The following is a 72,089-nucleotide window of genomic DNA, read 5'->3' as shown; positions in this document are numbered from 1 at the left end:
CCGAGGAGCCGGGAAGGCGGGTCCGACAAAGGAGCGAACGGGTGCGGGAAGATCCACCGGTTATTCCGGTGGTGGATAATGATGGTTGGAACCAAGTAGAGTACCGATACTACTTGGATGATATTGGGCGAGGGGTGAACTACACTAATCAATCTTTCGTGTACCTCTTTCAACAAATGCACATTGCCCCGAGACCTGGAGCCGGCTACCCCTATATCATGAATTGGGATGAGAGGATGCAAAGAAGAGATGGAGAAGGAGGAAGTGGAGCAGGAGGAGCTGGAATGGATGATGAAGATTGAAGAATTTGTTTTGTTTTTTTTATGCTTATGATGTTTTGTTCTAAAACAATTGTTAAACACTTTAGATTTTGTTTATGGTGGTTGGATTATTAGTGTCACTGTTAGTTGTTTTTTTTTTTTTTTTTTCAGGGATTGAAGATAGGGAAGCATACTAACTAGTGAGGGTCAAGAAAGGAATGACAGACTTTTAAGCAATTATGGAGTCTTGTCCTTAGGATTGAGTCCGTGAGAGTCGAGGGTCATATGGAGTGTTGCTGCTGAGGGAATTTGAGTGAGGGTCAATTTACACTTCCGATTTCAACACCAAAGTCGAGAGAAGTAGCGACTAAAACAAATCTGGAAAAACACTCACTACTCGCCGAGTGCACAAACTCTACTCGGCGACTACATGCGATATTACACGATCTTGTTTTGCATCAGGGCCTACTCGCCGAGTCCACGAGCCTACTCGCCGAGTAGCCTGCTACTTTTGGAATTTCAGAATTGCTTTGACCAATTTCACTACAACATTCATACACTCTTTGTGCGGGATTACTACTGGAGACTTTCTAATGAACTTGTTCCGTGGAATTTTCAAGCTGTCAACCACACGAGATGCATGACACCCGTGCCATGGATGAGCTGTTCCCATGGCTAAAGTCAATTGAAGAAGGAGCTGAAGAGGAGAGTGTTAACCTATCAACTGCTACCCCAGGGGAGTTTGTTCCAATTCTATCTATATTTGCATTTTTATTTTGCATAATATGCAATGAGGGCATTGCATAAAATAAGTGTGGGGTAGGGGGCTAGTCACATATTAGAAAATTTAGAATCTTAATTTAGGCTAACTTTAAAAAATTGTTGCATACCAAAAATATGATTTAGGGATTTAATTTAGGAAATTTTGGTAAAAGAAAATTAGGATTCCACGTTAGAATTATATTTGATGATTGCATGAAAACTCAAATGTTTAGTTAAGCCTATATACGTTCTAGTGCATTTGTGGCTTCCTTATTTCAGTGAAATCATGAGACAAAAACACGACCTTGCTCAGCCTGAGGGATGCAATATGTTTAGCAGCCTAAACCTGAAATGTATCCAGAGAAATTGTTATCAATAGCCAATAAAGGTTGACATTGAGCGCCCCTGGTTAAGCATGTAGGGATTTGAGTAAAAAAAGTGAGGAATACATGTAAAAAAAAGAGACAATTACTAGAAAAGTTGTAAGCATTTTGGAGAAAATAAAGTGAAGATCTAAAGATCAAAATTCCAAGAAATCCAAAAAGTTGAAGATACCAAAAATCAATCAATACAAAGTGGTGAATTCAAAGAGATCAAAGATCAAATTATCAAGGAAGTGAAGAATTCAAAAAGCTCCATAGTGGTATCGAAAAGTTGTAATTCTAGAATATGTATGCTCGGGTTGCTCAATTAAAAATATCTTGAGGGTAAAGAGGTTTTCTGAGGATGGATTCGGAGGGTTGCATAAAATGAGCATAGTTCGGGGTGAGTGGGCGAATGTTTATGAGGATTGTGAGTATTTGAAGTATGGGGGGTTTTTAGGAAAATTTTAGACACAAATGCATGCGTTGCGGTCTTGGCATAATGGTTGGGTTAGATTGGAGTTATTATATGTGATTCTAATATGCTTAAAATTTAGTTTTGCTTGGGGGCAAGCAAAAGTCAAGTGTGGAGTATTTTGATATGTGCATCATTAGTTAATTATTTAGCATATATTCTTAATCATTTTTAATTAATTATGTCAATAATATGGACAAAAGGTACTTAAAATATTTTGAATTTTGTTTTCAGTCCAGAAGATATGCTTGGAAGTAAAAGGGAGCAAGGGGAAGCAATTGAAGACCAAAGAGTGAAAATAAGAGACAAAAGACCACCTACTCGGCGAGTAGACGACTCTACTCGGCAAGTACACGAGGATGTTCCAGAAGATAGCTACGATTCCTGATTCAAGACGGATAACTATGCACCTACTAGGCGAGTTGGTCCTGCTACTCGCCGAGTACACCCTGTTTTGAGATATCTATAAAAACCGAATCTTTATCCAAAGGGACAACATTCCTGGCGATTTTTGAAGGTCAAGCTGCGACTAAGAGCCTTAAAAGACGCTAAGGAACCCTAAGCTTAAATCTTTTGAAGAATTCAAGCAATTAGGTTAATCCTACCACTTAGATTTAGGAATTGAATATGTTTGATCTAGTAAACCTTGTTTTTATGTTTGTTTCTACTGCAACTATGAACTAAACTCGTTTTTGTTTCTGTTTGAGGAATACCAAGGAACTCCTATGGTTTAATTATTAGTTTTTGTTTGATTGTTTATTGGTGATTTATTAAATTAAGTTTGTTAAAGAACCTTATGCATTAATCACTACTATTTTCTATTAATTGGAAGACAATTAGGCTGCATGAACATCTCTTAGTTGTTAACCTCATATGTCTATGTGAACACTAAACCATATGCTTAGAAGTAATGATTATGAAACTAAGATTAATAAGACAATAGGAATATTAACGTGTGAGCTTGTTTGAGAAACCATCAAACAAGAGGTTAATTGAATTAATAACATAATTGACCATTACAAATCTTATTTAATCCAAACCATTAATCTAGGGAATTAATTAGTTTAAACACTTGATCACCGCTTATAATTGGTAACCAATAGCAATTAATCTATTATAAATACAAATAACCATAGGAGTGAATTGGTTGAACCTAAATAGAAACATCTTTATCAAATTTGGTGAATAGTTGTTGCTTTAGTTATTTAGTTAATTTAGTGTGCCTAAGTTTCTAGTCTTGCAAAACTAGAGAAACCCCTTTTACTTTTATTAGTTGTTTTAGTTAAAATTAGTTATTAGTTTAATTTTCCGTTCCCTGAGTTCGACACCTTACTTACTAATCTATACCACTAAAATACAGGCTCACTGCCTTTGTGTGTTAAATTTATTAATTAAAAGTAGGGATAAAACAAGTGCATTTCACACACATCACCCACAGAAACCCGTCAATTCTTGGGTCTCGCTGGCTACTATTGCAGGTTCAATCAGAATTTTTCCTGAATCGCCAAAACCCTAACTATTCTAACACAGAAAGATGTACCTTATTGTTGGAGGTCTTACTTTGGGAAGACATGGTACACCTTGTAAAGCGCGGAAAACTTAACCTGTGGTACATTAGACTCTTCGAGATCCTCGATATGATCAATTCCGTAACCTTCAAACTCCGACTATCTTCAGAACTTAGTAGCATCCATCCGATATTCCACGTCTTTATTCATAAGAAGTGCCTACCCGACGAAACCCTAGTAATCCCTTCAATGTGACCAAAACCAACGAAAGTCTGAACCTCATGGAGAAATCAATTGAAACCATAGATCGAGAGATTAAACATACGAAACAAAATCGTATCTCAATAACGAAGGTTCGCCGAAATGCCATACGAAGACACGAATTCACTAGGAGCGTAAAGATCCGATAAAAATTGAAGTATCCGTATCTCTTTTGAAATCCTTGAGTCGCATTTAAAGTTTGAATTTCGGGACAAAATTCCCTCTAATGGGGGGATAATGAACCCGAAGTTTGCTCCATCGCCGTAACCTGTTTCCGTCCATAAAGTTCGTCTTTTTCGAATTGTTTCCGTTTGTTATTAAATTAAGTCATTAAATTTGAGTCATTTATTATGACTTAATTGGTATCCAAACATGTTATAAACTCATGAAAACATCCCAAACTATTACTTAGAAATATTTTTAGTTTCGACCATATCGGGTAACGGCAACTTAATCGGGTGTGACCAAAAGCCACATCTAACGTCGGTATCGGGTAGAATTCCACCGTGTCCTGAACTTAGGACCTATTTAAAGCTCAAAAGACTTCATTTGTATCCTTTCCTCTCTCTCTCACTACTCTCTCTCTAACCTCTCTCCTCAAACTCAAGATTTAGGTCCAAAATGATCAAATTTAAGCTCCAAATCACCAAGGTAACTACCCTAGCTCCTAGTATAGCATCTTAGACCTTCAAATTCGTGGTCAAACTATGGAATAGGACCATTATCATGAGTTTACAGCCCTAGAACAGTCCTAGGCCCTGAACTCATGTAAATTGGGTTTTGGAGCCCAAAAACCCTTCCAATCGACCTTTGGAGCTTAGATATGGCTTAATGGCTTAATGGACCGAACTCAGAACACCTTGAACTTGAATTTTGGGGAGTAACCATGAGTTTACTACCCAAGAACATGCTTGGGCTGTAAACTCCATATCATGGAGAGTAAACTCATTTTTTAGTGTTAAATTGCCATTTAAACACACAAATAGCCTTGGAACAAATTCTAGAATCACCCACAATCGATTTAGGGACCATAAACTCAATGAAAAGCCCTCCCTTAGGAGTTCGCGGCCATAAACCCCCCAAGGATGGTTTCCTGGGCCGTAAACTCGTAAAACATGCTCAAATGATGCCGTAAATTCCATCCAAGGCTTGTATAATGTGTTTAAATCACATGTTATTGTCCTAGCACCACCAAAACACATAAGGATTGTGTGTGTGGGGGAGTTTACGGCCGTAAACTCCTAGTTTAGTGCCGTAAATTCCATTAAATGGTCCATTTGTAAGTTTAATCCACTCCTATTCCATAGATTTGATCCTAGCCAATTTTCCCAAGTGAAATAAGACCATTTAGCACCTTAAAACCCATCATCCATGAGTTCACAGCTGTGAACTCATGTGGACATGGTCTTAGGGCCGAAAACTCCATAAGGAGTTTAATCTTGAGGAGTAAACACAATATCCAAGCTATATATGTCCTTAGATGTCACCCGGGTCGCTCCAAACGCTTGATTTGAGGTGTTTTCGCATCGTAGAGTAAATAATCATATCTAATTAGTGAATTAAAGTAGAATCAGATACAAATGTGTATCATTTCACATTTCATAGGAACCACACACATTTTCAAACCTTGAACTGACGTTTAGCATACAAACCGACACATTCCGCGATTGGTGAGTTCATACCCCTACCCTTTTTCTGTGTTTTTCAATGTCTTTAGGGGCGGAATACCAACAAAACTACAAATATTTTCAAAAACCTAATACTAATGTATTTTTATAAATATCTAGCTAACCTTTAAATATCTTTACCCCTTATGTATTATGTTGAGCATAAGGGATGTTTTCTTAACTATAACTACGTGAATCTCAGTAAACTAAACAATCAAACCAATTAAATTATTATGGGAATAATTTGGGATCTTTAGTTCTTGTTTTACGAATACAGACTTACATAAAGTTAATAGATAAACTATGTCTGATTCAGTTTATCTCTGTTTAATTTAGATTATATTGTAAGATCATTTCATTGTATTAAACTGTTTGTATTGTATTATGTTTCTAAACGATTAGTATGTTTGATAACGTTCAAGAACACCGTGAATAGTATAATACTAACTTGTAAGGTTCATCATCATAATTAGTAAATCCTCCCCGGAAGTGTAACCAGAGTCTCCTGGAGGGAGAGTGTAACGACCCAATTTTCACGTCCAAAAATTTCGTTTTTAAAACATTACTTTAGAAAACGTTAATAATTATGAGCATTGTTTGATCATACCACATCACAACGTAAATCATGTCTAAAAGCTAAATCATACAACCAATCGAAATATCAGAGTATAAATCCTAGAGAAATCTTGTAAATGTGGAATCTAGTGTGTGTGTATGATGTGCCGCTACTGCGCCAGCTCCTTCCCCTTTGATGAAGAGGTACCTGAAACTAAAACTGTAAACTGTATGCACGAAACTTAGTGAGTTCCCCTATCGTACCACATACCATACAAACACATAACATACATACTGCCAGGCTATTCTGGGGTGCCTGTCTACTTGGTACGGCCATTCTGGGGTGCCGACTACCTGTGCGGCCATTCTAGGGTGCCGTCCTACCCGTGTCAAGCCATTCTGGGGTGCTGACTACCCATGTCAGGCTATTCTGGGGTGCTGACTACCCATCGGTCCTAACTGATGGGTTTTGAGCATTCTAACACTTCCTAAGTGTACATGCAACCCTAATAAACCTTGGATCTATGTTTGTCTAAGATACATGCAAATAATTATTTTTCCAAGGTTCATATTCTAACTAGCATGGCATAGGGAACATGAATCAAATAAAGCTAGTAGAAATACTTACCTTGTAGTAGTAGTTGATTGATTGGAGTTTTAGAGCCTAGCACCAATAGTGTGAATGCCTCAAATGGAAATCACAAATCACCACAAACTTGGAACTTTGAGAAAATAGTCACTACTACTCTTGAAATCGGCCCTCACCTCTACAAGTGTCAACTAGTTTGATTTCAAGAACCAAAGCCTCCTTTATATAGTGTGGTGGATTAGGGTTACATCCATGTAAACCCTAATACCCATGTCTCTTCACTTCCATGAGATCCATGGGTTAAAGCTCCATGGAGTATCCATGGACATTTCCATGCAAGCCTAGCCCATTCCAAATAAGCCTTAGCCCACACTATATAAATATAGAAGCCCATATTTAATTAGTAATATCTTTGATCTCTAAATTAATCCTAGATTAATTATAGATCAATACTAATTAAATAATATGATCTTATATTAATATATTAGAACTTATAATATATTAATAAATCATAACTTGTACTATTCTCAAAAGATTATCCATAAATTGTTCGGGTGAAGTGCAACCCAAATGGACCATGCCGGGTCGGGTCAAGTACATACCAAATATAGTTATGGACTTACACACTATATCCAACAGTTTCCCACTTGGATTAGTCTAATAACTATAGTTTCATGTATGACTTCAGGAACCAATCATCAATGGTAGCTCTTTAAACTCTGTTGAACTAGAATGCGCCATTTAGATAAGTGATCATATAATCCTCTGTTCTAGATATCAGCCGGACAAATACATGAAACAATGTCTTGCTTATTGTCCAGGAGTTTGTTTCCCGATTTCCGATTTGTTTGACAAAGAACTTAAATGAACACATCAACTTAGTTCTGACCGAGCCCAGTACATAGGTCGAAACACAATCATCGAGGTGCCCAGATATCAGCTTCTAATCCAAGAAGGAACAGATAAACTTCGACTCATATGTTTGTTCTACCACTCATTGAATTATACACAAAGGCACGTTTTATAACATCGAGTTACCAAAGCGTTTTCGTACAATCAATGCATAATCAACTCGTAAGTAACAAATCATATCTCTAGGTTTGAAGACTTATATGATATTACCGTCTCACGATCACTCGAGATAAAATTCCATGAATTGGTTCCAGTGAGCGTGGGTTGAGTCGAATGCTCAGAACTTATGAGCACTCATGATTGTTGTAGCCATGTCCAACACCTTAGACCTCTGCAACCAATCATGGCACTCTTGATTCATACCTACTTCCAACATATGACCGACTGTGGAGGTTTGAATAATATGATATACCAAACATAATTATTCTGGTAGTCAAAACATGCAAAAAGAAATAAAGTAAACGATCAACAAGAGACATCAACACTTTACTCATAAATAAAACACCTTTTATTCATCATCAAATGTCAATTACACTTTACAAATTTCATAATTTATCTAACTACTAAAATTTATATCATCCTGCAGCCCTATGCTCCGAGCATGCTGGAGATGCTTAACCCTACTCAGTCCCTTCGTGAGGGGATCTGCTGGGTTCTCATCCGATGATACCTTCTTAGCCACAAGAACTCCTTCTTCTATTCGATGTCTGATGAAGTGATATTTTCTGTCAATGTGTCTAGATCTCCCATGATCTCTTGGTTCCTTGGCTAAGGCAACCGCACTATTGCTGTCACAGAAAATCTCCATTGGCTCTTTTATAGCTGGTACAACTCCAAGGTCTCCGATGAAGTTCTTTAGCCATATAGCCTCATTTGCTGCCTGACTTGCTGCTATATACTCTGATTCACAAGTGGAATCAGCAACTGTCTCCTGCTTGGAACTCTTCCAAGTGATTGCTCCTCCATTTAAGGTAAAGACCCAGCCCGACTGAGAGCAGAAATTATCCCTATCAGTCTGGAAGCTAGCATCACTATACCCTACAACTCTCAAGTGATCACTCCCACCGAAGGTAAGGACCCAGTCCTTAGTCCTTCGTAGGTACTTGAGGATATTCTTTACAACAATCTAGTGTTCCTTGCCAGGGTTCCCCTGATACCTACTAACCATGCTCAAAGCAAAGGCTACATCAGGTCGAGTACATGCCATAGCATACATGATCGACCCTACAGCTGAAGCATAAGGAAGTCGACTCATTTCTGCTATCTCAGCCTCAGTACTAGGGCTTTGTGTCTTACTCAATCTGGCGTTACTCTAAATGGGTAACTCACCTTTCTTGAAGTTATGCATGTTGAATCTTTTCAACACTTTGTCCAAGTAGGTACTTTGACTAAGTCCAATTAGTTTTTTACTCCGGTCTCTTAAGATCCTTATCCCTAGAATATAGGCAGCTTCTCCTAGGTCCTTCATAAACAAACACTTCCCAAGCCAGGACTTAACTTCCTTTAAACTTGGGATGTCATTTCCTATGAGTAGTATGTCATCCACATACAATACCAAGAAGCTGACTATACTCCCACTAGCCTTGACATAAACACACGATTCATCTTCACTCCTAGAAAAGCCAAATTCCCTGACCTTTTCATCAAAGCAAAGATTCCATCTGCGAGGTGCTTGCTTCAATCCATAAATGGATTTCTCAAGCTTACACACTCTATTAGGGTACTCGTTGCTGACAAAACCCTCTGGCTGACTCATGTAAACATCTTCAGCCAACCTTCCATTAAGGAAAGCGGTTTTGACATCCATTTGCCATATTTCATAGTCATGAAATGCAGCTATGGCTAACAGAACCCGAATAGACTTAATCTTGGCTACTGGAGAAAAGGTCTCATCATAGTCCACTCCAGGAATTTGAGATAAGCCCTTTGTAACCAGTCTAGCCTTATAAGTGTGTACTTTACCATCCATGTCGGTCTTCTTCTTGAAGACCCATTTGCACCCTATAGTCTTTTTTACCTAGTACATTCTCAACCAAGTTCCAAACTTGATTGTCATACATGGATTGTATCTCGCTATCCATAGCCTCTTTCCATTTCGCAAACTCGGGGCCTGCCATGGCTTCCACGTAATTGTTAGGTTCATCCATACCTACTAGTGTCTCATCACTAATAAGTGTCTCACCTTTCGCAGTAATATGAAAACCATAGTAGTGCTCAGGTGCATTCCTAACTCTCGTGGAATGTCTCAGAGGTACAAAATCGTCAATTGGCTCAACAGGAGTTTCCTCCTCAAGTTAAGGGCTAGGGTTTGAAGTTCCTTCACCACTTGACTCTTGAAGTTCTTCAAGATCAATTTGCCTCCCCCTGTCTCCTTGGCTTATAAATTCTCTCTCACGAAAGACTCCTCTTCTTGCTACAAAGACCACATTATCACTAGGTCTGTAAAAGAGGTAACCAAAGGATCTTTGTGGGTAGCCAATGAAAATACACCTCTCGCTTCGGGGTTCTAGCTTATCATGAGACTCGCGCCTCACAAAAGCTTCGCAACCCCAAATCTTAATGTGGTCTAGTTTGGGTACTTTACCAGTCCACATCTCATGAGGAGTTTTGGAAACTTTCTTTGTAGGGACTAGATTAAGGATATGGGCGGCAATCTCTAAGGCATACCCCCAAAATGAGATTGGTAGCGAAGCTAGACTCATCATGGAATGAACCATATCCAACAAGGTTCGATTACGCCTCTCAGCTACACCATTCAACTGTGGTGTCCTGGTTGGTGTTAATTGTGAGACTATCCCACATTCCCTTAGATAGTCAAGGAACTCTGAACTAAGATACTCACCACCACGATCGGATCGAAGCATCTTAATGTTCCTGCCCAATTGATTCTCGACTTCCTGTTTAAATTCCTTAAACCTTTCGAAAGTCTCTGACTTATGCTTGATTAAGTAGACATATCCATATCTACTGTAATCATTGGTAAAAGTCAAATAATAACGATTAGCATCCCTTGTGGCATGTTTGAATGGTCCACACACATCCGTGTGTACAAGGTCCAACAAACCTTCACCCCTCTCACACGAGCCTGTGAAGGGTGACTTTGTCATTTTTCCAAGTAAGCATGATTCGCAACTATCATCTGACTTTAGGTCAAATAACTCCAAGACTCCATCCTTTTAGAGTTGGCCTCTGCGCTTCTTGCTTATATGTCCAAGTCGACAATGCCATAATGATGCTTTATCCAAGTTATTATTATTAATAGAATCAATACACATCACATTATTTCCTAAGTTATCAACCACAGATACTTTTTCACACACGCCATCACAAGGTAATGCTTTGAAATAAAGAACATTATTACAGAAAGCATCAATAGAACCAACTTCATTATTAAATGAAAAGGTAAAACCTTGTTTATACAATGCATGAAAGGAAATAATATTTCTTGCCATTTCTGGCGAATAACAACATTTATTCAAATCTAAACTAAACCCACTACTTAGCGACAAAGTATAAACTCCAATCTTGGTGACAGGGGCGGAGTTTGTAGAAGTAGGAGTAGTAACAACCGCCTTACCCTTAAGACCACTTTTCGCGTTCTTTAAGAGTCCTTGAAGTTTGCTGAGTGTGACCTCTTCCTTGTTCATGTGGTATGTCATGCGGAATTGATCATAACATGAAGGTAAAGAGTGCAAAATGATATCTATTGCAAGCTCCTCAGGGAAGTTCACATTTAGCTTCAGCAAACGGTCCACAAATCTTTGCATTTTCTCCATATGGCCCGTGATGGGTTCACCATCCTACATGCGAGTTGTTATCATGGAGGAGATGATTTCATTCCTCTCTTGACGAGCACTTTGATGGTATCTTTCCATCAAGTCTCAGTGCATCTCATAGGGGTAGAAATCTTCATAGGATTTTTGGAGATCCGCGGTCATAGTGGCCATCATGATGCATGCCACTTTGGTGGCATCCCTTTCATGTGCCCTAAACTCAGCGATCTCTTGAGGAGTAGCAATTGTCTCATCAATCTCCTTAAGCTCCTCATAGAGGACATATTCCTTGTCCTTGTAGCGAGTAATCATTCTGATGTTTCTGATCCATTCATTAAAGTTGGATCCATCAAAAGTGACTTTCCCACATAAGTTCATAAGAGTAAAGGATCCATTGGGATTAGAGCCAGAAGCAGTAGTGTTTGCAGACATCTGAAAATGAAGAAAGAAGGTTTTAGTTTAGATATAGAGATAGTCCTTAATAAAACACCCAAATGTAGTATTAAGGCTAGGATCCAATCACAATATATTATAACTTAGAAAAGGTATGATGTAGTCTAAGTAATAACATATTTGAAAGGTAGGTGAATGACGATTCACCAATTTCCACCGAAAAAAAAACGAAATAGTAAATATTATGTTTTTGATTTGGTACTTAGAAATTCCTAGATTCTTTTGAGATTCAATGAACTTTTCAAAGGCATGTTTCAATCTCGAGTGTGCCCTCCAAGTTTTGTGACTGGGATGCCGAGGATCACAAAGCGAGGTGTGAAGTAACCATGCAAATTACTTGGTACCCTTAATAAATTACCCCTCAATCGATGTGCCGGTTAACCACACACGCTCCATCGATACTATGATAAATATTAAGTCACCCTTTACCTACATTGTTAAGTCCAAGTTAGTGTGCCGGTTAACCACACACGCTCCACAAATGACTTAGACAAAGTGTAAAGTGTAATTTCATGGATTAGCACCTTATTCACATTTTTCCTAAAGTAACTAAGATTGGGAATTTAATAAAACATTTAGTTACTTTATAATATTCATCATACTTTTTAATGAGAATTTATAAGTCCTTGTCTTACCCGTTCGGCTAACGACCCTCCACCGGTCAAGCAAGCGGTGGGTGAGAGTGGACACCCATTAAGTTGCCATTTTATAGGCAACAACCTTATACCCACCTTATAGACCGGCATCGTGAATGAGGCGTACTAGCGGTAAGACGACTTTGTTCTTATACATATATATATATATATATATATATATATATATATATATATATATACATATATATATATATATATATATATATATATAATTATTAAATCATAATACTATAAGTGTAAGGGTTGAATTTTAACTTTTAAAATTCTAAGGGTTGGAACTAAAGTTTTTAATATGACTTTACTTGTTCCAAAACTTGAGGGAAACTTTTGTAAACTTTCAAAACTTTTCATTTCTTGTAACTTATGAGTTAAATAGAGTAATAAAATGAAGACTCTTCATTTTTCTAACTCTTGTGTTCTTTTAATGGTTTTTAATTCAAGTGACTTTTGGTTTTCCATAACTTGAGGACAAGTTATGGACTCCATTAAAACACATTATGATCAAGAATTAAACTACCACATAGGTTACAAATAATTTGTATGATCATCTAAACATCATAAGATCAAGAACATGAACATGAACACTTTCATGAATCAAAACTACACTAAAAACTTTGTAATTTTGATATCTTGTTGTTGTAAATGGATTAGGATGAACATTACACCATCTAAAACAAGTTTTCAAGTACCAAAACAGTTTAGGATAATGTTCCTAGTCCATTTCCAGCAACTAAAGTCGAAAATCTGCACTCTGTGGCTCCTACTCGCCGAGTGCATGAACCTACTCGGTGAGTACGTTGAAGATTCACATGAACTCGGCGAGTCCCCCCATGGACTCGGCGAGTTCATCAGGCAGACAACAAGTTTTTCGACTTTTTCAACTATTTTGCATCAAGTATCAAACAAACAAACCTAGGCTCTGATACCACTGATGGGTTTTGAGCATTCTAACGCTTCCTAAGTGTACATGCAACCCTAATAAACCTTGTATCTATGTTTGTCTAAGATACAGGCAAATAATTATTTTTCCAAGGTTCATATCCTAACTAGCATGGCATGGGGAACATGAATCAAATAAAGCTAGTAGAAATACTTACCTTGTAGTAGTAGTTGATTGCTTGGAGTTTTAGAGCCTAGCACCAATAGTCTGAATGCCTCAAATGGAAATCACAAATCACCACAAACTTGGAACTTTGAGAAAATAGTCAACTAGTTTGATTTCAAGAACCAAAGCCTCCTTTATATAGTGTGGTGGATTATGGTTACATCCATGTAAACCCTAATACCCATGTGTCTTCATTTCCATGAGATCCATGGGTTAAAGCTCCATGGAGTATCCATGGACTTTTCCATGCAAGCCTAGCCCATTCAAAATAATCCTTAGCCCACACTATATAAATATAGAAGCCCATATTTAATTAGTAATATATTTGATCTCTAAATTAATCCTAGATTAATTATAGATCAATACTAATTAAATAATATGATCTTATATTAATATATTAGAACTTATAATATATTAATAAATCATAACTTGTACTATTCTCAAAAGATTATCCATAAATTGTTCGGGTGAAGTGCAACCCAAATGGACCATGTCGGGTCGGGTCAAGTACATACCAAATATAATTATGGACTTAGACACTATATCCAACACTAACAACCGATCCTCGGTGACTATTTCACCCCTACTGCTACTTACACATATATCATACATAACATATTATCAGACATATTTGGGGTAACTGGGCTACCCTTCGGTCCTAACAACCGAACTTCGGGACTGGTCCCCTCCTACTACCTCTATCACATATAACATAACATGCCACCATACAAACATATCATCACGTACTGTCAGACATTTTTGGGGCATCTGCACTACCCTTCGGTCTTGACAACCGATCTCATAAAGACAATCATCTAATCATACGACTCCTATTGGAGGGCCGACATTGTGGCCGTAGACCCACCGGTACTGGAAGGTAACTCACCTCGAAGTAGTTGCTGATCTGATCGGGACCCGACTGTCTACTGCTACGGAAATCCTCCGGCTGTAATTCCAACAATATACTCAATCAAACACTGCTAACTGTCCTTTTGGTAAAATGACCATTTTACCCCTGATCATGCCCTAAGTCAAAGTCAGAGTCAACTCTTAGTTGACCCGACTCGCCGAGTTGGCTTGCCAACTCGCCGAGTCCCTGTCCAATCGATTGTCCTGGATTTCGTTTCTACTCGTCGAGTTAGGCGTTGACTCAACGAGTTCTCCTTCCAAACTGATGTTCAAGTCCTTCATCCTACTCGCCAAGTTGTATGAACAACTCGGCGAGTTCATCTTCATTCGAAGAACACTTATGCTGCGACTTGTCGAGTTGTATGAACAACTTGCCGAGTCTGATCTTGATCTAAGGAGATTGCCTTGAACTCGCCGAGTCCCTTCATGGATGAGTTCGACTTCCAGATCACAGAGTCACACCCCGTGACTCACTACTCTACTCGACTCAACGAAAAGGGGACACACCGGAGACTCGCGAGCAGACTCGTCGAGTCAGATGAACGACTCTCCGAGTCGCTACCATGCAGTCTCTAAATGGTCGATTTTGCTTGAATCCAGCTTATGCTATCAACAGATCTGGGCTCCTAGAGCCTGGTTTACATATAAAGTTTCCAACTTTACGTGTTCTTTTCTGCCCACTCTGAGCAGTGTGAAGCCTGCTCCGAGCCCGCTGGATCCTCTCGGTCGTCTTGAGCACCACCTCGGTGCTCCCCATGACCCTCTGGCCAACTTCACCCCAGCATATCGGGGTCCTGCACCTCTGTCCGTACAACATATCGAATAGGGGACGGTCAATACTCATGTGGTAGCTGTTATTGTATAAGAACTCGACCAAGGGAACATAGGTATCCTAGTTACCACCGAAATCTAACACACATGCCTGCAACATATCCTCCAAAGTCTGGATGGTCCGCTCGCTCTGACCATCTGTCTGCGCATGGAAGGTGGTGCTAAAATGCAAATGAGTGCCCAACTCGTCATGAAATCTCGTCCAAAACCTGGAAGTAAAACGCACATCCCTATCCGAGATAACCGATACTGTCACCCCGTGTCGCGCCACGATTTCCCCGATATAGATGTCAGCCAATTTCTAGGCTGATATACTCTCCCGAATCGGGATAAAGTGAGCATTCTTTGTCAATCGATCCACGATGACCCAAATCGAATCTACTCCACGCGCGGTCCTGGGAAGCTTCGTGATAAAATCCATCGTGATATCTTACCATTTCCACAACGGGATGTCCAACGGCTGCATCTTCCCATGCGGTCTCTGATGTTCGGCCTTGACCTTGCTGCAGGTCAAGCACCGCTTGACGTACCATGCCACATCCCGCTTCATGCAGGGCCACCAATAATCTAGAAGAAGATCCCTATACATCTTCGTTACCCCGGGATGAATAGAGAATCGGGACTTGTGCGCCTCCTCCATCAAGATCTGGCACACGCCTCCGTGATACGGCACCCACACCCTGCGGTGTAGTGTCAATAATCCTCGGCTATCATAATCGAAGGAGAAAACCTGACCCACCACATGCTCGCTCTTCCGATGTTCCTCCTTGATAGCCTCCTACTGAGCCTCCCGAATTCGCTCCAATAGGGGAGTCACTATGGTCATCCTCATGCAAACATCCCTGATTGGTGCCGCCTTGCGGCTAAGCGCATCGGCCACCACATTGGCCTTTCCCGGGTGGTATAGGATCTCGCAAACATAATCCTTTACCATGTCCAACCACCGATGCTGCCTCATGTTCAGATTCGGCTGATCCATAAGGTACCTCAAACTCTTGTGGTCCGTGTAGATCGTACATCGAACCCCGTAGAGGTAATGATGCCAAATCTTGAGGGCAAAAACCACCACCCCAACTCCAAATCATGCGTCGGGTAGTTCGCCTCATGAGGCTTGAGCTGCCTCGAAGCATAGACAATGACATGCCCCCTCTGCAATAGTACTGCGCCCAACCCTGAAATGGACGCATCACAGTAAACCACAAAATCCTCCACGCCCTCTGTCAGGGCTAAGATTGGCGCCTCGCACAATCTCTGTCTCAGCGTCTCAAACACAGCCTGCTGCTCGGGTCCCCACCGAAAGACCATGACTTTCTTCGTCTGCCGCGTCAGGGGTACGACTATGTTGGAGAAATCCTGAATAAATCTCTGATAGTATCCTGCTAATCCCAGGAAACTCCGAATCTCAGATGGAGACTTCGGAACCTCCCATCTCGTCACGGCCTCGACCTTGGTCGGATCGACCAGAATCCCGTTCTGGTTGACAAGATGTCCGAGAAATTGCACCTCGCGCAACCAAAACTCACAATTGGAGAACTTGGCATACAAGCTCTCCCTCCTCAGGGTCTCTAACACCTCTCTAAGATGTTCCTCATGGTCCTCCTGAGTCTTGGAATACACCAAGATGTCATCGATAAAGACTATCACAAACCGATCCAGCATCGGTCTGCATACGCAGTTCATGAGGTCCATGAATGCGGTAGGAGCATTGGTGAGCCCAAACGGCATCACCACGAACTCATAGTGGCCATAGCGCGTCCGAAATGCGGTCTTCTGCGTATCCTCCTCCCTGACCCTCATCTGATGATAACTTGAATGCAAATAAATGTTGGAGAACCAAGATGCTCCCTGAAGCTGGTCAAAGAGGTCATCAATCCTCGGGAGTGGGTAACGGTTCTTGACCGTTACCTTGTTCAGCTCCCGGTAATCTATACACATCCGGTGTGACCCATCCTTCTTCTTCACAAATGGAATCGGGGCTCCCCAGGGTGAACTGCTCAGTCGAATGAATCCCTTGTCTAACAGCTCCTGCAGCTGTGTAGACAATTCCTGCATCTCAGGAGGAGCCAGCCGATACGGTGCCTTGGCTATCGAAGTCGCACCAGGAATGAGGTCAATCCTGAACTCCACCTGCTGCTCCGGAGGTATCCCAGGAAGCTCCTATGGAAAGACATCTGCGAAATCTCGCACCACCGGAACCTCGCTCACTGTCGCCTTACCCGCCTCCTGGGTATCCATCACGTACGCGACATATCCTGCGCATCCCTGCTGAAGGTATCGTCTAGCCCTCATTGCTGAACAAATTGAGGGTCCGCACTGCAGCCTCTCGCCATGAATCACTAACTCTCCCCCACCTGGGGTCCTGACTCGCACCAACTACTGCGCGCAATCTATCACCGCCCCATTAGGGCTCAACCAATCCATGCCTATAATCACCTTGTTGCCACGCAGCGGAATGGGGACCAAGTCTACCAAGTAGCGCTCCTCAAACAAACGTAATACGCAATCCCGGAACACCATCGATGCTCGCACCAATCAATCATCAGCAATCTCTACCTCCAAAGGGAAATCCAACATGCCCGAAGACTCAGTGAACTTCTTGCTAAGCGCAAGAGAAACAAACGATCGGGTAGCACCCAAGTCGAACAACACCTGAACTGGGATACCGTTCACATGGAAAGATCCTAACACACACACACACATACCGAGCACATATCAATATCATAACATCATATAAATAAATGATAGGGAAAGAATCATACTCGTCACCACATCGGGTGCGGCGCGTGCCTCCTCGGTAGTCAGCTGAAATGCCCAGCTCCTTACCACCGGAGCCTCCGCCTTGCCCTGCCGGCCATCCGTGATCCACAGGGTCGCTGGAGCTGGCCCCTTCACTAGCGTTGAAACTGTCAATTGGGGGCAATTGGCCTTCTTGTGGCCCCTCTGGTTGCAGTGGAAACACAGCAACTCAGACGTCTGAATAACTGTTGTCGGGGCAATGCAATCCCTGCTATAGTGCCCAGACTTGCCGCACTTGTAGCAACCTAATGATCCCAACCTGCACACCCCCTCGTGCAGCCTGCCGCATTTCCTACAGCGGCTCGGTCCTGACTGGCCTTTCGGCCTACCATCTGATCCCTTGGGCTTCTTCCCCGAAGCCCTCTTGTCTGTCCCTCCTCTGATTTCCGTTTCCGGATATGCTCCAAATCTATGTCCCTCTCCCTGGAAATCATGGAGTCCAAGGTGGGGCAAGCTGAAAAACTAATGTGCTCCCGAATATCAGCTCGGAGCATGTCATGGTAGCGGGTCCTCCTCATGTCCTCGTCGTCCGCATATTGGCGCACCAACAGCGCCCGCTCTCGGAACTTGGCGGTGACCTCTGCCACAGTCTCCGTCGTCTGTCTCACGTCCAAAAACTCCCTGGCCAGCTGCTGAAGCTCGACAGCCGGTGCAAACTCTACCCTAAATCTGGTCACAAAATCTGACCAAGTCATAGCCTCAATAGCCGAGGCTCCCAACGAGTCACCCACTAACTCCCACCAATCTCAAGCTCGGTCTCGTAAACACCCAACTGCATACCTCACCTTCGACCCCTCAGGGCAGAAGCTAGTCAACTGTGCAGACTCGATGTCTGCAATCCATCGCCTGGCAACAATGGGGTCCTTCACCCCGTGGAAATCCGGTGCAACACTGCCCCTGAAGTCCTTAAAGGACAGCGTGCAAGATCCCAACTGGCCAGATGCCATGTCACTCCTGAACGCCCTGAGGCGATCCTCCATCAACTCGATGATCCCTTCCTTGATCGATCCGAAGATAATGGGGGTCGACTCAAGGATGCCTCTGGTGATCTCTGACGCGATGAACTCGCGTAGTCCCTCATCCACTCGGTCGGAACCTGATCCCGAACCTGACCCCTCTCCAGAACCGCCATCTATCGGCCTCGATCGTAGTACCACCATTCTGCAATACATAAATAACAATCATTGGTGATACTGACACTTCTTGAGGGATCACAACCACTTACAAGTTCCCTGGTCTTATCTTGGCCTTCCTTGGTTCGGGTATGGATCCTCTGCTTTCTGTAGTATGGGCCCATATTACCTTCCACATCTATCCATACCTTCTTGAAGGACTGCCTCGACTCCACCAGATTCATTCCACTACTGCTGATCACTGCTATACTCATCCTAGTCTTGCCCTAAGAACTCATGCTCCACCCTACCAGGTCCTCATCTGTTGAAGGACTCCTAGTAATGCCAGTTAACCATTACCTGAATACCATCACATGGGGTCAGGCTCGGATAATCCTTTGAGTAACAGAACCATCCCTACAACGATTAGACTCAAATGAGAGCTGCGCAATAGGGTCAAATCCAGCACTCTAAGATTATTCAACCCTGATCACATGTGACGTGACGTATTCACCTAATGGCTAACTCCCACCACTCAGAGTCCCACAAATTACCAAGTAAGCAACATTCAAACTAAGGGAACAATCTCAAACAAAACCGCTCTCATAGAGAGAAACCGATCTAGCATACAAAGCTAATACTCATACTATCAGGCATAACCTAACAGGCTATCCTACTGTTGTCTACTCAATTCTAGCATGCAATTTTCATACACTGAAGCACATAAAGCAGGCACATAAGGCATCACTATTAGATCCTTAGTCCTATTCTAGCATGCTGTTCTACCGAAACTGATAAACACAACATAAGCTTGTATGGGTACTTTGGGGAATACTTACTTGAGCTAGGCCGGTTGCGCACATCACACACTTCGTTCTTTCTCAAACCTTTTTCTTAATTCTTAGAAAAAATTATTTTTGGAAAATCTTTTACTCCCTTGATTTGAGTTCAGATACCCCCGAAGGTGAGTCCGAATCCCTGAAACCACATCGGTCCTAACAACCGATCCTCGAGGACTATTTCACCCCTACTGCTACTTACACATATATCATACATAATATATTATCAAACATATCTGGGGTAACTAGGCTACCCTTCGGTCCTAACAACCGAACTTGGGGACTGGTCCCCTCCTACTACCTCTATCGCATATAACATAACAAGCCAGCATACAAACATATCATCACATACTGTCAGACATTTCTGGGGTGTCTGCACTACCCTTCGGTCTTGAAAACCGATCTCTATTTATATAACATATCATGCTAGCATATAACATATCAGGTAGTAGCAACCTATATGATATCACAAAGACAATCATCTAATCATACAAATCCTATTGGCGGGCCGGCATTGTGGCTGGAGGCCCACCGCTACTGGAAGGTAACTCACCTCGAAGTAGCTGCTGATCTGATTGGGAACCAACTGTCCACTGCTGCTACTACTGCTCCGGAAATCCTCCGACTGTAATTCCCACAACATACTCAATCAAACACTACTAACTGTCCTTTGGGTAAAATGACCATTTTACCCCTGATCATGCCCTAATTCAAAGTTACAGTCAACTTTCAGTTGACCCGACTCGCCGAGTTGGCTCGCCAACTCGTCGAGACCCTGTCCAATCGATTGTCCTGGATTTCGTTTCTACTCGTCGAATTAGGCGTTGACTCAACGAGTTCTCCTTCCAAACTGATGTTCAAGTCCTTCATCCTACTTGCCGAGTTGTATGAACAACTTGGCGGGTTCATCTTCATCCGATGAACACTTATGCTGCGACTCACCGAGTTGTATGAACAACTCGCCGAGTCTGATCTTGATCTAAAGAGATTGCCTTGAACTCGTCGAGTTAGGGCGATGACTTGCCGAGTCCTTTCATGGATGAGTTCGGCTTCCGGCTCACTAAGTCACACCCCGTCACCGACTACTGTACTCGACTCAACGAAAAGGGGACACACTCGGAGACTCGCCGAGTTAGATGAATGACTCGCCGAGTCGCTACCATGCTGTCTCTAAATGGTCGATTTTTCTTGAATCTAGCTTATGCTATCCACAGATCTTGGTTCCTAGGGCCTGATTTACACGTAAAGTTTCCAACTTTACGTGTAGATCACCACCAATAAAGGTTCTAAGGCTTAAAGTGCAACAAAAGGGGTAGATCTAGGGCTTGTGTGCAATATGACTCCATAAAGGCAGTAGATCCAAGCTCCAGGGACTGAATATGATCTAGATCTAAAGGCTAGCAACTTGAATCAACCAACAATGCACAACCAAGCTTGGGACATGGTTCAAGGAGGTCTTTAATGGAGTAATAAGCATAGAAACATAGAGAAAACGAGTCATACCTCCAAGAAACTACTGAGAGAACACGAAGATGCTTGGTTTCCTTCCCTTCCTCTTGATCTACTCCACTTCCTTCTCAAATTCTTGAAGAAAACACACTAAAAAGCCTCAAACTCACAAGAACAAGAGCTAGAACGTATGGAGAGCTTCTGAGGGTGAATGGGGCGGAGTTAGAGTGCAAATGGAAATTTAAATAGGATACAAACCCTTGAGAATTCGGGTTTCATCTGATAGTGCGGACTCGCCGAGTCGCCAACTTAACCGCGCCCCAAGTCTCATCTCTACTCGGCAAGTCGGGCCTCCAACTCGCCGAGTCGATGGCCAAAAATACAAAATACTCAGATATATCTTACGTACCAGGAACCAAGTGCTACAGAGAGCGTGGAATTTGTGGATAGATCTATTTGGGACTGACTATCCCACACCTTAACTGCTAGCTACAGTTAGGCGGGCACGCTTGGGGTGACAAATTCTGGATATCATTTCGACGTCTGACAAACGTGAAGGGGGTCTCGTTGTTGCATCAACATGGTTACCCGATTCACAATACGTATTAATATAATTTTATTCACGGATTAAATTTCATATCTACTTTCCATCTATAGTTCTTATATCTAGTACGGGATGGTAGTCCCATGGTTTTGTATCTTATATCTAGTATATGATAATCCTATGGTTTTCAATCTATATCTAGTACAGGATGATAATCCCATGGTTTTCAATCTATATCTAGTATGAGATGATAATCCCATGGTTTTGAATCTATATCTAGTACGGGATGATAGTCCTATGGTTTTAAATCTATATCTATCTATAGTTTTGGTGGAAATTAAACTATCTTATAACTGGTACGGGATACTAATCCCGTGATTTTTCAGTAAATGGTTTCATAAGTAAAACTATACAATGTGGTCTTTAACTAAAATCTGGCTTTTAGGAAAATATTGGATTTTCCTGGGATAACAATTATACATAACCAGAATCGTGTAAGTAAATAGTTAACTAAACACTACTTTTAAGAAAATTTGGGATTTTCTTGGATTCGTAAATTTTTCGGAAAACTAAAGGAAACTTAAACATTTTCAGAAAACAAACATCTTATGAACTCACCAGCTTTATGCTGATTTTCAAACTGCTTGTATTCTCAGGTCCGCGTTAGACAGGTACCCAGCGATCCTTTTGGTGAAGATGGAGTACGTAGAATACACTTCTTGCTTTTGCTCATATATATACATATGTATCACACTTGTACTACTTTACTTTTGAACAAATGTAAATTTTCATATATAATGTAATGGTTGTCTACTTTGCGTACTATGTGCATTGGATTTGATACTCTACGTGGAGTCCACCCCGAAAATGTTTCTGACTTTGATTTTCGAGGTGTCACATAGTGCCCAAGTGTGATACCTCAAATGGTTCACACAACACCAAATACACATGGAATGACTTGAGATAAATTCACACTTCATGAAAATCGACTAGCCCTTTCTTTATTACTCATAGTGGCCGATTTCTTGAGCCATGGGATTCTTTTATATGGTGGCTATTAGGGTTACACCATGTAACTCATAACTTTACCCATTCCTTATGCTCCATGGATTTCAACCTCCATGGAGTAGCCATGGGTCACCCCATGGACTTAGTCCAGCATAAGGAATCTTGGATCACAAGCCTACATATATAAGAATGAATGATTTACACAATCAACCCATATATTTAATTAGTTTGCTTTTGAGCACTTAATTAATTCTTGATTAATACTAATTAAATAACCTTATTAATATATTGGAACTTATAATATGTTAACAAACCTTAAGTGTTATTTCTCTCATTATAGTCTATCCAAATGCATGATGCCATGCAACCCAAATGGACCATGTCGGGTCGGGTCAATTCTCACCAATTATAGTTATGGACTTAGACATTAATCCAACAGTCTCCCACCTGGATAAGGCTAAAAGTATTATTGCGTATGACTTCAAGAACCGACTGGAAATCATAGCTCTCAAAAGCTTATGTTCAACTCTGACCTTGTAGATGAACTCTGACCTTTGTCAATGACTTGTCCATTAGATAAGGGATCATATATTCCTCTGTTCTAGATATCATATGGATTGAGACATGGATTATAATCATTCCCTCTGTCCATTTGTTGTTTCCCGATTTCCAATTTATGATGACGGACTAATTGAACAAATCAAATCAGTCCTGGCCCGGACGAGCACTTACATTTGTTATCACCAAATCATTGAGGGGCCCATAGATATTGCTTTTATCCTGAAGGTAAAAGGAATGGATAAACTTCAACTCATATGGCTTGTTCTACTACTTGTTGAATCATACACAAAGGCACATTTTATAACATCGAGTTACCGAATGCATTTTCGTGCAATCAATGTACATCCAACTCATAGTAACAACTCGTATCTCTAAGTTTGAAGAATATAAGATATTATCGTCTCATGATCACTCGTGATAAAATCCATGAAGTGATTCCAATGAGCTCGGGTTGAATCCAATACTCAGAACTTATGAGCACTCATGAGTGTTGTAGCCCTTTGTCTAACATCTTAGACCTCTACAAGCCAACCCATGACAGTCTTGATTCATATTTACCTCCAATATATGACCGACTGTGGATGGTTTGAATAACTTAGTCATCCAGAACAACGACCTAGTTATTCTGGAAGTTAAAACATGAAAAGTGAAACACAATAATAATCGAATCCAATATGGTATCAAAACCTATGAACATAAATAAAATACATTTTATTTATCACCATATGATTACACATTATTCATTGTATACTGCTTCATATATCAACTTTATTCTTGAATTTAAAACAATAGTTGTCCCATGCTCCAAGCATGTACACTATGTTGTCTAAACACTAGTCATGTCATACACTAAGTATGCATACTATGTTTGTCTATGATCTTTACTTTGTGAAATAGATCAATTGAACATAACTCTAATGATCCTCTTTTCATAGTCTCAAATCCTTAATGCAAATGCAAGAATTTCAAATTCATGCCATTTACTGAAATCTGTTAGATTCTAAACTTATATGCATTGATCCTCTTGTAATGATTATGCACAAACTCAGAAAGACTTGACAACAACCATTACAGAGCATTCCAAAGGAGATCAGCTCCTTGGAAACATCCTTCTTGCATTAAGTTTTGTAATCTTACACAGATTGAATAATTTCTAACTTTGAAACATTTCCAGATTCTATTTTGACTATCACTTCTGAACAAGAGTTGCCTCCTTACAGATTATGTAAATATGGTCCTTCCAGAATTATCACTATACTTCCAACTATCCTTGAGCAACCAATCTTTCGTAAACATTAGATTGTCCTCAACAATTGTTTAATCCTTTGAGTCATATCCAATACTAGACCTTTTCCCTTCTTAATGCCCCAGGCATTTGGAAAATTTTAGAAAGGATGAATATAACACATGTAATCGATCCTATATCCAAAGCGTATAGGACACGATTCATGATGTCTCACATAAAGACTAAACCATTCTTTTGGTATACCATTTCCATTTCCATTAGCCAAGTTCTCATCATTCAGATTATGAAAGGGATGCCATAATCATAATGGAATTTTAGAATGAAAATAATGGACCCATATATAAAAATTTCTTATGTTGAGCCATTCGAACATAACATTCATATATATATATATATATATATATATATATATATATATATATATATATATATATATATATATATTCTTGACTAAATACGATTCAAACCTCAATCTAAGCTTTTAGATTTAAGATGAAGTATAATTTTCTCTCCCATAATTATAGCTAAACAACTTTTTCCCAATTGAAACCTTTTTTTTTTCTAGGGTTGACATTGCTAACTTGCAATACTTATCATAATTATCATACTCCCACTAGCATGATAATTATTAGCATAACACTTATGTTTCCACTAGCTTTGACATGTACTCAGAAATTCGTTGGACTTCTAGAAATCAATACTTTATTGACTTTCTTACCAAAGTTCAGATTTCTAATACTAGATTGCTTTGATAAAACTTTATCAATATCATACACCTTATCTTAGATAGCTCACAGGTGTGTCTAAACAATTTTAAGAACTATGAAAAGGGATGCCGTAATAATAGTCTCAATTGTTTAGACCCTTTCCACTTCTCACAAGTCCATTTTAGTGTGCCTGTAAACCACTAATGACTTTGAGAATGCAAATATCATAATTGTTATCTAGCTAAAATCTACTTAGTGAAAGAGTTTCCTCACCATCATTTTCATGAATTGGAGAGAAACCTTATGACACTTAGATTTAATGGTGTATGTGTTCTTATCCATGTGAATTGTCAAAACCATAGTCACAAGACAAGGATAATTTCAAATCCAAACACATATGGACTGAACTCAGTCTTAATTTCTTGCTATCTAGCAGCTCAAGGGCCTGCCATTGCTTCCAAGTTGTTGAGCAACCAATTGAGAACTCTAAGAACTCATATGCAAAGCCAACTTTAATTGGAATGGGCACTGAATATGTCAACACTATAGATTATGAACCTCAGGTCGTGTGCTAGTGAAAAACTTTAGGTTTTATTCTTGATTTGTTCTTGAGAGTTTCAAGACCTTTAAGACTTTCACTATCCTCTTGACATATTGTAACGCCCTAGTTTTTCTCGGTACGTTTGGTTATTTTAATTTAATTATCCTTGTAACCTTGGGTTAATTTATTTAACCAATGTCTGATTTCTTATGTTATTGGACTCTTTTGATCATCTTGTAAACTCCTTTTATTGAATTCCATGGACTATGGGCCTATTTGCAAAGTCCATCTAGTAAATAGTACTTAATGTGTTAATTGAGTCATTTGGAATACACACACACAAGAAAAAAACTCTAAACCCTCCATCTCTCTCTCTCTAAAATCTTCCTCTATCTGTTTGGGATCAAGAGCATCCAAGGGGATGTTGTTTGGAGCTTAATTCTTGTTCATTTCCAACCTTGATTCATATTGGTATGAACCTCCTTATCATTTCTTACAACTTGATGCATAACCTTGTTCTAGTTTTATGATTTCATCTTCACTTCTTCTCCTTCTTATTTGATTTGTATTTGTATGTTATAAATCATCTCAAGGTCCTATCTTCACCCCATATATAGTGGTTGATGGATCTGTTGGATATAATGTCTAAGTCCAAAACTATATTTGGTATGTACTTGACCCGACCCGGCATGGTCCATTTGGGTTGCACTTCACCCGAACAATTTATGGATAATCTTTTGAGAATAGTACAAGTTATGATTTATTAATATATTATAAGTTCTAATATATTAATATAAGATCATATTATTTAATTAATATTGATCTATAATTAATCTAGGATTAATTTAGAGATCAAAGATATTACTAATTAAATATGGGCTTCTATATTTATATAGTGTGGGCTAAGGCTTATTTGGAATGGGCTAGGCTTGCATGGAAAAGTCCATGGATACTCCATGGAGCTTTAACCCATGGATCTCATGGAAATGAAGAGACATGGGTATTAGGGTTTACATGGATGTAACCCTAATCCACCACACTATATAAAGGAGGCTTTGGTTCATGAAATCAAACTAGTTGACACTTGTAGAGGTGAGGGCCGATTTCAAGAATAATAGTGACTATTTTCTCAAAGTTCCAAGTTTGTGGTGATTTGTGATTTCCATTTGAGGCATCCACACTATTGGTGCTAGGCTCTAAAACTCCAAGCAATCAACTACTACTACACTACTACAAGGTAAGTATTTCTACTAGCTTTATTTGATTCATGTTCCCCATGCCATGCTAGTTAGGATATGAACCTTGGAAAAATAATTATTTGCATGTATCTTAGACAAACATAGATCCAAGGTTTATTAGGGTTGCATGTACACTTAGGAAGTGTTAGAATGCTCAAAACCCATCAGTGGTATCAGAGCCTAGGTTTGTTTGTTTGATACTTGGTGCAAAATAGTTGAAATAGTCAAAAAACTTGTTGTCTGCCTGATGAACTCGCCGAGTCCATGGGGGGACTCGCCGAGTTCATGTGAATCTTCAACCTACTCGCCGAGTAGGTTCATGCACTCGGCGAGTAGGAGCCACAAAGTGCAGATTTTCGACTTTAGTTTCTGGAAATGGACTAGGAACATTATCCTAAATTGTTTTGGTACTTGAAAACTTGTTTTAGATGGTGTAATGTTCATGCTAATCCATTTACAACAACAAGATATCAAAATTACAAAGTTTTTAGTGTAGTTTTGATTCATGAAAGTGTTCATGTTCATGTTCTTGATCTTATGATGTTTAGATGATCATAGAAATTATTTGTAACCTATGTGGTAGTTTAATTGTTGATCATAATGTGTTTTAATGGAGTCCATAACTTGTCCTCAAGTTATAGAAAACCAAAAGTCACTTGAATTAAAAACCATTAAAAGAACACAAGTGTTAGAAAAATGAAGAGTCTTCATTTTATTACTCTATTTAACTCATAAGTTACAAGAAATGAAAAAGTTTTGAAAGTTTACAAAACTTGCCCTCAAGTTTTGGAACAAGTAAAGTCATATTAAAAAACTTTAGTTCCAACCCTTAGAATTTTAAAAGTCAAAATTCAACCTTTACACTTATAGTATTATGATTTAATAATTATATATATATATATATATATATATATATATATATATATATATATATATATATATATGTATGTATAAGAACAAAGTCATCTTACCGCTAGTACGCCTCATTCACGAAGCCGGTCTATAAGGTGGGTATAAGGTTGTTTCCTATAAAATGGCAACTTAATGGGTGTCCACTCTCACCCACCACTTGCTTGACCGGTGGAGGGTCATTAGCCGAACGGGTAAGACAAGGACTTATAAATTCTCATTAAAAAGTATGATGAATAGTATAAAGTAACTAAATGTTTTATTAAATTCCCAATCTTAGTTACTTTAGGAAAAATGTGAATAAGGTGCTAATCCATGAAATTACACTTTACACTTTGTCTAAGTCGTTAGTGGATCATGTGTGGTTAACCGACACACTAACTTGGACTTAATAAGGTAGGTAAAGGGTGACTTAATATTTATCATAGTATCGATGGAGCGTGTGTGGTTAACCGGCACATCGATTGAGGGGTAATTTATTAAGGGTACCAAGTAATTTACATGGTTACTTCACACGTCGTTTTGTGATCCTCGGCATCCCAGTCACAAAAATTGGAGGGCACACTCGGGACTGAAACATGCCTTTGAAAAGTTCATTGAATCTGAAAAGAATCTACGAATTTATAAGTACCAAATCAAAAAAACTTAATATTTACTATTTCGTTTTTTTTTCGGTGGAAATTGGTGAATCGTCATTCACCTACCTTTCAAATATGTTATTACTTAGACTACGACATACCTCTTCTAAGTTATAATATATTGTGATTGGATCCTAGCCTTAATACTACATTTGGGTTTTTTATTAAGGACTATCTCTATATCTAAACTAAAACCTTCTTTCTTCATTTTCAGATGTCTGTAAACACTACTGTTTCTGGCTCTAATCCCAATGGATCCTTTACTCTTATGAACTTATGTGGGAAAGTCACTTTTGATGGATCCGTCTTTAATGAATTGATCAGAAACATCAGAATGATTACTCGATACGAGGACAAGGAATATGTTCTCGATAAGGAGCTTAAGGAGATTGATGAGACAATTGCTACTCCTCAAGAGATCGCTGAGTTTAGGGCACATGAAAGGGATGCCACCAAAGTGGCATGCATCATGATGGCCACTATGACCGCGGATCTCCAAAAATCCTATGAAGATTTCTACCCCTATGAGATGCACCAAGACTTGATGGAAAGATACCATTAAAGTGCTCGTAAAGAGAGGTATGAAATCATCTCCTCCATGATAACAACTCGCATGAAGGATGGTGAACCCATCATGGGCCAGATGTAGAAAATCCAAAGATTTGTGGACCGTTTGCTGAAGCTAAATGTGAACTTCCCTGACGTGCTTGCAATAGATATCATTTTGGACTCCTTACCTTCATGTTATGATCAATTCCGTATGACATACCACATGAATAAGGAAGAGGTCATACTCAGCAAACTTCAAGGACTCTTAAAGACCGCGGAAAGTGGTCTTAAGGGTAAGGTGGTTGTTACTACTCCTACTTCTACAAACTCCACCCCTGTCTTGTCAATCGGGAAAGGACGAGGGAAGAAAAGAAAGAGTTCTTCGAAGGGTACCAAGGTTAGGACCCTTGATGGCTCTTCTTCAAGTAGAATGAAGAAAGGTTTCATCACTCCTTCTTCTGACCCAAAAGAGGCTGAATGCTTCTATTACCATGAAAAGGCACATTGGAAGCGGAACTGCCCAAAGTACCAGCAAGATGTAAAGGAAGGAAAAGTTAAACCCAACCATGCAGGTATTTACACTATCATTTCTAATAACTCACCCTATTCTAAATCTTGGGTCCTTGATACCGGTTGTGGTATGCATATTTGTTGTGACTTGCAGGGACTAAGAAGAAGTGAGAATGTGGAGTAAGGAAGAATAAACTTAATCATGGGGAATAGGAAAGTTACACGTGTCACCAAGATTGTAGTTTATAATTTTTGTCGCTAAGTAGTGGGTTTAGTTTAGATTTGAATAAATGTTGTTAATTGCCAGAAATGGGAAGAAATATTATTTCCTTTCATGCATTGTATAAACAAGGTTTTACCTTTTCATTTAATAATGAAGTTGGTTCTATTGATGCTTTCTTTAATAATGTTCTTTATTTCAAAGCATTACCTTGTGATGGCGTGTATGAAATAGTATCCGTGGTTGATAACTTAGGAAATAATGGGATGTGTATTGATTCTATTAATAATAATAACTTTGATAAAGCATCATTATGGCATTGTCGACTTGGACATATAAGCAAGAAGCGCATAGGCCAACTCCAAAAGGATGGAGTGTTGGAGTCATTTGACCTAAAGTCAGATGATAGTTGCGAATCATGCTTACATGGAAAAATGACAAAGTCACCCTTCACAGGCTCATGTGAGAGGGGTGAAGGTTTGTTGGACCTTGTACACACGAATGTGTGTGGACCATTCAAACATGCCACAAGGGATGCTAATCGTTATTATTTGACTTTTACCGATGATTACAGTAGATATGGATATGTCTACTTAATCAAGCATAATTCAGAGACTTTCGAAAGGTTTAAGGAATTTAAACAGGATGTCGAGAATCAATTGGGCAGGAACATTAAGATGCTTCGATCCGATCGTGGTGGTGAGTATCTTAGTTCAGAGTTCCTTGACTATCTAAGGGAATGTGGCATAGTCTCACAATTAACACCACCCAGGACACCATAGTTGAATGGTGTAGCTGAGAGGCATAATCGAACCTTGTTAGATATGGTTCGTTCCATGATGAGTCGAGCTTTGCTACCAATATCATTTTGGGGGTATGCCTTAGAGACTGCCGCCCATATCCTTAATCTAGTCCCTACAAAGAAAGTTGACAAAACTCCTCACAAGATGTGGACTGGTAAAGTACCCAAACTAGACCACATTAAGATTTGGGGTTGCGAAGCTTTTTTGAGACGCGAGTCTCATGATAAGCTAGAACCTCGAAGCGAGAGGTGTATTTTCATCGGCTACCCACAAAGATCCTTTGGTTACCTCTTTTACAGACCTAGTGATAATCTTGTCTTTGTAGCAAGTAGAGGAATCTTTCATCAGAGAGAATTTATAAGCCAAGGAGATAGTGGGAGGCAAATTGAGCTTGAAGAACTTCAAGAGTCAAGTGGTGAAGGAACTTCAAACCCTAGCCCTCAACTTGAGGAGGAAACTCCTGTTGAGCCAATTGACGATTCTGTACCTCTAAGACGTTCCACGAGAGTTAGGAATGCACGTGAGCACTACTATGGTTTTCATATTACTACGGAAGGTGAGACACTTATTAGTGATGAGACACTAGTAGGTATGGATGAACCTAACAGTTACATGGAAGCCATGGTAGGCCCTGAGTTTGCGAAATGGAAAGAGGCTATGGATAGCGAGATACAATCCATGTATGACAATCAAGTTTGGAAGTTGGTTGAGAATGTACCAGGTAAAAAAGCCTGTAGGGTGCAAATGGGTCTTCAAGTAGAAGACCGACATGGATGTTAAAGTACACACTTATAAGGCTAGACTGGTTGCAAAGGGCTTCTCTCAAATTCCTGGAGTGGACTATGATGAGACCTTTTCTCCAGTAGCCAAGATTAAGTCTATTCGGGTTCTGTTAGCCATAGCTGCATTTCATGACTATGAAATATGGCAAATGGATGTCAAAACCGCTTTCCTTAATGGAAAGTTGGCTGAAGATGTTTACATGATTCAGGTAGAGGGTTTTGTCTGCAACGAGTGCCCTAATAGAGTGTGTAAGCTTGAGAAATCCATTTATGGATTGAAGCAAGCACCTCGTAGATGGAATCTTTGCTTCGATGAAAAGGTCAGGGAATTTGGCTTTTCTAGGAGTGAAGATGAATCTTGTGTTTATGTCAAGGCTAGTGGGAGTATAGTCAGCTTCTTGGTATTGTATGTGGATGACATACTACTCATAGGAAATGACATCCCAACTTTGCAGGAAGTTAAGTCCTGGCTTGGGAAGTGTTTCTTTATGAAGGACCTAGGAGAAGCTGCCTATATTCTAGGGATAAGGATCTTGAGAGACCGGAGTAAAAGACTAATTGGACTTAGTCAATGTACCTACTTGGAAAAAGTGTTGAAAAGATTCAACATGCATAACTCCAAGAAAGGTGAGTTAGCCATTCAGAGTAACGCCATATTGAGTAAGACACAAAGCCCTAGTACTGAGGCTGAGATAGCAGAAATGAGTTGACTTCCTTATGCTTCACCTATAGGATCGATCATGTATGCTATGATGTGTACTCGACCTGATGTAGCCTTTACTTTGAGCATTGTTAGCAGGTATCAGGGGAACCCTGACAAGGAACACTGGACTGCGGTAACCCTGATCATAACCATGAACCTGAACCTAGGCTCCTAGGCTCCTAAGTCCCAATCAAACATGAAAAAACAAGGAAACCCTCATCATAACCCTGAACCTAGGCTCCTAACACCCTTGAGGCTAATACATGAGGAAACCCTATAGATTACTAATATATCTAAAATTAAGAAGATTCAAAAGGAAATTTCATTAGCCGACGATGACCCTAATGTGGAAATCAGAAGATTAAACAATTTTCATGAAAATCTTGAACCGGAGAGATCTGACTGAGAACTAAACCTTAGCATAGGATCTTTGTGTTATGAAGTCTCCACTCTCCTCTAGTTGGAATATGCTAGACTCTGGCAGCTTCAATAATCCTTCAAATCCCAGGCCAAATTGAACTTTACTACTTAATCCCTACCCCTGACATCCAATTACATAGGAGAATTTGACTGTAAGGTCCTAGAAACGGATCTTATTAGTGATCAAACAATAAAACAATCAAACAATCAAAGAAACAAGAATTGAAGTAGAAGAAGAAGAAAAACAAGCTTACAAATGCTTTATAACTAAAAAACATCAGGTACAACTTATGTTTATAGTTACCGTGAACTCTATGGCATCAAAAACTACAAATGACCAAGACCAACCCTTTATATAGGGTACACAGGCCATAAACAAGGTTTTTGGCCGTAAACACATGCACAGACTGTAAACTCTCCAAACACCTTAGAAATATACTAAATGACTCAAATGAATTTTATACAAAGTAAAGCCCAGATCAAACCACTAACTGAAGCCTTCAATCTCCCCCTTGGTTTGGGGCTAACTTCAATTAGTCTTTATTGACAAGAAGCACATCTGATTTTCCCATTACTCCGTTCCACATTCTCTTGTTAATAATATCAGCAACCATAGATGTATACTCTTTAGTGGCTGGCTCAAAAATATATTCTGCAACTTTGATTTGATGAAGATTCAACTGATGAATATCCCATTTGCCAAACTGAAGTAGATCCCTTTTTTCATACAGTCGAATGCATCCCTCTTTAAGTTTTATAACAACAGAAGATGTAGATTCATCGAAAACCAAATAGAGCATGGACTGTAAAGATCCATTTGGATGATTTTGAAGTATAGGAATCTGTTTGACTTGATTGGTAGCATGCCACATCATATAACGAACAAGTTGATTAGTTTTGTGATCAAGTACACTTGGGTATAGTTTAATAATCGACTTTGTAGTCTTCATTGAAGGAAAACCCTTAAGGACTTGATATTCCAAGAAATGCTTGAATTGTGTATCCTTGGGATTTTGAGAGGGATTTCCAAAAGGAGCCTTCGATAATTCTAAAAGATCAACCATGGTCCAGGAATGAAATTCATGAGCATATTTATATAGTTCTGTGTTGCCACTCTTCCATCTCACGATCCACGTGTTTAAAGTGTCATGGAAGCCCCATGAGATATTCTATGACCTATCACCACATACATCTCTAAAGCGTTTTTCATCAAGATCTATAACAATGATTTTAGGTTGATCCCCAGGAGCATTTTGATCCGAAGAAGAGTTGACCTTTCTCAGCTGCTTTGACCAATCTGGCACGCTTCGGAGCTATGACATTAGGAGCTTAAATTGGCACTACTTCAAAACAATCCACAACATGAGATGATTGAGCAAATGATAGAACAATGGGATGAGCTCGAGTTTGCAGATGAATCCTTAACTCATCAACATATGTCTTGAACTTGTCACCAAGTTCCTCTTTCAGCCTTTTCTTCAAATCGAAATAGCTTGAAGTGAGGAGATTAAAGTGAGTTTGGAGATTAGAAATTTGTTTAGTCTTTAAGGTCATGTCTTCTTCAAGATAAAAAACTTGAGACTTTAGCTTGGCATTTTCATTCAAAAGATCAGTTACTTGTATGTCGAGCTTAATGTTCTTTTGATCAAGCACATTTATTTTCTTCTGAAGCTCAATAATGGTGAGATTGTCTTCTCCCGAGTGACCTTCTCTAAAAGAAATTCCTTTAGCTCTGGGAGAAGGCACCGAGCCTTGTTTATGAGCCAAATGCAGGGCGATCCTAACAGAGGCGACATCATGATCTGGCCTAGGAGGAGAGAATCATGTAGGAATTGAAGAGCCACCAGCTTAAAATACCGTGGAAGGTCCTTCAGAAATAGGTCCAGATGAGACAATGACAGGAGTGATTATTGGTGGTGTTGGAAGGCCTAAAGATAGATTTGGAATAAGAATTCCCTGTCAAGGATCGTGTCTTCTTCTCTTCAAGGGTGGTAGGATTGTCTAAGTTGTTGCATAATCACTTTCAATTGGCTCAGTAGCAAGAGGAACAGTAGCAAAGGGTGGAATCCCTGAAATCATCTCCATTGGAATGGTATTTTTCAGCTATTTTTTTTATGCAGGAGGTGTTGTTTTGAGAACATCTTCGGTGTCTCATATCTCCGTTGCTGGGTGAGCAACATCATGGATATTGTCAAGGAAAGCGTCAAGGTTTTCATTCAACAATAGGTCTTCATTGCTTCCAAAATTTAAAGGAATTTCATCCTTATCATAGCTAGAAAGATCAAGATCTTCATACAAATCAGTCTCACTCTCATTCCTTGTAGCCCTTTACTGTAATCACTTTGAACTGGAACGAACATCAAGACATGTTCTTCTGCCACAAGAATATTAGGAATTGGTGTTTCTTCTTTTTATCCATGATCTGACACAGTGATAACATTATCTTTTGAAATCACCCTCTCTAAAGACGTAGGCTCAGAGAATACTTTGTCAAATGATCCGTGAGACTCAGATGCTTCATTTAGTTAAACAAACTTTCCAAATTTCACAAGCGGAAAATTTCCTTGGAAGCAACATTTCCCTTGCGATTCTGATTGATCAGCCCAACCGTGTGAGGACCAAGAGATTTCATATCTAGTGTTTCTCCTTCTTTGATCAAATATGGGAACTGTATATCAATAAACATCTGGATAAACCTGGGATACATCAAAAACGTGTCCCGTGTCATTGCATTGATGTTCACCACGAATTCGTCCAAGATAAACTTTGAGAAATTGAAGTCTATCCCTGCATCAAGTGATCCAATGACTCTAGTGTTCCTCAGTGAGATCTCATCAGCACCAGACCTTCTACCTGAAATGCAGCTCACAAAGACGTAAGCTAGAAATCTCCAGTACGGTGGCAGAAGCTTCTTCATGGTAGGAGGAAAGTTTCCTTTATAACCCATATTTTTAAGAACCTTTTGGGCGTCTTCAATCCCAATCTCAGTAGGAAAACCAAGTTGGTCATCAAGCAGCAAAGCTTCTCTGATGAATTGTTCAGTTATTTCAATCTTCTATCCCTTCACATCTGTTACAACGGTAACTGCTCCATTATTATCCCTTTTCACCTTGGCAATGATCCAGAATTCCCTGATGATGTTCTGGTAAACGATAGGATTCACTATGTTAGTAGAAGCCAAACAACATTCCCTCAGCCCATGGATCATCGACTTGAACTCTCCATGTGCGACATGACGATCCAACAGTACAATAGCCAAATTATGCATGTCCGCAAATTTCAGGTTAGCCATTTGATCTGCACTAAAACAGGCCAAGTATAAACACAAAGATATTTGAACAATTATGATTTAAATTTTCATATTTAATCAATTTAATTTTGGCCCCAAAAACAATTTTGAGCAAATTAGAGTTTACGGTCAAATTAGGGTTTACGGCCGTAAACCCATGGCCGTAAGCTCATGGCCGGAAACAGAGTTTACGGTCGTAAGCTCCGAAAATTAATTTTCTTCAATTGAAGCCCCAAAAACCCAACGATTTGATGATATAAATACACATTCACGGTCGATTTTAGATACCTTTGAGATGCACCGAACAATTTCACAAAAAATGAGAATTTTTTTTTCGAGATGAGATTGTGGGAGGGGTTTACAGCTGGAAATTGAAAATGAGGAGTGGGACCTAATTTCAGATGTAAACCCACTTTATATACCTTGTTCGAATTTAGCTGTTATCGACACAATGTAAAATGCAGTCCAAATCCCAAAATTTAAAAAATAAAAAAAAAATCCTTTTGATGATTAAAAATTTAAAATTAAAATTAACATAACCTGAAAATAAAAATAAAAATAAAATAATTTCTAAAATTTAAGAATCTATTAAAAAAATTTAGACAATTATAAAAATAAAATAAAAAATAAAAAATAAAATTAAAATAAAAGAAGACTAGACTTATCTCAACAAACACTGAACATAATTTTGTGACACTGGGATCAAAGTTGTTAGATAAACTTAATCCACTTGTCGGTACCTCTACCTTGATATCTATATCTGGTCGATCGCTAGTATTGTTATCCACTTAAACACGAAAAATTTGTGATAAATTTGGACAAGCTAAGAATGACAAGATATTTTGATCTTATGATGCTAAATATACTTCCTAAAGACCGTTCATCTGACGACGACCAGGGATATTGTTGTCCACCTAAATTGAGGAGTGAGATCTACAAACAACCTGTAAGTGTTCAGTTTTAGATGTACTAGAATGTGTTTCCCGCTTCCTAATATGCTCCGATAATCAAGGACTTCCAGAATACTCCTTACATCGGGTAAGCAGACAATTATTTAGAGAGAAGATAGATTTAGAATGCGTATGCTATACACCCAGGTCAGATCTATTCCAATCACACAGAGGGTGAAACAAATGACTAATTGAAGTTCTAGGGATTGAGAAGAATAATGATGCATATACTGTGTACCACATCGGATTGTAAGTTACACAAAGGAGATAGCATGCGGCTAACAAATAGAAAGAATTGCATAGATAGAAGATGCAGAGAGATAGAGTTGCATATGTTACAGAACAGGTCAGATCTCTCTATCACGTAGAGGAGGCAACATATGACTAACAGACAGACATAAAGAAAATAATCTTCTATAGACCTAATTTATCAAAATTCCCCAGTCACCCCATCAATACCAGAATTAAGGACAAAGTCTGCACATCGAGGAAAAGTAAATCCACAGTTATAGATACGGGTTCTTTTAATGTGACCAATAGATTCCCATGTATATCTCACTGCTCAACCTATCTGAGCGCCGTATTTTTAGACTAAATGGATCTAACTAGGTCAACATTTGTAAATTATTTGAATTCCTTAAGTTCAACTCTGCCTAGTGAAGTCCATTCGATATCTTTCATGCCTACCAGTGCATCGAACATAGAGCGTAGACAATTTAGTTTTGCTACGTTTCGAAGATTCAGATTGCCTGTTATCACTTCCCGTCACATCACCTACAAGCAAAACTATTAGCAACATATTTTTGATTTTCTGATTTTTTTTAATGTTTTTGGATTTTTGAAAATTTCAATTTTTGTTTGGTTTTTGTTTATTTCTCCCCCTAAATTTGTGCATAGGTGAGAATGAAATCACTAAAATGCGCAAATCTAAACTAACCTAACCTAAAACAAAAACTTAATCCTCAAAATAAATCATTCTCAAAAATCGCACAAGCACATCGAATCGAGCTTTGTTAAAAGGCTTGGTGAACAGATCCGCCACATTATTAGCAGTGGGAACCTGTTCTAGCCAGATGAGTGAATGCTAATAACAGTCTCTGATAAAATCAATTTTGATATCAGTGTGCTTCGTTTTGGAATGTTGAACATGATTTATAGCAATTTGTATCGCAGCCTCATTATCAAAGTAGATGGGGGTTTCTAGATAATTCAAATTGTAATCCAACAACTAATGTTGGACCTAGATAACTTGAGAGCAACAAGCAGATGCAACAACATATTCTGCTTCTGTTGTTGAGGTTGAGATGCTATTCTATTTCTTGCACTACCATGACACCAACCTGTCTCCAAGAAATTGACACTCTCCTGATGTAGATTTCTTGTCAAGCTCACAGCCTACATAATTACTGTCAGCAAAAGCATATAAATCAAATTTGGGATTTTTCGAATACCAAAGCCCACTTTTGCGCTGCATTTGATATACCGAAAATTTCTATTGACAACAATAAGATGTGAAAGTTTAGGATTAGCCTGATAACGTGCACATTGACAAACTGCAAACATGATGTCTGGATGGCTTGTAGTAAGATACATTAACGATCCGATCATCGATCTATAGTGTCTGATCTACGGATTCTCCATCAGTATCTGGGTTCAGCAGGGGTATTTCGGCCATGGGCATCGTTGCAGGTTTTGCATCTTGAAACTCGAACTTCTCAAGAATATCCTCAACATACTTAGCTAGATGGAGCAGGATTCCAGTTGAATTTTGTTTGACCTGAATCCCCAAAAACATGCTCATCTCACCCAACAATCTCGTCTCAAACCTCTTTTTCATAACGCCTTCAAACTCTTTGCATAGTTGTGGACTAGTAGACCCAAAGATAATGTTGTCAACATAGATTTGGACAAGAATCTGGTCATTACCCACATGCTTGATGAACAAAGTTTCATCGATAGTGCCACGAGAGTATTCATGCTCAAGCAAGTTCTTTGTGAGAGTCGCATACCACGCTTTAAGAGCTTGATGTAACTCGTACAACGCCTTGTCCAACTTGTAGACATGATTAGGAAACTACAAGTTAACTAACCCAGGAGGTTGATCAACATAGATTTCTTCCGTCACCTTGCCATAAAAAAAGGCTGTCTTGATATCCATTTGGTAAACTGTGAAGTTCATGTAGGAAGCATATGCAAGGAAGATACGAATAGCCTCCAAGCGAGCCACTGGAGCATAAACCTTAGTATAATCAAGACCCTCAACTTGTTAAAACCCACGAACCACCCATCTTGCTTTATTGTGCACTATAATTCCAAAGTCATCTTGTTTGTATCGATAGACCCAGCGTGTGTCAAGAGATTTTTTTCCATTTGGTCACTCAACCAATTTCCAAACCCCGAGCTTTTCAAATTGATTTAGCTCTTCATGCATAGCATCTACCCAACTAGGCTCATTCAAAACCATTTCAACGTTCATAGGCTCTATTTGAGAGATAAAGCAAGAATAGAGACATGTATTGACATCTCCACTCTGACTTCTAGTTATAACTCCATCACCCAACTGACCAATGATGTTTTCGATCGGATGATCGCGTTGAATTCTTAAAGGTATCTCCTGTCTGATAACATTGAGTGAAACGGGAAGATTTTTAATGTTGAAATCTCCATCAATTGTTGATTGCCCCACATTAGATGAATATGCTACAAATTCATTAGCAATTTATTTAGGAAAGAGTAGTTCCATAAAAGTTGCACTAACAGCGGAAGAATTTATAGAAATAAACTCTCTTTCAACAGGGGTAAGAGGTGTAGCATCAACATCTAGAGTATCATTTTGAACTGGAGATTCTGGACTACTTAGTGGAATAGATGACTACCCCTCAGGTGGAGCAGATGAGGCTCCCTCAGGTGGTGAAGACGATACCATTGGAGGTCTGTAAACATTTTTTTGTCTTCGTCTTCAGAAATAATCTTCTAACTAGAAGAAGACCTAGATGAACCATATGAAGACACATTTATGGACTTTAAGAGCGATGTGTAATCAAATAACCAATCAGGGCCCACTCAAGCATCCTTTTCATTCTCCTCTAACCAGCACACGTCGAAGGATTCTACAATCTGCTTCGTCTTCTTATTGTAAACCGTATACGCGGTACGTGCAACATATCCTACGAAATAACAATCATTGGCTTTGGAATTGAACTTCAGGTTGGACTCTTGGCGAAGAAGGGTGCAAGGTCAGCCAAATACACTGAAATGACTGAATGAAGGCTTATGACCATATAAAATTTTGTACGGTGTCTTCATTTGAGCTTTGTTGATTAAAACACGATTCTGAACGTCGCCGACAATGTTAATTGCCTCAGCCCAAAAGAAAATAAGTATCTTGGAGTCACATAGCATCGTCCTTGCAGCGTCTTTTAATGTTCTATTTCTCCACTCAGCAATACCATTTTGTTGAGATGTGCGAATAGATCTGTATTAAAGCACAATTCCCTTTTCAGTGCAAAAATGATCAAGAATTGCATTCTTGAATTTTGTTCCATTATAAGTGTGAAGCGCTTTCACCCGGTTGTTAGTTTTGGTTCTCAATCAACACAATGAACTTCTTTATTATATCAGCAACCCCGACTTTCTCGGATAAAAAGAAAAACCACGTAAAACGAGAGACATCATCAATCATAACCAGACAATATGAGTTCCTGTTGATGCTTAGGACGTTGATCGGACCAAATAAGTCCATATGCAATAATTAGAGCACCTGGATGATTGAGTTAACTTGTTTTGGAATGTGTGGTTTTCTATGATGTTTTCCCTGTGCACATGACACACACTTCTTAAAAGTTATAAAGTCTCTAATAGGTAAGCCTCAGACCATTTCATTCTTTGCAAGACGATTTATGTTTTTAGCGTTCACATGATGGAGTCGTTGGTGGCACAACATTGCATTATGTTCGGAGACTTTCGAAAAGAGACAAGTGACTTGTTCAGGTTTGTTACTGTTCATATCGATAATGCAAGCATTTCCATCCCACTTTGATTTGACAAGAATCCACTCTTCTGGGATGATAATGTCTGGCTTAAGAATCATGTACTCTTTGTCGGTAAAATGCGTAGAGTACCCTCTGTCGCAAATCTGAGAAACACTCAACAAGCTCTTCTTTAACTCGAGAGCAAGGTTGACGTTCTCGAAACTCAACACTCCATTTGTAACGGTTCCTCTCTGAATGATTGTTCCACCTTCTCTGCACGCAAAGGAAACATACCCGCCGTGAAAAGATTGAATGTTGCTGATTTGGGATATCTCTCCTGTCATATGCCGGGAGCAGCCACTGTCGACATACCAATGATTTCAGGACTAGTGAGGGTGCTATTTGGGACTTATCCCTTTGCTAATTGAGTGTCCCCCACTTCAGTCCAACAAAGGGGTGATCTACACTTATGACCATATAAAGCTTCGAATAGAGCAACCTTGAAAATAGTATGATAGCTATTATTATAAGAGAATCTGATGAGTGGTAAGTGGGTATCCCATGCTTTACCAAAGTCTATCACACAAGCTCTCAGCATGTCTTCAAGTGTTTGTATGGTTCTTTCGCTTTGTCCATTGGTTCGTGGGTGGTAGGCTGTACTCATGTCCAGCCTAGTTCCTAGAGATTTTTGTAAAGACTGCCAAAATCATGAAGTGAATCTACTATCTCTATCAGAGATAATGGATATTGGCACTCCATATGGTCATACAATTTCTTTAATGTAGGTTCCGGTCAGTTTGTCCATCTTGCCGGTCTCTTTGATCGACAGGAACTGCGCAGATTTGGTCACCCTGTTGACGATTTGCCAAATTGTATCCAGCCCATCCATTTTCTTGAGTAATTTGGTTATGAAGTCCATGGTTATTTGTTCCCACTTCCACTCGGGTATTTCTGGTTGTTGAATTAAGCCTGACGGCTTTTGGTACTCTACTTTAACCTCTGTGCAAGTCAGACACTTCACCATGTAAGTAGCAATCTCTACTTTCATGTTCGGCCACCAATATAACTTCTTGAGATCCAGATATATTTTATCTGAACCTAGGTGGATGGAGTATCGAGTTTTACATGCTTCATTCATGACAACGTTTTGGAACCCACCGAACTTCTAGGTCCAAATTTGCTTCATGAGATAACGAGCTCCATCGTCTTTAACTTCAAAGTTCTTATCCATTTCCTGCAAAGCCTCATCCATTACATTTTCTGGTTTCAAGGCCTCTAGTTGGGCCTGTATGATTTGCATGGACAGATGAGAATGGATGGTCATTATTAGTGACTTTACTCGATGTCCCGTGTATTCTTTTCTGCTTAAGGCATCTGGTACTACATTGGCCTCGCCTGGATGATAGAAAATGTCGCACTCGTAATCGTTTAGAAGTTCTACCCATCGTCTCTGTCTCATGTTGAGATCTTTTTGATTGAGAATATGTTGGAGACACTTATGATCAGTGAAGATAGTTCATTTTGTGTCGTAGAGGTAGTGTCTACAGATCTTCAAGGCAAACACTACTGCTCCTAACTTGAGGTCCTATGTAGTGTAGTTAACTTTCTGTGTTATAAGTTGTCTCGAGGCATAGGCGATGACCATTCCTCTTTGCATGAGTAGATATCCATGACCTTGATTTCAAGCATCACAATAGACCACGAAATGCTTAGTCCCTTCTAGGAGAGACAAGATCGGTGTGATGCACAGGGCTTGTTTCAACATTTGGAAGGCAGCTTCTTGTTTAGTCTCCCAATTAAATGCTACACCCTTCTGAGTCAGGGTGGTGAGTGGTTTTGCGATCTTGGAGAAGTTTTGAATGAATCTTCAGTAATATCCCGCAATCCCTAAGAATTTTCGGATTTCTGTTGGTGTTGTCGGTGTAGTCCAGTTTTCGATCGCCTTTGTTTTAGAGGGATCCACGTGTATCCCTTTTTCGCTAACCACATGGCCAAGGGAACCTACCTCTCGGTTCCAAAACTCGCACTTCGAGAGTTTAGCATAATGCTTCTCAGTTATTAGTCTCACCAATATTAGTCGTAGATGTTGGTTGTGCTCTTCTTTGCTTCGTGAATAAACTAAAATATCATCGATGAATACAATTACAAATTTTTCTAAGTAAGGTCAGTACACTCGGTTCATTAGGTCAAAGAACACTATTGGTGCATTTGTTAGACCGAAGGGCATCACTACAAATTTGTAATGACTGTAGCGCGTTCTGAAAGTTCTTTTGGGAATAACGTCTTCTTGAACTCATAGTTGATAATAACCCGAGCTCAGGTCCATTTTTGAAACGTAACTCGCTCCTTGAAGTTGGTCTAAGAAGTCGTCAATTCGAGGTAGAGGATATCGATTCTTGACGGTGAGTTTGTTTAACTCCCGATAGTCGATGGACATGCGAAAAGATCCATCCTTCTTCTCAAAGAGGATTGGTGCTCCCTAGGGTGAAAAGCTCGATCTAAGAACCCTTTTCTTAACAACTTGTTTAGTTGACTGGATAGTTCTTGCATTTCCGCTGGTGTTAGATGATATGGAGCTTTGGTTATGAGGGTAGCTCCGGGGACCAAGTCGATTCGGAATTTGACTTGTCGTGCAGGTGGTACATCTAGAAGGTCTTATGGGAAAACGTCGGGGACGTTACAGATCTCTAGGATGTCTTTGATGTCCTTTGCTTCTTGTTTCTTATCCACCGTGTGGGCTAAGAAGGTGTGGTATTCTTTTCAGATATACTTTTTAGCCTTGGCGCAAGGAATGATTTGTAAGTTTGCACTGGGTTTATTGCCATAGATGAGAAGGGTTTCGCCATTTGGTATATTAAGGCAGACAACCCTTTCGTAACATAAAATGTCAGCACGATGAGAACATAAACAATCCATACCAACGATTATGTCGAAACTTTTTATTGTGACCGACATTAGGTCGATTTTGAATGAATAGGTGTCTAGAGTGAGGCTACACATATGTCACTAGAGTGCTCTGCCTTTCTGTTTTCCGTTTCTACGATGTATATATCTTTTAGTGACTGGGGATTTTGTTTAAGTAATGGTTTGTATTGATGGCTCATGAAACTCCTCGCTGCCCCACTATCGAAAAGTATGCATGCATATGAGGTATTAAGGAGGAATGTAACAATAACCACCATGGGATCCTTGACTGCTTCCCCGTGTCCTATAGCCAGGACTCTTCCTACACCCCCAGCATTGGCAATGCGTGCCTTTCGGCAGTCTAATTTGAAGTGCCCCGTTTCTCCACAGCCATAGCAGGCTCGACTTGCTTCGGTGTTGGATACTTAAGTGATGGGTTGGGCTGGTGTTTTATAGAATCGAGTGGTATGCCCTTTCTTGTTGCAATTGTTGTAGTGCATTTCCCGACCAGCACAGGTGTGGTGGAAGTTGCACTTGTTGCACTCGGGAAGGGTTCTAGAATATTTCCTCAGTGATATTGGAGTGGTAGGAGTAGTGGCAGTACGAACAATAACTGTATGTTGCTTCTTGACGGAGTCTATTACCAACTGCTTCTTTTTGCTGCTCAAGAATTTTCTTTTTTTTGCTTCCCCTCTTGCTTGATCAGGGGTGGTTGTCACCGTACCATGGTTGGCCCTATTATCGATAAGTTGTTGTGCCAATTCCTTGGCACTGTCAAAAGTAGTGGGTCTTGAGGCCTGCACACTATCTTGAATCTAGGATGATAGTCCCCAAAGGTATCGTTCCACCTTCTTCTCTTCTGGAGTGCGCATTGCAGGACAAAGAAGTGCTAGGTCGTTGAATCGGGTCATGTATGTTTCAAGGTCCGAGCTTGAAATCTTGAGGCTCCAAAGTTCTTGTTCAAGTTTTTGCACCTCGCCCCTCGGGCAATACTCCTTCAGCGTCATAACTTTCAAGTCATCCCAGCTTATGGAGTTAGCCGCTGCGAGAGTAAGTGACTTACCTCGGCCATTCCACCATGTGAGGGCCTTGTCAGTGAAAGTGAATGCTGCATACTTGACCTTTCTCTTTTTGGGACAAGCACAAACTTCGAAGATGGCTTCATACCTCTCAAACTATTGCATCAATGTGCTGACACCCCCGCTTCCATTGAAAGATTCGGGTTTTCCATTGGAAACGTATTTGTAAGAACATTCTTTTGTACGCCCCATACTGTCCCCAGGATTAGAGTGTGTAGCATCAAATCCAGAACCGCCGGCACCATTGGTACCCATTTGTGACATTGCGGCAACCACGGCCGCTATTACCGCAGCTTGGAACATCATGGAATCAAATTGTGGAGGCAGTGGTGGAGGAGGAGGTTGTGCTGCGCTGCTGGGAGGTCTAGGATTTTTACTTGGTAGCATAGTTTTGTCATAATTTTTAAAGATGAAAAGTTGGTGAGTCCTCAATAGTAAGGATGAGTCGGGTGCTATTTGATCTATATTATCAGTTTTATGCCTCGACTTCATTGTCTTTGCAAGCAATTCATATATAAAGTCTATACAGGTTAACTTTGAATTTAGTAGTGGTGACTCAACCGAAAAACTTGTGTTTTGCTCCTTTCCTGATCCACTCCTAAAATTCACTCGACGTACGCCAGTTGCGTGTAATTAAGTTTTGATAAACCGTTGAACCTAATGAGTCTGTCCTAAATCCACAACCAAACAAGGAAGATCTCCTGAGGCAGACTTAACATTTCTAAGTCGATCGCCCCTTAATTACACATAACTTCGAGCTACACTTTAAGAATTTTAGACTTATCATTTTCAAATTGTTTGTATTATCAAGTTATGAGATCCAATGCCAAACATTGAACAAAATAAAATCCAAGTCAATTTCATTGATATAAATTTAGTACATATTGCGTAGGAAAATTTGACCTCATAGGAGGTCTACATGACATCAATGTAGAGGAATTTTTTGATAGTATAACGACCCCTAGAATAGTGTAATCACTTAGACACATGGTCAAACCTACTTCAAAGAAAGAGTAGCACCAACCATTACTCGTAAACCCAGTTTTATAACAAAATGTGAGTAATGTAAGCACTACTCGAGGTAGGTGGCATCCGGTGGTCTTTGCAAGGTGGCTATATGTGCCCGCATTTCCCTGATCTCTTCCCTATTCTCGGCTGCCTGGCACTCCATTTCCGTCAATCGCCTCTCCATTTCAGCATGTCGCTCCCGATACTCTTGAGCTTCGCTCCGGGCGATGGAAACATACCGTTGCAGGACGTCAGTGCGATTACTGGTGTGGTCGTGACCCTGGTCCAAGCGGTGAAAGCCGACTGCTGTGACTTCCACAGTCACACCAACCTCCATAATCTGGTTGGCAAATGCCTGTATCCGCTGGTCGTGACGAGTGATGCGGTGAATAATGACAGGGAGGGCCCGATCAGCCAAGCCTCCCCTTTCGAGGTTGTAGAAACCTCTGTTGTCGTCGTACGGGTAGGGTTGGCCTTGTTCGTGGCACCACAATCTCAAGTTCGTCCCCCAATAGGGTGTCGGTCCCGCATAGTCCCGTGCAGGATGGTGTGCAAGGAGTGGGTCATATACCTTGGGATCCTCTTATTCTTCCTCCTCCTCCTCTGGATCCTCTTTAGGGTCTTCCTCAGGATCCTCCTCAATCATTTCCTCTAGTTCTGCCTCGAGCCATCCACCATTTCCCTCATTAAGGAAGTAAGGGTCTCCAGGTAGATGGAATCCCACCATGTTGTCTGTACGAGAATAGGGGTGTAAGAGGCACATAATGAATTAAAAACAAAATATTGTACTTTTAGTAACATAAAATACTCTTATAGTATTTTTAAACATTTGTTGGACTCTAACTGCAGTTCTTGTATGAGTGTTGGTAGGTTCATAGGCTTGTTCGCACTACAATTATCCCCCGATATATGCTAGTTACTTCTTGATTGAATATAGTTAATCAGGCTATATTCCTCCTAGACTTGATTACATATCCCAAGGCATAATGTTAGTGTACAACTCATCCATTTGTATTTTTCATGATTTCTCCTAGGTGTGCCACTATACCGACATGCATGCATGTACTTATACTTTTTATCTAAAAAAATATTTTATTTTAAGAGTATAATTGTATGGAATTGGCTTAATCGGAAAGTATTTTTCCCATTGTGTTCATAGTTTGTATATCCTAGTTGGTTTGATATAATAAGTTCACTATAAAGAATGCTTTGATACCAATATGTCGCACCCCCAAACCAAGGATGGCGGAAACGTCTAGGGGTTGAGGACTTCATGTACAGTATCATAACAATGAGTATTATAGTGACCATAGCAAACACAACCTACATAAATATAATTGAAAAAGTTACAGCATAGTATAAGTTTACATGTTTCTAAATCAATTACATTATATTGAGAAAATGAAATGTTTGACGCCTTAGCGTCCCATCCTCAAAAGAAGCTCATTACCTATTTTACTAGTTTTCTAAGAATACAAGTAATTTTGAAAAAGTATCAACAATTAAGTTGGTGAGTTAATAAGCTTTTAAATAAAATGTTGAAATCCTTTCTTTGTAAAAGAAATGTTTGTTCCAGAAAAATCCAATATTTTCCTTTTTAAATGGATAGTGGTCTTAAATGCCAAGACTAATAATGTACTAGTATTTTCCATAAAAAATGTAAATCATGCAAGTTTAAATCAACATAAACTCATTTAATCAAAGGAAAATCTAGTAAATCTTATGTTGTGTTAATACCTCATGTGAGTTACTATAACCACACTATGACTCAATCGGCCTTGTATACGACGTTCTTCAGGCATCATAATGTTAATGACATTTGTCACCCAAGACCTGCCGGTCTAGCTGTTGCATGCTGCTAAGCTGTGGGTTTGTCAGACCCAATATAGATCTATACACAACTATCACGCTCTCCCTACAAGAGAATCTGGTTACAATTACAGGACTTTTGATTTCGTTACTTTGGAAGTAATGTGAAGCGAATGTCTCACAAATTTATTCATTAACAGATTTACGTAAAGTTAATTGAAAACCCCTTTTGTAGAGATGTACTCTCTAGTGGTGTGATGTAAATGAAACATAAACTATGACTTGTTATAGTTTATCCTAATTGTTTATAATGTATAAAACCCTTTTTAGTGTAAGTAGAATGTGTAGCAAAAACATAACTATGTCTATTATGCCTCATCTTATATTAATTTTAATAATAAAGGAGTCTTACAATTTAGTGAACATATTTCTGTTATATAACTAAGTCACAACCGAAAACACATGTAAAATATGAAGTGATCATAGATTAACACTTTGGTCGATATCTTATATAGATTAATTTTAACATTTCTGCACTGATTTACAAAAATCACATAAAATTCATGCAAAGTCAAAAACTAAATCCGTAAACTCTGATAGTTTTGAAAATGTGACTAGCTTGTTCATAAATTTTATTATGACTTGAGAAGTCTCTAACTGGTGTGAAAACGTTCGTATTCACAAATTGGTCTGAATTTGTAGCTATAGTGATAGGCAGTTTTGTAAAAATCACCATAAATTCTAGAAAAATCGTATGAATATATGAAAGTAGTCATATTAAAGTTATAAACCTGAGCTATCGGCATATTAAATAGTTTTGAAATATTTTAAGTTTAAGTCGGTCAAAACAGTCTGTGAATGGAACTCAACTTTTCTATGGAAAGCTGATGTTTTAGTTTTGTTAGGTACTTGGTGATTTAACTTGCATTCTCCCCCTAAAACTTGAAGAAAAAACAGAAATGTAGGGGTATGAACTCACCTTGACTGATTTCAGTAGATGGATGATGAAGAAAATAAGTTTCCAAGTCAAGAACACTTGGGAGTTACTTGAGGATTTGGAGATTGTATGAACAAATATGATGATATTTGTGTAAGGAATCTATGATTTGAGTGAAAGGATATAAGATAATCAAGTGTAGGATGGAGTTACTTTCCTAAATTGGACAAGAGTGCTGAAGAATAGCCTTTAATTTTTAGTTTAGAAAGAGAAAGTGAGAGAGAGAAATGTGTTTGCTTCTTGGTGAAAGTGTGAGGAATGTGGGAGGAGAAGTAAGGGTTTCTAGCCCTTTACTCATGATCATATGTTGGAGAAAGAGAGTGAAAGAGAGTGAAAGGATAAATAGTTGACTAGGTAGGGATGAGTAGTGACTGAATATGGTCATGGAGTGGGTGTGGAGGATTGCTTGTGTCATAACTTTAAGGTAAAGTCAACACTCTACCTTAGTATCTTATCCACTAGATATTATTCATAGACAAATGTTTCCCTTAAAATGTGTCAAATTTATGGATATATAGGGTCTTATATATCAAAATATGATTTTGGATGAAATTCCACATCAAAATTATGAATAATGGGCTTAAAACGCAAAAGTGGTCGAAAACCGGAAAAAGATGAGAAATTTCTGAAATTTGCGAAAAATCCGAGTTCAGACCGAAGTTCGGTCCTTGGATGCTTAGAACCGAGGGGAGTGTTTGGTTGCTGATGAGAACCGAGAGGAGGTTCGGTCGGACAGTTTCACAGGTGAAGCGCCAAAGGGACCTCAAAGTGAAAGCAGCGAGGCGAAGGCGAAGGCGATGGGAAGGTTCGGTCCGAAGGGACCTTCGGTCCTCCGAGGTTCGGTTGCGGTCCCTACAGTGTTGGTCTTAGTGGTTTTGGTTCTGGTAGTTTTAGTTCTTCCAAACATCGGTCCATGTGAAGGGGGTTTTCGGTCCAGGAGCTTCATAGGGGTTTTGGTTCCAAGAGGTTTCGGTCCTATGGAGCTGTTTTACCAATAAACTTTCCGTTTTGCAATGTTTTTGACTAAGTTAACGACCGGGATGCACCAAATGATTATAAAAAGTTGAGGGAGGTTATGAGAGAGATTTGGGAGAGAGACAGGTTGATAAAGAGAGATTGTGACATTTTAGGATGTTTAGCTTCGCAACACAAGGTTTCAACACTGTAGTTCCACATTTAGCCTCGTTATGAGTGTTAAATGTCCCCGAAGGGTATGTAATAGTGTTTTTATCGAGTAGTTCCATCACTTATCCTGATCAGGGTATAAAATTTCTGAACGCATGAAACTTTCAAGTGATTACTCTGTATTAACATGGTGAGTTGTACAACTTTAAACATAATGCAAACCCTAATATACTAGGGTTAGCTAAGTTGACCAGTTTGACTTGTTGACTTTATTTGACTTTGGATAAACCAAAATTTGATAGTTGTCACAGGAACCCTAATGTAGTCGTCTTGGTGACCATCTTTCTGACAACCCCTTTTCTTTGGGAAAACAAGCCCTTTCTTAGTGAAAGAGAATTTGGTGAATCCTCTATGTTATTTCATTTTTTGTTCTTTAATTGCTTAGTAAATTTGTTTTTGTTTGTTATACTTGAAGTGTATCCAGTCTAAACAAACCTTCAATTGATACCAAAATGGGTTTTTGACACACTCAAGTAATCATTTCAACTTCCAATAATCCCAAATCCTTTGGTCTCAACAAGATTCCTTCTTTTAATGAGCAAAACTTCACCATGTGAAAAACTAAGGCAATGGTTGTTCTTGAAACCATGGACTATGAGATGTGTAAGATTATTGAAAAGGTCATCACACTTCTATGTATCAACATATGGTCTATAATACTCTCGTTGTTCCTTTGAGTCAAAAGCCAGTGACAATGGCTTATGAAGTCACCATGGAGGTACAAGCCACAAGCACCAACGATTTCAATCGGAGATACAAGCACTTCTTTGCTCAACAAGGTGAATTACTAACCCAAATGCTTAACATATTTAACTACTTGGTTAATGATATGCACATGCTAGGAGTTATCATGAATTCATCTCAGTTAGTTTAAAGTTTTTGGGCTCACTTGGGAAATGATGGGAACATCACGTTGATGTCCTTAGAAACAATGAAAAGTTCGATTCCATGGATCTGAACTCCTTTTTTGGAAACCTTGAAAATTACAAAGTGAAGAAGGCTCTTCACAAAGATATCATGAAGGAATCAGGCAAAGAAAATTATGTATCATTGGTTTCTTGAAATGAAGCAATGAAGCACTTCATCGAATCAGATGAATAAATAAGGGTGAAGAGAGTGGTGAAGATATTATTGATGAGCTATTTGCCAGAGCTGCCTTTATTGTCAAACGTTATGAAGAAATCAAATAAAATGGTGGTCGAAGAGCTCAGCTATAGGGAGGTAGTTTAGTGAGAAGATCCACTTTAGAAAAGAAAAACACATGTAACTGTTTTAGTTATAAAAGACTTGACCATTTTTCCAGCGGTTGCAAACAGAAGAAAGAAGCTTAAGTTCTGAGAATTATGAGGTTATGTACAAAAAGTTGCTAGCTCATACGAAGAAGGAGAAAATCTCTCTACCAAAAGCTTTCATTGCAAAACAACAGGATCATTAAGAATAGGCACAAGAATAGGAGACATTTAAGATGACGGCTTGTACATTAAAGGTCTAAAGGCTATTATCAATGATTCCCTTGATGGTAATCATAACATTAGTGACGTTGATACCTCTCAAGCTGTCCAAGAATCAAGTTAAAATCTCAAACATAATTTTTTCCTAGACAGTTAGTGTTCTAGGCACATGACTGGTTCCATGTCAAATTTTGGAAGATACTTGGTTCGTATACAGTTGGTGTTCTAAACCTATGACTAACTTCAGGTCTCTCTTAACAGAATTTTTAGAGAAGGATGGTCAAATGGTGGTGTTTAGTGACAATAGTGAAAAATCTATTATGGGTAATGGAACATTTAAGTGCAGGACGATTAAGCTAAAGGATGTGCTTTATGTCGAGGGTCTAAAAATCAATTTTATCTCCATCATTCAACTTTTCGATGATGGTTATAAATTTTCTTTGATTTCCATGAAGGAAAGGTTTTCGATTCTGGGAATAAAATTATGATGACTGTACTCAGGGAGAAAAACTTTTATATGGTTTGATTTTACTTGTTTAGAATATGCTACTCTATGTCTTTGTTTTTATGCTTAACTACTTTAAAATTTATGAACATAAGTTCCTACGACTGTAGTTTATTTTGATTTTGGGCATTAAAAATTTATTTTAAATTTCATTTTACCAAACAAGTATACAATGTACATTATTCTACTAACATTTGTTTATGAGTTTTCTTCTCTCACCATAGTGACCTGAACTAATTTGAATCTTTCGAAAGGATTAGTGTGTCATTCCTTGAATGCAACACCTTCCTAGTGGAGCTAGTTGAAGCTGCCTTTGCATCTTTTATTTAGTGCTAACCACTCTCTCCTTGATGTTGATGCTTATGCTTATAGACTATTTGCATCATATTGATATGATTGGATAGGAGAGAGTTGTGACAATAAGTGTTCTTCTTGGCGTATATCTCACTACAACACCAACTCCCCCCGGAAATCTAGAGGCGTCTTCAACAAGACAATGGTCCCACCTTTTCTTCCTTCAAGGATCAGAAAAAGCGGAACCTTCGAGTATTGTCTTAGTGACTCTCATAAATCAAAGGTTACAAATACTATATCCTCTTAACTTGTTAGTTACAAAGGTTGGTTCATATTCTTCTCTTGTTATTGGTGCACATGAGGCTTGGAATGAATCTACAAAACCTCAATTATTAAAGACATTCTCTCTCTTTGTTTACTATGAATTGAGTTTTTGTTTGATTTGGTTGATCTTATTTACCCTCTTATATAGATAGTGTAAAGGGGCATATATCTCGAAAAATGGAAGTTCATTTAATGGCCATTCAATTCAAGAGATTTGATGGATCGAGTCTTTATCAGTCTTCTGAAAAGCAGAAAAAATATCCGTTTTAGAATATTTCCTTAGTTGACAAACTATTTTGTTTGTACATTATTATTTAGTACCATTTTTAAATGATTTGACAGTGGCAATTCGTTATCCAAGTATGTAACTATTGTAAAATCATCATCCCTATAAGCATGCTGCTCTATGTGGTGAAATCTCTCTAAATATCTCATTAGCACGGCCACCTGCTAAGAGAATTGAGTCACCTCCTCACATTCATTTTCATGCATTTCCTACACTCTCTAAGTGAGATTTACTGGTCCATATAAAAAAATTATAGAAAGGCTTGGGTGTTTATTATTAGTTAACTATCTTACCTGACTCTGTCCCCAGAAGCATGCTTTTCATATGCATCAAGTCTCATGTTCTGCTGAAACATTGAGCATAACCCAATTGCTTACCCTATTTGCATAGTCATCAGCGCAAGAGTTACTTTTTTAGTTCTTAAATAATAAAGGGGTATTCATGTCACGGACTTCCTAGTTTAGGGTATGACATGGTACAATAATGAATTAATGATGAATCATTGATTCTAGACTACAACAAACTCTATAAATGGAAGGATTGGACGATTTCTTGTTGGTGGTTTATCATTGTTAATGATTCACACTGATTCCACCTCATCTGACAGAAACAATCCATTTTCTCATCACTTTCTTCTTTAGAACCTTATGATTCATCATAATATACCACATGTTGATGAGAGCTTGAAAAATCCATGACGATGGTTAAGCTAAAAAACTACAACTTATCACATGCATCATACCAATATTTTCCTTTTCTTCTAAAAAAAATGATTAATGAGTCAGTGTATGAAACGACATACTTATGAGATCTCGTAATACTATGTCAATGAACGGTAGTTGAAGCCAACACTATCATGAGACATCACAAACTTGTTGGTTTATAAGCTGCAATTTTGATATGTTGAATTCTTTCGCTGATGACCATTGTTCTTGAAGCTATATCTAATTGATGTACTTTCCTTTTCTCAACGGTAACTTTTTAGGCGACGATTAAAAGGTCTATTAATATCTTGGGATGTGTGATTTTTATGGCGGAGATATCTTATATCATGATTATGTAAAAAAGAAGAAACTTTTTTCTATAAATTGATAAAACCCCATCCTAGGTCACTTTTGCAAGCTATTTAAGCAATTAGCTTTCTCTCGAGAAAAAAAAGACTATCTCAACATTCATCTTCCTCAATCTCTCAAACAGTCAAAGGCTCTTGACAAGTTTACCTTAAAGCTAATGTCATCAAAGATCCTCATGCCCCTGATTCTCCCATCATCATTCAAGCAAACAATGTGGTACTCTCCGATGACATCCAAAGCAGTTCGTGAACTAAGGAATCGAAGACTTCGTGAACTATGTTAAAAGTTGCCCTCTTCGATAAGACTTTTGTGACTTCCCAGAGCCAATATTCCCTAAACAAGTATATGAGTTATATTATTCATGTTGTGTTGATTCTGATGCCCAAACCAATACTGGAACCACTAGAGATGGTCAATATTGGGTTACTATTGATGTGGAATCTTTTCGAACTTCTCTTCGTCTTCCTCTATTAGAAAATTACTCTAAACCTCCATCGGAAGAAAAGTGTGAGTCCGTTCTTGAAAGATTAGGGCCTAATCTTAATCTTCAGAGAAACATTCATGATCCATACAAATACATTCTTCGTCGGTGTTTTTGTGTAGGATTGAAGTACTTAACATGGGTTATTAGCAAGGTCCTTGGACACAAGACTTGGAGCTTGGATCAATTAAAACCCTTTAAGAAAAGAATTTTGTTTTCCATTGTGTACACCAAAATACTGGATTTTTTTCAAAATTTTCTTGATCAAGTGATTGATTGCAAAACTAGGAACAAGAAGCCAGTGTATGTTCCCTATCCTCGTTGGCTTGGATTAATCTAGGCTCGGGATGAAGACTATTCTAAAAATCATGGGATATCCATTCCTATTCTTTCCCTTTCTTTAAAGATCGTCAACACTACTCCTACTGAAGATGATTTACATATTACTACAAGGAAGAAAAAATGGATTGACAAACCCTATATGGTTGAATCCTGTAACTTTGAAGAAGAGGATGATGATGAGGAAGGCACTTATAATGAATAATAAGAAGTTGAGGTTGAAGAATATGCGCTTGTTACTGACATAGAAGACTTTGTTTAGAGAATGAACTCTACTCCAAGGATGTACAAGAATGTTCTATTCTCAACGACTTCTTCATCCACTACCTCTTTAGATGATATTGTGCAACGTGGATCCACTCCAGCTCTAGTGGTAACTGTTGAGCCACTGATCAAAGATGAGGTCTCTCTAAGACCAGTGTTTCTTTCTCCTTAAGCTAAGAATGTTCCTCTTATGCCAACACGTATTTACACTACTACTGTTTATCAGGGGGAATCAAGCTCCAACTTTGAAACAACTGTACTCTCCAAACTTTCTATACTAGTGAAAATAAGTCAATTGTGAGGAGATAGATTGTCTAAAGTTGAATAGGATGTGGCTGATATCAAGAGATTTATGGCTTTAGCTGATGATGATATTGATGATATGGTTATTAGAGATACTCCTCCAAATTATCTAGTTTATTATCCTCCTCTAACTCCACCTCGATCATCAAATTCACCTACACCTCCTCCACCATCCCATTCCTCTCCTTGCACTCCTCAGGGTTCTCCTCCCCAATCTGATCCTGCCAAAAAAGGGGAGAGTAACCAAATAGTCCTAATCAACAAATGCAAATGGTGGTGATTCCATCAAGTCCATCTTAGTATGAGATGTATGAAGTTGGAAGGTTTGAAGCTAACTTTCAAAAGGAAATTGTTTTTGCTGACATCCTAGACGCTGATGCAACAACTAATGAGAAGCCTATTCCAGAAATAGGTAATCAATAAGAATCTGATGACGATGAAGGGTTTCTTGATCCAGGATTCATGCAATAAGCTTTTGTTTCCGTGGTTCCTCTAAATGTTTAATCTTACTCATATTTCGTGGGGGATCCCTCAGGGAACTAATAGTGACATTGAGTCTGATAATGATCAAATCAACCCTCAAAAGAGGAAGGATTCCTTTTTTCTGTGGGGGTGGGGGAGGGGGAGGGGGAGCTCATGATGATAAAGTTGAAAGTTCTTCTGCTTATGAAGATCCTTCAACACCTCCTCTTTCCAAGAAAATCAAGCTCTTTTTCTATCTGAATGTTTTAGCTGCGGTATGAGGTATAACTATTAATGTAGTGAGATAAATCATGATAGAGAATAATGTTGCTATTCGAGAAAGAAAAGAAGCTAGAAAAGAAGAACATATGTTTTACCACACTTGTCAAGCTCTTGCTTCCGTTGATGAAAGTGATGAGTTCAAAGTACTAATGATCGAGTCATGAAAATTCAAATCATTAATAAACGTGTGGAGAAACAACATAGGGTTATATGAATAAAAGATAGTATCAATCAAAAGAAGTTTGGAGATGTTTTGACTCATAGAATAAAGCATGGTGCCAATATCAAGGTAAGATGCACTAATCCATGGAACGCGTCAATGAAGCTTCACTTGGGTAGGAATTGGACTGAGTATGAATACACTGAGATTGTATTTACTCGTGAGTTAGTAAAATTTGGCTACAACGAGTGGGTATAGATTCAAGAAATGATCAACAAGCTACTCAACAAATTCAAGAAGCTGAATCTTGTGCCATCAGCTGGTCCCTCTTGACCATCTACGTCAAGAAGAATAGTAACCCAAGACAGTGTAAGAATACTTAGTTTCTTCTTCCTTGTGGCACTCGGTACACTAACAATGAACTACCAATAGGTGTTAAACCACTTCATGAAATGTTCATTCGAGAACCAGAAAATGGCATTTTCTATCTTGATAGTCAACATCACATGTGCTCTCAACACATTGATGATATTCATGTTGCTCCTACTGAACACTTATTTCATCTTAGGATGGAAGGACTCAACCATTTTTAACTAAAAAGAGGATATTGTGTGGTGATCTCTCTGGAGCTAACTAAAAGAGTGGAACAACTTAAAATTGTTGAATCATATGAGTTAAGCATGACATATTGAAAGAAGCTAGCAAGTTCTTTAATGGTTCTCAAGAGTCTGAAGAAGAAGATTAGTTTTGACATCATCAGATATGGGAAGATTATAAGGTCACACCTTATGAACTGATGAGTAAAACACTCTATACGCTAACTACTAACACCAACGTCAAGATCAGCATCAGCACCATCAACTGTCACAGTGTAGTCATATTATCCTGTGTAAACTTTGTATATTAGGTAACGATAAATATAAATTTTGAAATATATAGCAGATCTAATATCTTTGTTATGAAGATCATGTCTTAGTAAGATCATGTCTTAGTATATATTAGATATAAACTTATCAGTTAAGGGATTTACTTGTATGTATTAGTATATACTCAACATTAGGGTGAAACCCTAATGTAGGCGTCTTGGTGATTGTTATTGTGACAACCCGTTCTCTTGGTGAAAGCAACCCCTTTCTTGGTGGAAGATAATTTGGTGAATCTTATGTGTTATTTACTTTTATGTTCTTTAATTGCATAGTAATTTTTATTCTTGTTTGTTATACTTGAAGTGTATCTGATCAACACAAACCTTTAGTTTTACGGTGATATGTCCACATTTTGTTAGACCGAATGATACCATGTATATGAACATGAGGTCTCATTTATTTCAGATACATGATGTAACGATTATCAAATTTCTCACACAGAATTCTAGTTGAACCTTTACTATCTAAGTGTCAAATAAATCTTTCAACAAAAGAGTTGATTCCTAGCTAGAAGTTGGGAGATTGATAATGTGGATTAGTAGTCCAACATTTATCAACAAGCATGATGCAACTGAAACACAGTTTAGTGTTTAGGGTTTACTTTATAGGGAATACAAATTAGATAAAGTATTGAGTATGTAGATGATTCAAAAATGTATCCCCAAAATATGAAAAAAATTATCTCAAATGGATAGAGTATTCCTAAGGATAGGCTTCTAAACCCACTATTTGAATACCTTATCTCAAATGTGAACATGTATTATAGGATTATCTGTGTAAGAAAAATCCATTAGGATTTCCCTTTAGCTCCCTAGTGTGTGTGTGTGTGTGTGTATTGAGATGCAAAGAGAAAATGAAAATTGAATATTTCTTTAACAAACAATCATGTAATACACGTTCACATCCTAGAGGAGATAAGGTATTCAAAAAGCAGCCCCAAAACGGGGACAACCCGAAATTAATTTCAAAATCATTTTCCGGCGGCTATTTCAAAGCTCAAGATGATTATAAATAAGACACGCAAACAAATAGAATCTGGAAGAATATTTTTTCTCATTTATAGCATCTTACTTTTTTATTTTCTTGTTATTTGTGTAATTTGATTTTGTTTTAAGGTTTTATAATACAATTGTACTTTAGATACTATATATATATATATATATATATATATATATATATATATATATATATATATATATATTTAATTGCACCATTGTACTTTTGCATATATATATTTTTATTTATAGTGTCATATTTTATCCTATAATAGCTTTGTACTTTACAATATTTTTGTTGTCTATGAGACTTGTTTTTGTTTTATGTTTCTATGATAACATTGTACATTAAATACTATATTGTTTTTTCTATTTGAGCATTGTACTTTTGCATATATATTGTTTATTTATAGTATCATATTTTATCCAATTATTAGATTGTACTTTACATTATTTTTTTTATTTATCGCATTTGTTTTTGTTTTTTCATTATATAATCCTACTTTTTTTCATTTTTTCCATTATAGTATTGTACTTTCCAAATATGCCCTTAAAAGTTAAGTGATGTTCCATTCAATAAATACATACATATAGATACAAATACATATATTTCATATATGTACAAATACACTTTCCATTATAACATACTACTTTTTTTTTCTTCATATTTTACATTATTGTAACATCCCAAAAATTTCATTTTATTTTCATTCCAAAACATCAAATGTTCTTATCAAATCAAACACATGTATGTCATAGCAAATAATCATCAGAGCAGAAAATCCCAAAATCACAAGATACATAAAATGTAGGTGGATGTGGTGCGATCATGTTGGGCCCTACCCTTTCAAGCTGGAAGTACCTGAAACCATAAACATAAAATGTACATACAACGCTTAGTGAGTTTTCTCTCAAAATACTCAATACCATACATCAATAACAGTAAAAAAACATAACTTGGTCTATTTCACCTCTTTCGGTCTCTTTCAACTAGTACTGGGTCAATTTCACCCCCTCTGGTCACTTTTAACTGGTATTGGGACTATTCACCTCCTTCGGTCTCTTTCGACTAGTATTGGATCTATTTCACCTCCTTCAATATCTTTTAACCGGTATCAGGTCTATTTCACCTCCTATAGCTAAGATACAATCATATCAGCTAGAGTCACAGAGACAATAAGCACATACGTGCATAACAATAATTGTTGCAAAGACAACTATCATCCTACAAGCATAATCCAGTGGGTTGACATTGGTGCCTTCGACCCACGAGTGTAGTGAAAGAATTCACCTCAGTATGAAGATAGATAAATCACACTATCATGCTACTACTACTAGGGTTCCACACACTGAACATTCTAATTAACCTTAATCAATACTCGGGATAATAACCCATATATGGTTTAAATTACCCTCTTACATACCAAAGGGTAAAAGATCATTTTACTCCTTCCTCTAATAGGGCCCTCAAATAATTTCCCAAGTCCAAAGATCCCAAGGCCCAATAATATCCCAAAGCCTAAGGTCTAAAACCTCAAAAATGATCCCTAGTGTGTACAATCCACGTACCACTTACATATGTCCAGTGTACTACTTCGTAGCAAGAAAGATCATGGTTTCATGCATGGTTGATCTACAACCATCAAGATGCAAACGTTATGGACCAAGGACCTCAAAAACACAAAAAAAAACTTCTCATAACTTCAGGAGTAACATTTACTCACAAGAATCCATTCATGGGACCAAAATTTGCTAAAATATCAACCAATTCAAGATTTAGAAGAAAGGGTAAGCAAGGCAAGACTTTCTACCTCCAATAAGTTGAAAGGAGTGAATAAACCCTAGATCTACAAGCTCCAACTTCTTCAATGCGTCTCTACAAGGCTTCTCCTTCTTCAGTATGCACCACACCCACACTAAAACACATACAAGGTTCGATCTCTTGAGAAATGGGCTAGGGTTTCAAGATATTTTTCAAAAGGGAAATGGAGGCTAATAATGAAAGTCCTTTGGGGTATAAGGTGTTAAAATAGGGTAAAACCCACAGAATTAAGATTTTCCGTTGACTTACGTATGTCCAATGTACCAGGGAATAACCCTGTGTCAAAGACACTTCGACGTAAGCCCATCATACCTCACTTACGCCTAGTATATTGGGTCTTTATGCAATACAAATAAACACTTAATAAATAAGGAATTTACCCGAACAAGGTGTTACAATTTTCCCACACTTGAATCAGACTTCTTCCTCGAAGATAGCCTCTGTAAACAACTCTGGTTAATGCTTTATCGTCTCCTCTTCAGACTCATATTTCCGTTCTAACCCTTTTCAATTATGCCATTGCACCTTTACCAAATCCATAACCTTGTTTTGAAGGGTCTTTGTCTTCCTTTCTAGGACTTCCGTTGACTTCTCTATATAATTCAAGCACTCGTGCAACTGAATATCCTCCAACGGACCGACCACACTATAATCAACCAAACATTTACACAAGTAAGAGACAAGAAATGTGCTATAAATATGACTGAGCTCCTCTTGCAGATCCAATGATATGTAACCCTTCCCACTTAGCTAAAACCCTAAAACATCCAATATATATTAGGCACAGCTTGCCCCGCTTCCTGAATCGGATGACACCGTTCAAAGGTGAAACCTTCAGGAGCACCATGTCCCCAACTTGGCATTCTAAGTTCGGCTGGCGTCTAACGACATAGCTCTTTTGTTGACTCTGTGTTGTCTGAAGTCTATTACAGACGTGCTAAATCAATTCCATAATCCTGAGTACCACTTTCGTACTTCCCATCACTCGTTGAACAACCTCACCCCAACATATCGGGCTCCTACACCTCCTTCCTTAGAGCATCTTGAAAGGAGGATGATCAATACTAACATGATAACTATTGTTATATGAAAACTCGGCCACTCGAAGATACATATGCCAACTGCCACCAAAATCCAATACACATGCCCGAAGCATGTCCTCCAAATTCTAAATAGTTTGCTCACATTGCGTATCAGTTTGTAGGTGCTAAAGTTGTGTTGAAATGCAGATGAGTACCCAACTCTTCTTGAAATCTCTTCGAAAACCTTGAAGTAAACCAAAACATCCCTATCTGAAACAACTAAAACCGACACCCTATGTAACGCCACAACCTTCCAGATGTAGATGTTTTCCATCTTCTCCAAAGAGATACCCTCCTGAACTATGATAAAATTTGTGTTCTAGGTAAATTGATTTATAATGACCCAAATCGAATCCACTCCACACGCCGTCTATGGTAACTTTTTCATGAAGTCCATTGTGATCACTTCCCATTTCCAAATAGGAATGCCTAACGGCTCCATTTTGTTGTGAGGTTGTTGGTGCTCAACCCTGACTTTCCCTACAAGTTAATCACCTGTCCACATACCAGGCCATATCTCACTTGATGTAGGGCCATCAATAGTTAGAAAGGAGATCTATATAAATCTTTTTTGCACCCGAATGAATAGAAAGCCTCAATTTCTGAGCTTCATCAATCAAAATCTGGCATACACCCCCGCCATATGGAACCGAGACTCTCTGATGAAGGGTCTACAATCCCCAACTATCATAATAAAAGGAAGCTACATGGCCTACTATGCGCTCAATCATCTGGTGTTCCTCATTCATAGCCTCAACCCGAGCCTCTCGGATCTGCATTAAGAGTGGGTTAATCATGTTCATCCTCAAACACACATCCATTAACAGGTCAGTATATGTCTTGTGGCTGAGAGCATCAGCTACCACATTGCCCTCCCCGGGTGATAAATGATCTCACAATCATAATCCTGCACAACATCCAACCACCTACAGTACCTAATATTAATATTCGACTGATACATCAGATTCCTCAAATTTGTGATTTGTGTAAATAGTATGATGGACCCCATACAAATAATTATGCAAATGTTGAGGGAGTAAACAACAGTCCCCAACTCGAAATCATTCATAGGGTAGTTTGCCTCATAATGCTTTAGTTGCGTTCAATCGTAGGCGATCACATGACCCCGATCATTAATACTGCACCTAAACCCATGATCGACGCATCACAATATACCCCAGAATCCTCGACACCCTCAAGCAGGGTCGGAATCGGTGCCTCACAGAATCTCTGCCTCAGAGTTTCTAAAGTTGCATGCAGCTCATGCCCCTAACAAAAGGTGACCCTTTTCTTCGTCGACCGGGTCAAAGGCACCACTATCTAGGATAAATCCTTAAAGAATCTCTGATAGTAATCTGCCAACCCAAGGAAAATCCAAACCTCAAATGGAGACCTCAGAATTTCCCACCTCATCATTGCCTCAACCTTGGCCGGATCGACCAGGATGCCATTCTGGTTGGCAAGGTGTTCTAGAAAATGCACCTTGCATAACCAAAAGAAACACATGGAAAATTCACATACAATTTCTTCCTCTTCAAGGTCTCTAACACCTCTCTCAAATGCTCCTAATCCTATTCTAAGTCTAGGAATAATCCAGGATATCATTGATAAGCATTATCACAAACCGATGCAACATATGCCTGTATACGTGGTTCATGAGATCTATGAATGCTACTGGAGCATTTGTGAGCCCGAAGGGCATCATTACAAACTCGTAATGACCATAATGAGTTCGTTAGGTGATCTTCTACATATCCTCCTCTCTAAACCTCATATGACGATAACCTGGATGCAAATCAATCTTGGAGAACCAAGATGCATCCTGGAGTTAATTAAACAAATTGTCGATCCTCGAGAGTACATAACGGTTCTTAACTGTTATATTTTCCAATTCTCGATAGTCGATACACATACGATGTGACCCATCCTTCTTCTTCACAAACAAGATCGATGCTCCCCATGGGGAATTAGTTGGCAAAATGGACCGCTTGTCTAACAGCTCCTGCAACTGGGTGGACAATTCTTGCATCTATGGAGGTGCTTACTGATAAGGTGCCTTGGCTATCAGAGCTGTACCTGGAACCAAGCCATTCCAAAACTATACTTGTTTCTCTGGAGGTACTCCAGGAAAATCCTCTAGAAAAACGTCAGAGTATTCCGGAACAATCAGCACACCATCCATAATCACCTTATCCTTCACCTGGATATCAATCATATTGGCCACAAACCCGGAACGTCCCTGCTGAAGATAATGTTTGGCACTCACTGCCGAATAGAGAGCTGTCCCACGCTAAGCACCCTCCCATGCATCACCAACTTTTCCTTACATGGGGTCCGAACATGCAACAACTAAATTCCATAGTCAGTTATCACTCCATTGGAGCTCAACCAATCCATCTCCACAATGACCTTTCGCTCATGCATGAGAATAGGAACCAAATCAATCGGATACTGATAACTGAATAACTCCAAAGTACATTCCTGATGAACCCTCAACACTCGCACAAGACGGTCTTCGGTAATCTCCACCTGTAACGGATAATCCAGGTCCCCAGAACATCATCAAACCTCCTTCTAAGCGCAAGAGATACAAAGGATCCAGTATCCCCCAAATTGAACAAAAAAATGCAGAAATATCATTCACAAGGAACTAACACTGTAACCACATCCAATGTTGTACGAGCCTCATCGGCTATCAGTCGAAATGCCCTTCTGCTCATAACTAGCGCCTCCGCCTTTCCCTGGCGACCATCAGTGATCTTCGGAGTCAGTGGAGCAGGTGCTACTACCGGTAATGTTGCTACTAAACTTGAGTAGTTGGCCTATTTATGACCCCTTTGATTGCAATGGAAATAAATCATAACATATACTTGGGTGGTAGTAGTGGCAGTACCAACCTTGCCGAACAGTCCTATCTTGTCCAACTTACAGCACCTCGAACCTAGTCAATATGTAGTTCTCGGGCCCTAAATATCATGTGATCTAGTGTCGGACATGCAGAAAAACTAACAAACCCCTTGACATCTGATCTCAACATGTCATGATACTGGGTCTTCCTTTTCTCCTCATCCCCAGTATAATGGGTTACCAGGAAAGCATTCTTTTGGAACTTAGCAGGGAGATCTACGATGATCTCAATCATTTGTCACATATCTAGGAACTCCCTCACCAACTGTTGTACCTCAACGGTCTGTGCAAACTCCACTCAGAATCGGGTCACAAAATCTGACTATGTCATGTCCTCAATAGTTGGGGCTCCAAGAGCATAACCAACATCCACCTACCAATCCTAGGCTCACTCCCTCATACAACATGTAGCAAACCTCACCTTATACCCCTTGGGATAGAAACTAATCATCTGAGCACACTTAATATCTGCTATCCATCGTCTGGTGGCAATGGGGTTATTCACTTTAAAAATATTTGGCACCCCACATCTCCTGGAAACCTTGAAGGAGAAAGTGTGGGCTCTGTGCTGACTAGCAACCAGATCAACCCTAAGGATCTAGAGACAATCCTCCATCAACTCGATGATATCCTCCTTGATTGGCCCATACATAATTAGGGTCACGTTAAGGATGTCTCTCGTAATCTCATACTCGATGAACTCACGTAAAACCTCATCACATGGGTTGGTGCCCGAGCTCAAACAAGATGCAGCTCTTGAACCTCCTACTCCACCGCGTGTCACCACCATGTTGAAACATAATACATAATCAATTTCTATACACATGAAGAGGGTCACACTTCCAAAGTTTCATGAATTTATCAATGCTTTCATTGTGTTGGGTATAGATCTTATACTTCCAACAGTACGGATCCAATACTACCTTCTATACGTATCTATACCTTCCCCACAGGCTGTCTCGAATCCTCCAAGTTTCTCCCATACTATCTAGGATTTCCCAAGGGTTCCCTTCCACACCACTCTCCACTATCAGTTGTAGAAGGAACTCCCTCTAATACCATGTAACTACTACACGATCACAATTACATACTATTTGTACTAGCTAATTCTTAGAATGAAAGGTCTCACACTACAACGGTTGGAGTCAAACAAGAGTTATGAAATAGATTTAAACCTCACCTTCCAAAATTATCTAATATTAATAATACGTAACCAAGCACATTCGTATACTAGTTAGCTAATATAAATGATAACTCCTAAAAGCACAAAGCAAGCAACATTTGAGAATTAAGTAATACAAATCAGAACGTATCCTAAACAAGCTATCCTTTTAGATAATTGATCCAATACTATCATGTAGATCTATAAGCTCATACAATAGGAAGATAAAGGCATTTGTCCTAGCATTCTATCATGCAATCTTGAGCAAATCCTTAGCTCTAATGTAGCATGTGATTCTTATATCATAGCATAAAACAGATTACATTTATAGGTTTTTTGGGAAGAATTACTTAAGATCGGCTTATTGCATGCATCATACCCACTTTTCTTTATCAAAACCTTTTTAGAAATTTTATTCTCTTTCCAAAGGTTACCAATTCCACAGTTTGAGTTCAGACATACCATAGAGTGTGCCTAAATCCCTCAAATCAAGGCTCTGAGACCAATTAGTAACATCCCTAAAGTTTTAGATAAAAATTTCAATTTTAGTTTATTCCAAAACATCAAATATTTATATCAAATCAGCCAACAATATATCATAGCAAATAATTATTAAAGTACAAAATCAGAAAATCACAAGTTTGGGAAAACATATGCGGATGCGAAGCGCTCATGTGGGCTATAAGGTCACACCTTATCATCTGATCAGTCAAAAACTCTATATGCTATATGCCAATGCTAGTGTCAAAATTAGCACGAACGGCAACATCTCAAGTGTATCAGCGTTAGCGTGTAGATAGTAATTCCATGTATGTTTGTATATTACGTAATGATACAAATAATCATAGAATAGATAGCAGATCTGATATCATTGTTATGAAGACCGGTTCTTAGTGTAGATTATATATAATCCCTTCAATTAAGGGGTATATTTTTATAGATTACTATATATTCAATATTAGGGTGAAACCCTAATGTAGACGTCTTGGTGACCAACTTTATGATAACCACTTTTTTTTGGTGAAAACAAATCCTTTCTTGGTGAAAGAAAATTTGGTGAACTCCTTGTGATCTTTACTTTTTCTATTGTTTATTTGTTTAGTAATTTTGTTCTTAGTTATTATACTTGAAGTGTCTCGGATCAACACAAAACTTCAATTGGTATCATTATGGATTTTTGATACACTCAAGTAATCATGTCATCTTCCAATAATCCCTAATCATGTCATCTTCCAATAATCCCAAGTTCGTTGGTCTCAACAAGATTCCTCCTTTCAATGAGCGTAACTTCACCATGTGGAAAACTAAGGCCATGGTTATTCTTGCAACCATGGACTATGAGATGTGTAAATTTTTTGAAATGGTCCTCACATTCCTATATATCAATCGATGTTCAACAGTACTCTTGTTGGTCCTTTGAAGCAAAAACCAAAGACGAGTTATGATGATGATAACAAGAAACTTCTTAGTCTTTATGTTAAACGTAGGGATGCAATATGAAAATATCTTCCCTATCATGTGTATCATCTTGAATCGAATTGTGAGTCAACTCAAGATATAATGGATACACTAACAGTGGCTTATGAAGCCAGCATGGAAGTAAAGACCATAACCATCAACAATCTCAATCGGATATATGAGCACTACTTTGCTCAACAAGGTGAATCACTATCTCAAACGATTAACATTTATAATTATTTGGTTAATGATATGCGTAGGCTAGGAGTTTTCAAGAATTCTTCTCAGTTAATTCTGAACTTTATGGGGTCTCTTGGAAAAAACCTTTGAACATCATGCTGATGTCCTTAAAAACAGTTAAAAGATTGATACTATGGATCTGAACTCCTTTTTTGGAAACTCTTAAAACTAGAAAGAGACTAAAGATCTTCGCAAAGTGTTGTTATGGGTTTTGGAAATTTTGAGTGCACGCCGTTCAAGCTGAAGGATGTGTTCTATGTCGTGGACCTAAAAGGCAAATTTTTCTCAATCAATCAACTTTGTGATGTTGGTTATAAAGTTCTCTCTGATTTCCATGAAGGAAAGGTTTTTGACTTTAAGAATGAAATTGTGCTTACTGCTCTGAGGGACAACATCATTCATATGGTTTGATTTTACTTGTTTAGAAAATGCTACTCTATGTTTTTAATTTTATGCTTTGTAGCTTTAAAATTTCTGAATATAAGCTGATAAATTTTTAGTTTATTTTGATTTTTTGTTTAAAAAATTGCATTTAACTTTGGTCTTACCAACGAAGTATACATTGTACATCATTCTACTAACATTTTTTATTCATGTTCTTCTCTCTCGATAGTGACCTAAACTGATTTGTCTCTTTTGAAAGTATCAGCGTGTCATTCCTTGAATACAACACCTTCCTAATAGAGCTACTTGAAGTTGGTTCTATATCTTTTTTTAGAGCCAACCACTCTCTCCCTGATGATGATGCTCACACTAATTAACTAGATGCACTATGTTGATGAGACCAAGTAGGAGAGCACTAAGCTAAAAAGAGTTCACATATCTCTTCCTTATCCTATATTTATTGAAGTGGATTGAGGTGAAGTTAGGTAACATAGCACATCTATTTTCATATATGATCTCACTGTAAAAACCAACTCTACTCAGAAATCCTGAGGTGTTTTCAATAAGAGAGTAATCCCACCTTCTATTCCTTCAAGAATCACAATGAGTGGAACCTTTGAGAATATTTCCAGTCAATTCAAAAGATTTGTTGGATTGAGTCTTTATCATGCTTATAAAAAGGCTACAAAAAGTGTTGCTTTTAGAATATTTCATTTTTTAACTAACTGTTTTGGTTGTATCCTTATATGATTTGTTATTTTGTACCATATTTTAAAGATTTTAAGGTCGCATCTCATAACCCAAGTATGTAACTATTGACAAATAATTGTCCCTAGAACCATGCTGCTTTATGTGCATAAATCTCTCTAAGTATCTCATTAGTAAGACCATCTGCTGAGATGACATTGAGTCACTGCCTCACGCTGATTGTCTAGCATCATCTAAACTTTCTAAGTGAAATTTCCACGTCCAAATAAAAATTATAAAAAGGAATAAGTTTTTATTCTTATTTAACTATCTTACTTGACTCCATCACTGGAATCATGCTTGTCGTATGCATCAAGTCTCATGCTTAACTGAAACATCGAGCATAACCCAATGGCTTACCCTGATTGCATCGCCGTCAGCATAAGAGTTACTCTTTTTTTATTAAATGACAACTGGTTACTCATGTCTTTGACCTCCTAGACGGAGGTATGACATGGTACCATAACGAATTAATGGTGAATCTTTGATTCTAGACTACAACTAGCTCTATAATGCAGGGATTAAACCATTTCTTGAAGATGGGTTATCAGTATTGATGATTCATGTTGATTCCACCTACACATGACTAAAACAATCCATTCTCTCTTTTTCTTATTTAAAGCTTGATGATTCAGCATAATGTACCATACATATTAAGCCAGAAACTTCTGAAAATATGCAAAATCTTTGCCGATGGATACATTTCGTACCAGAATGTATTACATACATCATACCACTCCTTCCCATTTTCTTCTAATAAAAGTGATTAATGAGTCAATGTATGAAACCACACGTTGATGAAATCTCGCAATACTATGTTAGTGAATTCTAGTTTTAGCCCACACTATCAAGAGACATCACAACCTTACTGGATTACAAACTGTAACTGTGATATGCTGATTGTTTCCATTGATTATAATTGTCGCTGATTCCATGTCTCACTGATGTAACTTCCTTATCCCAATGGTAACTTTTTGGATGGAGATTAAAAGGTCCATCAGTATCTTGGGATATGAGATTTTTTATAGTGTTGATATCTTTAATTATGATTACTTACAAAGGAAGAAACTTTTTGGTATAAATTGGGAATACTCCGTCTTAGGTCTCTTTTACAATCTATTTAAGCAATTGACTTTCTCTCTTCAAAAAGGCTCTCCCAACCATCCTCTTCCTCAAGCTCCCACTGTGACAAAGCCTATTTATGAGTTTTCCGCTATTGTTGATATCATAAAAGTTCCTCATACCCATTATTCTCCCTTGTCATTCAAGCAAACAATTTGGAATTCACTTATGAAATTACAAAATAGTTCATGAGCTCAAGCATTGAATACTTCATCGACTACATCAAACACTTCCCTCTTTGATATGCCTTTTGCGACTTCCCTGAGCCCTTTTACCCTAAACAAGTATGTGACTTCTAATGTTCATGCTCTATTTATTCTGATTCTAAATCTGTTACTGGAACTATTGGTGATGATTAATATAGGGTTACTATTGATGTGGAATCTTTTCGATCTGCTCCGTCTTCCTCGATTAGTCAATTATTCTGATACTCCTTCGGAAGAAAGGTGAAAGTGTATTCATGAAAGATTAGGGTATAACTTTTCTCTTAAGATCACCTCTCGTAGTCCACACAAATGCAGTCATCATTAGTCTTCGATGTAGGATGGAAGTACTTTACAGGGTTATTGGCAGGTACCTCGGACACATGACTGGAAGCTTGGATCAACTGAATATTTTTGTAACAGCCCGGAATATCAGGTATTTCTTTAAATTATTTTTTTGGGCATATTTAGGAGGGGACTCGGCGAGTTGGTGCGTGACTCGCCGAGTAGGACCACGGTCTTGGACACAGATTCGCGACTGGACTCGGCGAGTTCATTAGGGACTCGGCGAGTCGACGCTGTTCAGCTGAAACCCTAGCCGTTTTGATTCTGGATCGTATATAATGCCTTTAGGGCCGTCATGTCTCGTCTTTTGGCCGATTGAAGATAACCAAAAAGTCTGTGGGCATCTGGAACAAGGGTGAAGGCTAGTGGAAGCTTGAAGAGGTTGTTAGGCAAGGAGAGGCAAGGTGGTGATCAAAGGAGGTTCAAGGGGATCGAGCTCTGAAGGTTGGGGACTCAGGGAACACGTTTTCCAGGTAATCCTCGGATCATTTTCTGTAGTTTTGGCGTTGTATACGAATCTAGGGTTTAGGAAACCCATTTAAGGATTTGATAGATTATAGTGTTGTTACAAGTGTTTAAACCCCTGTAATAGTATATGTGAAGGTCCAGGAAGTCCCATATCTATATATTACGGAATCATGCGAGTTACAGGAGGCAGTTGATTGACTGCATGGCGAGGACTCGCCGAGTCCAATGATCAGACTCGGCGAGTATCTTGAAGATTCACTAGGACTCGCCGAGTTGTTCTTCAGACTCGGCGAGTAGCTTGAAGATCTACTGGAACTCGTCGAGTCGTTCTTTAGACTCGGCGAGTGGAGTTGGGGTGTCTAGACTCGCCGAGTTGCCTTTGCACTCGACGAGTCCGGTCAAGTTGACCGTTGACTTGTATGTAATTTAGTAGGGTCAGTTGTCTTGTTTGATAAGATCATTAATAAAGGTATGTGGTATTATAGGGAGCCTGCAGATTAGCGGATCGAGTGCGAGGGGCTCGAAGGGTTTATAGCTTGCATATTACGAGGTGAGTCTTCTCACTATACTGCACCCGGAAGGGTTTGACTGCGTGGCCGGAAGGTCGTATGTGTTATATTTATGCTATGTCTAGAGAGGTAGATGCTTTATATGTGATGTATGCTTATATGGGCCGGAAGGCGAGACTTTATGTGATAGAAAGAACGGTATGATGTATGATTTATGTCTTATGTGTGATATGTTATATGTGTTATGTTTATTACTATTATGGGCCGGAAGGAAAAATACTATGGGCCGGAAGGCGATATGTTATGGGCCGGAAGGCGATTATGTTACGGGCCGGAAGGTAATGTTATGTGGACCGAAAGGTCCGGGCCGGAAGGCGTATGTGGGTAAGTCGTATACTGGGGAACTCACTAAGCATTTATGCTTACTAGTTGTGTTTATGTTTTTCAAGTACTAGTGATGACCATGGGAAGGCGCCGGCGTGACACGTACACACTACCATTGTTGAAGATCTTGAGGATTCGTTATTTATATTTTGCAATAAACTTGGAATAAACTCTTTTGTCGAATAATGATGTTTTATTTTAAATGAAAAATTTATTTAAAAATTTAAGCTGTTACAATTGGTATCAGAGCCTTGGTTTGAGGGATTCGGGTGTACTTTCGGGTGCAACTGAACTCAGACCGTGGATTTGAGGAAAAACCTTTTTAAAATAATAAGGACACAACATTTCATAAATGGTAGGGCGGTAAAACAAGAATGGAGCAGTGTGTACGATCAGCCAGCGCCCGAACGGTAAAGATCCCCAGAATACCTTACAATGTTATGTTATGCACTGAATTATGAATTGTTATGCATGCTAGAAGACTAGGTATACATGATAGGACTAGAATTGCCTGTTTTGTGATGCCTTAGTCTAGGGAGATTGCTTATATGAGATATTTGGTAGCGTGCAAGTAGATAGTGCATACTAGAGGTAGAGTACTCATTATTCAGGATTTGGGGAGGAAGATTTGGGACGAATACTGATACGGTGTGGTCGGTAGTATTGGGCCCGTACTACCGAAGGCTCCGGATCAGTGGAAGACCCAAGTAAGAATCCCTGGAAATCGGAGACTGAGTAGGGCGCGTATCGAGTACAATTGTACTTGGTGGAGTCTCTGATGATTTTATGTTGTATTTCAGAGACATCATGGTCATCACATGCAATGGGGCGAGTTCGAGCGGTGCGAGTGACGAGGAGATTCGTCAGATTATTCAAGAAGAGGTAGCTGCGGCGGTTTGGGCTGAGATCCCGGAGATGTTTGGGTCTATTAAGACCACCCTGATGGAGGAGTTTGAGGAGCGGTACGCCGCACTTACTGAAGCTGCAGTCGCTGCCGCTACCGCAGCTGTGGCTGCTGCCAGGCCGCAAGGGGGTGATTCGTTGTTATTCAGGGAATTCAGCAACACGAAACCCCCTGAGTTCGATGGGACGCAGGATCCGATTGCGGCTATGAGGTGGATCGCCGACATTGAGGGGTGCTTCTATACTTGCTCATGCCCGGAGCACTTGAGGGTACGGTTCGCCTTGAATCAGCTCCGTCTGGGAGCGAAGGATTGGTGGAAGTTCGTGACGGCGAACTTCACTCAGGCGGAGATTTCAGCGGTA

The sequence above is a fragment of the Lactuca saligna genome, chromosome 4, assembly GCF_052625555.1.
Source record: "Lactuca saligna cultivar CGN05327 chromosome 4, ASM5262555v1, whole genome shotgun sequence".
NCBI classification, from domain to species: Eukaryota; Viridiplantae; Streptophyta; class Magnoliopsida; order Asterales; family Asteraceae; genus Lactuca; species Lactuca saligna.
The sequence above is the reverse complement of the archived record's forward strand: the minus strand, read 5'-3'. Positions refer to the sequence as shown.